The 63,947-nt window shown below is 39.9% G+C and overlaps 8 protein-coding genes across 8 annotated transcripts; 3 read left to right on the top strand and 5 right to left on the bottom strand.

The window, feature by feature from the left end:
- Positions 1–20,116: 20,116 nt before the first annotated feature.
- On the bottom strand, positions 20,117–21,640 carry LOC124292418 (iduronate 2-sulfatase-like). Its single transcript, XM_046729499.1, has one exon. It carries the CDS (start codon positions 21,638–21,640, stop codon positions 20,117–20,119), a length of 1,524 nt encoding a protein of 507 aa, XP_046585455.1.
- A 2,643-nt stretch (positions 21,641–24,283) lies between these two features.
- Positions 24,284–25,807, bottom strand: LOC124292417 (iduronate 2-sulfatase-like). Its single transcript, XM_046729498.1, has one exon. It carries the CDS (start codon positions 25,805–25,807, stop codon positions 24,284–24,286), a length of 1,524 nt encoding a protein of 507 aa, XP_046585454.1.
- A 1,193-nt stretch (positions 25,808–27,000) lies between these two features.
- Positions 27,001–28,220, top strand: LOC124292416 (putative nuclease HARBI1). The gene is made up of 3 exons (XM_046729497.1): positions 27,001–27,222; positions 27,610–27,722; positions 28,095–28,220. Exons 1-3 carry the CDS (start codon positions 27,168–27,170, stop codon positions 28,218–28,220), a joined length of 294 nt encoding a protein of 97 aa, XP_046585453.1. The 5' UTR covers positions 27,001–27,167.
- Positions 28,221–30,972: 2,752 nt separating this feature from the next.
- On the bottom strand, positions 30,973–32,402 carry LOC124292433. Its single transcript, XM_046729513.1, has 3 exons — positions 32,165–32,402; positions 31,829–31,975; positions 30,973–31,209 (listed from the first exon to the last, which is right to left on the bottom strand). The coding sequence occupies exons 1-3, from the start codon at positions 32,265–32,267 to the stop codon at positions 31,034–31,036; spliced, it is 426 nt and encodes a 141-aa protein (XP_046585469.1). The 5' UTR covers positions 32,268–32,402; the 3' UTR covers positions 30,973–31,033.
- A 2,746-nt stretch (positions 32,403–35,148) lies between these two features.
- LOC124292415 (iduronate 2-sulfatase-like) lies at positions 35,149–36,678 on the bottom strand. Its single transcript, XM_046729496.1, has one exon. It carries the CDS (start codon positions 36,676–36,678, stop codon positions 35,149–35,151), a length of 1,530 nt encoding a protein of 509 aa, XP_046585452.1.
- Positions 36,679–39,490: 2,812 nt separating this feature from the next.
- On the bottom strand, positions 39,491–41,020 carry LOC124292414 (iduronate 2-sulfatase-like). Its single transcript, XM_046729495.1, has one exon. It carries the CDS (start codon positions 41,018–41,020, stop codon positions 39,491–39,493), a length of 1,530 nt encoding a protein of 509 aa, XP_046585451.1.
- Positions 41,021–45,396: 4,376 nt separating this feature from the next.
- Positions 45,397–56,792, top strand: LOC124292413 (SCO-spondin-like; the record flags this gene model as incomplete). The annotated part of the gene is made up of 12 exons (XM_046729494.1): positions 45,397–45,490; positions 46,333–46,353; positions 46,876–46,917; positions 47,255–47,451; positions 47,750–47,914; positions 50,620–50,767; positions 51,526–51,573; positions 52,432–52,461; positions 52,937–53,110; positions 53,814–53,852; positions 54,614–54,643; positions 56,614–56,792. Coding segments are annotated over 12 exons (1,167 nt in total), but the record flags the coding sequence as incomplete, so codon positions are not given.
- Positions 56,793–57,293: 501 nt separating this feature from the next.
- On the top strand, positions 57,294–63,295 carry LOC124292426 (salivary glue protein Sgs-3-like). The gene is made up of 9 exons (XM_046729506.1): positions 57,294–57,327; positions 58,308–58,337; positions 58,558–58,731; positions 59,226–59,264; positions 59,922–59,951; positions 60,171–60,344; positions 61,504–61,761; positions 61,910–61,933; positions 62,803–63,295. The coding sequence occupies exons 2-9, from the start codon at positions 58,310–58,312 to the stop codon at positions 62,976–62,978; spliced, it is 903 nt and encodes a 300-aa protein (XP_046585462.1). The 5' UTR covers positions 57,294–57,327; positions 58,308–58,309; the 3' UTR covers positions 62,979–63,295.
- The last annotated feature ends 652 nt before the right edge of the window (positions 63,296–63,947 follow it).

The following is a 63,947-nucleotide window of genomic DNA, read 5'->3' as shown; positions in this document are numbered from 1 at the left end:
CCAATGGGGGTTCCAACTTTCTACCACTAAAACAACAACTGCAGTAATCAAAGCACAACATCGAAGAAAACAAATCGTACATCTTTATATTAACAATAAAAAATTACCGCAATCAGATACAGTAAAATTTCTAGGTCTAATCCTAGACCAGCACTTAACGTGGAACAAACACACTCAATTCATACAAGAAAAATACAAGTCAGATCTCAACATTATTAAATACCTATCACATAGTTAATGGGGTAGCAACAAACGAACATTACTACTATTATATAACTCACTCATCAAATCTAAATTACTTTATGGCTGCGAAATATTTCAAGATATGGCAGAAACACATGAAAACAAACTTAGCTCCATCCAATTCCAAGCACTTAAATGTATAACTGGAGCCTTCCCAGGAACATCCCTTGGTAGAATGCAGGAAACTGGACCTCACTCTCGAATGGTAAAGCCGCAATAACTCGGTGCGCCTAGTGGCTGCAAGAGTCGTATGCTCCCCAGGGAGTTGAGATTGATAATAAGATGTGCCGTTGAGATTGACATCCAGTGATCGAGGGAAAAACTACCAGAGCCTTGAGCATGCACTAGTGCGTGGATATGTGCGCTATGTAAATATCCAATAATAATAATGGGAAAGATGTACAATGAAATGTAACACGATCCCTTACAAACAAAACTGGAAACCACTACACATCTCGTAAAAATAGAACCAAAATCATTATCATCAAAGGCAAATACCCAAAACCTTTTGGACAAAAAATACAGGAAATTTAACAACTTGATTTATATACTACAGAATATAATACAAACCCATATTACAAATGTCTTCCTCCAGCTTACTCCCAAAAATCCTAGCCAACACAAAACTTACTGAACATAATATATTAATAAATTCACAGTGCAAGAATTCATACAACAAAATTACAATCCACAAGATAATCATCACATTTATACTGACGGATCCAATGAACAAAATGGTAATACTGGTTTTGGTATCTACATACCCTAAAATAAGCCTCAAACAATCCTATAATCTCCCATTAAACTCCAGTATCTTCACCGCAGAACTCCCAGCCATATTTCAGGCCTTCAAACAACATTTGACCAAACAAACACCACTATCTGCATTTTTACGGATTCCTTAAAGGTCACATGCACCCACAAAATCAAACATAATTAAAACACTATTATCACTTATTCGTGACATATAATATTCATTGCTGATTATGAAAAACATATAAACAAAATTATAAGCGTACAATCGCAAATCAAAAGTGCAATATTTTGTACTTGGGTTTACTTTCCTCGAAACTAAGCACCCGGGATACCGAACCCGTCAGAGCGGGTGGGTGTGCACTCAAGTGTAACGAAATCTTTCATTGGCTTGTTCATTTGCTGATTCCCTCACGGCTCATTGTGTGTGTATAAGACGTATATAGAGATGTTAGGGTTTGTAAATACATGCTCATTTTTTTGTGTATAACATTTTGCAATCAACAGACATCATACAAGTATCACACCTGCCTGTCTGTGTAATTACATAATGTGACAGAGACAGAACTCGGGCCATAAATCAATGCGTTTTGTTTATGGTGTATAGCCTGATAGGTGTTAAGTTCAAATTGCATGTGGTCAGTGATCGAAGTTGTGTGTTGAATATTGTCATTAGCAGACAGGCAGGCAGACACATATGTTTCAATAAAACAGACATTGAGTTTTGTCTGTGACAACGACATATCTATATCACAGTTAGAAATTCTGTCAATGCTAAATAATGACATTGCTTTTAAGTATCGAACTGAGAAAATGACTCGGTAAGGAGAACGTGTGGTGAAATAGACAAATGAAATTATATAAACAGTTTATTTACTGTCATAACATAAAAAGCTTGCGCCTATGAAATATCAACAAAACATTAGAAAAATAGCTCACATCAAAGCCTTCACCGAGTATTCACCGCCAGCGAAGGTTTTCCGTCTTGAAATGTTGAACGCCTCACTGGTTGACACATAGCTGAGTAGACCTAGATCCCAGCAAGGTTATTTTATGTAATGAGTAGATTATTTACTGTTTGTGTACACAACCAAGATTAGACTTGCTCACGACTGGGAATCTGGGAATCCCCGATTCTAGCTGCGCGAACCTATTCACTGCGCATGCGCCATGAGCGCAGTGCAGCGCAGCACAGCTGATGAAACCACTTTTCACACCAGCTGTGGTGAATTAAGTGAATCGTTTGAACTCCGATTTCGAGGGTGTTTTTTCATCTCGTTATTTTTCAACTTTATAAGTAGAATTTGCATTTTTGATAATTTGTTTCTGTAAGTCCATACCGAAAGGAATCAGAATGTGCAAAGTTGTGTTTTACGTTGCATGTGACCTTTAACTCACTCAAATCTGTGAAACCACTTCTTATTCCATACTCTGGTTACAAAGCTAGCATTAGAATCAACATCCGTGATCTGATGCAAAAAAAGTGGGACACCCAAGTAGGTATTAACAAATTACATGAAATAAAACCCTATATCGGTTACACTTACTTGGGTTGTCAGTCCAGATTTGAAGATGTCATCATGCGACGATGTCGTATTGGCCATACAAGATATACTCATGCATACCTATTGAAAGGTGAGGATCCTCCGTTTTGTGTCCCTTGTGATGAGAGAACCACGGTCAAGCATGTCCTGCTTGACTGTGTTGAATTCTCCATCATAAGGGATAAATATTTCAATATCAAAACAGTAAAGGACCTTTATAATAATGTTAATTATAATTTAATCATTGATTTTTTAAAAGAGACAGACTTGTTAAATGAATTTTGATATATGTTTTGTAAATAGATATGGTTTTATAATTGGTAGTTCGGATTATCAACTTAGATTGTTAGTGGCTGTATGCTCAAAGGGGGTTGAAGTAGCGTAAAAAATTTGTCCTCCTGAGAGGGTACGTAAGTCCCCAAAACTTTCAAAGTAAAATTTTCACGTACCAAGTTTTTAAACGTAGTATTTTAGTTCTTTTAAGTTTCGGCTAAATTAGCCTACAATCGCCAGCGGCTGAAGGGACGGTGTAAATCCATCTAGGCTCCATGTGGGTAGCAAGAATAATGTAAGTCCCCATGGTTCCTAGTATGGTGATCTTCCTTCAGTTGTTGGCGATCTATAGCCTATTTCTATATTGTATTGTCTAAATAGTGCTATTAGTTTTAACTTTCCACGCTAGTTTTAATTCTAATTGTCATATTCTAGTTGTTTTACTGTCCTTCGTCGACTGGATTTTATTATATAAATATTCCATTTCAGTGTCAAATGTGTTCTCGTCACGATATGGCTGCAATATTGCCGATGTGACGTTAAATAATAACCAACTCACTCATTTAACTCACTCACTCACTTCTTTTGCATTAGATCACGGATGTAAGATCTTATAACTGTTTTGTTATCTGTGATGAGACTTAACCTATGACCTACGATAAGTAACAATATATAAGTGCTGCAAGCATTGTGTTCTCTGTTCTAGTGAAGCATCTCAAGGCGGACGATTCGCTACCCGAAGTGGTACTTCCCGTCAGGTCAACACAAGTGCGGAAGGATGCGCCCAGTTCAGCAATGATAAACACCAAAGGGGTTCAAGATGACCCTGTAGAGCACTGACAAGCAATGGCAAACTTTGTTTTTCTAACTCCGTTATAAAGTTTAAGAACCCTTATCGGATCGGATATATATCTTATAGATAGATAGAGAAACATACAAAAGTATATCTGATTGATAGATAGATAGATAGAAATATATCTGATTGATAGATAGATAGAAATATATCTGATTGATAGAGAGATAGAGAGAAATTTATCTGATTGATAAATAGATAGATAGAAATATATCTGATAGATAGATACATAGATAGAAATATATCTGATTGATAGATAGATAGAAATATATCTGATTGATAGATAGATAGAGAGAAATTTATCTGATTGATAGATAGATAGATAGAAATATATCTGATTGATAGATAGATACATAGAAATATATCTGATTGATAGATAGATAGATAGAAATATATCTGATTGATAGATGGATAGAGAGAAATATATCTGATAGATACATAGATAGAAATATATCTGATTGATAGATAGATAGAGCGAAATATATCTGATTGATAGATAGATAGAAATATATCTGATTGATAGAGAGATAGAGAGAAATTTATCTGATTGATAAATAGATAGAAATATATCTGATAGATAGATACATAGATGGAAATATATCTGATTGATAGATAGATAGAAATATATCTGATTGATAGATAGATAGAGAGAAATTTATCTGATTGATAGATAGATAGATAGAAATATATCTGATTGATAGATAGATACATAGAAATATATCTGATTGATAGATAGATAGATAGAAATATATCTGATTGATAGATGGATAGAGAGAAATATATCTGATAGATACATAGATAGAAATATATCTGATTGATAGATAGACAGAGCGAAATTTATCTGATTGATAGATAGATAGAAATATATCTGATTGATAGAGAGATAGAGAGAAATTTATCTGATTGATAGATAGATAGAGAGAAATATATCTGATCGATAGATAGATAGATAGATAGAAATATATCTGATTGATAGATAGATAGAGCGAAATATATCTGATTGATAGATAGATAGAAATATATCTGATTGATAGATAGATAGAGAGAAATATATCTAATTGATAGATAGATAGAGCGAAAAATATCTGATTGATAGATAGATAGAGAAAAATATATCTGATAGATAGATGCATAGATAGAAATATTCTGATTGATAGATAGATATAAATATATCTGATTGATAGATAGATAGAAATATATCTGATTGATAGATAAAAAGAAATATATCTGATTGATAGATAGATAGAGAGAAAAATATCTGATAGATAGATACATAGAGAGAAATATATCTGATTGTTTCATAGATAGAAATATATCTGATTGATAGATAGATAGAAATATATCTGATTGATAGATAGATAGATAGAAATATATCTGATTGATAGATAGATAGATAGAAATATATCTGATTGATAGATGGATAAAGAGAAATATATCTAATAGATAGATACATAGATAGAAGTATATCTGTTGATAGATAGATAGAAATATATGTGATTGATAGATAGATAGAGAGAAACATATCTGATAAAGATAGATAGATAGAGCGAAATATATCTGATTGATAGATGGATAGAGCGAAATATATCTGATTGATAGATAGATAGAGCGAAATATATCTGATTGATAGATAGAGAGAAATATATCTGATTGATAGATAGAGAGAAATTTATCTGATTGATAGATAAATAGAAATATATCTGATTGATAGATAGATATATAGATAAGAAAGTAAGATTATTTATGGATAACAACTTCTTTATGGATAACAACCTTCTAAAATGCAATAAAACAGATCGGATTGGTAGGTAGGTAGGTAAGTATTGTGCACTTAAGTATATCTTGGAATGCTTGTCGTCTAAGCAGAGAAGGATTCTTGCAACTTGCGTGACAACATGAATCCTAAATGTACCTGTGTGTATCTTTATCACATGAACATGCCTAACATGACTAACACATGATCTGTTTGTTTTTATATCAAACAACCAACAAATATTTCTTCAAGCCGTCGGTAGCTTCCAGCATTGTTTAGTCTGTTTATGCAACGCTGTTCCGTTCGTCAACAAAGATGGCGCCTTTGTCGGCCATTACCGCTTTGTCTTCCTGGCCAGTAAATCACTTGTCATTATTGTCACTATAGTGATATCTAGTACAAGTCCGCCCTACTTATTAAACGGAACCTGTGTTATCTCCTGCCTTGACTTGCCTTGAGACGGAAGAACGCTTGCTCACATACACATGTGCCTTCGGTAAATACCGTTTGTTTCCGTGTAAATTCTCTTAATATGGTCATCCGGTGTATCTTCCCTCATGACGCCGCCACAATGGAGTGTGTAAGTGAATGGGCTGGATTTATCATCGCTTTGAACAGTATCTATGTTACGGAGTTGATGACTGACTGACTGAGTTTGGTTTTACGCCGCTTTTAGCAATATTCCAGCAACATCACGACGGGGGACACCAGAAATGGGCTTCACACAATGTACCCATGTGGGGATTCGAACCCGGGTCTTCGGCGTGACGAGCCAACGCTTTAACCTCTAGGCAGGCACACACACACACACACACACACACACACACACACACACACACACACACACACACACACACACACACACACACACACACACACACACACACACACACACACACACACACACACACGAGTTGATGAGGAATATATGACGGAGGTGATTACGGTTTTAGGCGATAATCACGTGTATGGGGCTGACAAACTTAAAAAAGAAAATGAATGCTAAAGCTGAAGTTAAGATGATATAAACTTCAGTACCATACGACAACTGTCCTAAACACATACATGTACACATATACACATACACACACATACACACATATACACACACATACATACACACATACACATATACACACACACACACATACATATACACATACACACATACACACATACACACACATACACACATATACACACACACATACACACACACATACATACATACATACACATACACATACATACATACACATATATACACATATACACATATACATACACATATACACACACACATACACACATATACATATACACACATACATACATACATATACACACACACACACAAACACACACATACACACATATACATACACACATACATACATACATACATACACACATACATATACACATACACACATACATATACTGACACATACATATATACACCGCTTACAGCAATATACATACATCACGGCACACAAAATGGGCTACACACATTGCACACATTCTAACCCATACTTCGGCGTGACGACACACATACACACTACACACACATACATACACACATACACACACACACACATATACACATATACACATATACACACATACACATACACACACATACATACACATATACATACACATACACACACACACATATACACACACACACACACACACATACACACATACATATACACACACATACATACACACACACACACACACATATACACACATACACACACATACACACATATACACACATACACACATACACATACACACATACACACACATATACACATACACACACATACACATACATACACACATATACACACACATATACACACATATATACACATACACACACATACACATACACATACATACACACATATATATATATACACATATACATATACACATATATACACATACACATCTACACATACACACACACATACATATACACACATACACACATACAAACATACACACATATTCGTATACATACATACATACACATATACACACATACAGGTATATACATGTACACACATACACACATGCACATATACACATATGCACACATATGCATATGCGCATGTGCACATATACACATATATACACATACACACTTATACACATACACACATATGAACATATACACATATGAACATATACAAATGCTAGAGTATACACACATACACATTTTCACATATATCACCACTGCTGCTTTAACGTCGCCCCTGCTCCGATATGATAAATTCTTGTTGGGATGGGCCACACAGTATAAATGGATTCGTTAAAGGGGAACATCTTTCAGGCGAAAACATCTACATATTTCGAACTTCACTGAAACAGAAACACTTTAACCTACATTATACTACTCGTGTTTGTGGTAGCCCTGGCGTCCGTGGTGCCGCAGTTGACTGTGGAGAGGTGTGGGTGCAAGGTATACAAGCTAACCCTGCTCGCAGTGATGATATGTCTTCATTTCTCCCAAGAGTTTCACCCAACTCACTGTCTCTGGTTTTATAGGAAACACCGCCTTCCCGTGTGTGTGTGTGCAGAGCTGTGGCCAGGGTCAGTTGGTTAAACGTCTTGGATATTATCTTATTGATCCTTACTCTCACATGAAGATGACACGCTCTGAGATCACTCACTCACTCACTCACTCACTCACTCACTCACTCACTCACTCACTCACTCACTCACTCACTCACCACTCACTCACTCACTCCACCCACTCACCCACCCACCCCACCCACCCACCCACCCACCACTCACTCACTCACTCACTCACTCACTCACTCACTCACTCACTCACTCACTCACTCACTCACTCACCCACCCACCCACTCACTCACTCACTCACTCACTCACTCACCCACCGACCCACTCACTCAGTCACTCACTCACTCATCCACCCACCCACTCACTCACTCACTCACTCACTCACTCACCCACCCACTCACTCACTCACTCACTCATGTTCAAAAGACATGACTAATTAGCTTCACGTATACACCACCCGCCCACGTGCTACACGCGGCTACCATGCACTAGCCTATTCACACCATCGACATATCTCCTGTCATACCGACGTATCTACCAGCTGTAGGTTCGTCTCTGTATGTCGACGGTCAATAGGAAGGACTGCGTGGATTCATATCACTAATCCTCCTCTAAATCATACCGTAAGATTAGGTTCTCATTTGGCGTGATGCTGTCTCTTGCTGGACGTTTCTTGGTAACAAGTAGATTCCTCAGCATGAGGCTGTTTGTCATTCTGTGACATTTGGGGACGGTTTATTAACGCCGCACTCAGTAATATCCTACCTGTGTGACAGAGATCCGTATATAATCGTCTGGACCAGACAATCGAGTGATCATCATGAGCATCGACCTACGCACGTTCGAACCAAGTCAGCGAGCCTGACCTCCCGATCCCGTTGAGCGCCTCTTACAAGAAGCGTGGACTGCTGACTGAAGATCATTCCTAACCCGGATCTTCATGGGTATGGTGACTGTCAGATGCAAATGTAACATATCAGCAAAGTTCAAAGTTAAGACACCCACAACCTTGACTTGATCACAATGCTGCTTTTCTAAGAGATGTTGTCTTATATCTCTCCAGAGACACCACTGCAAACTGTTGCATATTTACACTGACTGGACTCATTTCTGGAACTCATCGCCACCGTTAATGTCGAGGAAATCTGTCTATATGGATGCAGTATTGCCAAACAAACAACACTAAAGCACACTGGCACTTTATCTTTGCAACAGACGACATTCAACAACTCTGGTTTTCTGTTATATTGAAGTTGTACTTTTCTAGCTATTGAAGCTATTTCTAGCCTTCGTGCACGTTACCAATTACTATCTTACCACCCAGAGATTCCATCATTCTGGCAACTGTATATCTTTCAAAAAGACAAGACACTAGTGGTTCTAATTTACAAATTATATCTAAAATGACATTTAATGTCGAGCACCAAAATGAGTTTCACGTCATCGAACTCCGTCGAGCCGATGTGGTTTTACACCGCTTTTAGAACTTATACAATCAGTATGAATATTACAGTTTGCTTTACACCTTGAACCCATGCAAAACTCGAGCCGGGGTCTTCTGAATGATGAGGGAACATGTTAACCAGCCGGCTACTCCACCATCCCCGATAGTATTCATCATTGTTCGTGGTCATCGGGTTGACTGGATCAGACTTTGTAAGTGTTGCTACGAAATGGCGAGACACGTGCTTTACTGCAGCGTTCGGAGTATTCCGTCACTCTCAAGGTGATCAGTCCCCATCGTTCCTAATTTGGTGATCTACCTTCAGTTGTTGACGATTTATAACCAGTTTTTATATTGTATTGTCCAACTATTGCTTTTAGTTTTAATTTCCCACACTAGTTTTAGTTGTAATTGTGATATTCTAGTTGTTTTACTGTCCTTCGTCGACAGGTGTTTATAATATACATATATTCCATTTCAATGTCAAATATGTTCTCGTCACAATATGGCTGAGATATTGCCGATGTGAAGTTAAATAATAACTCAGTCACTCACTCACTCAAGGTGATCAGCTACCAACTTACTTACTTGTCAGGGTAACTTTCCCTATCACCCATAATATAGATTCGGAATAATGTAAAGGGAACGAAATAATCTAGAATGTCAGAAAGATGTTTCTTCGATACGTTTTTCTTCTGCAATATCATGTCTAATGTATGCCAATCTTCTCAGTGACTGTGATCGTCTTGGAGTTAAAATACCGGGTCTGGGCTGCGTAGCCATGTTTAAAGTGGACCATGGTATTGCAACGGGATAGCACTATACAATCATCATTAGTTTGGGAAGTATCAAGCAGCACATACATATACACACATGCATGTTCGCACACTCACACACGCACGCACGCACACACACGCACGCACGCACGCACACACACACACAAACAAGTGCATATACACGTCACCATATCAAAATGCTGTACGCGACATGGTTATTTCTTCGCACCTTATTTAACATACCGGACATTCATAATGGTTCCCGCTTTTGGAAGTACCCTCTGCCCTCGCGGACGAGGCAATGCTCCCACACCCCGACCTCGCTGGTGAATCACTTCCCACCCTGCGCCCCCCGTCATCTTCCCACGGGACAGTGACTAACGACCATTTAAAGGTGACGACAAGACGATGCCGGTACATTAACACGTCTCACTGGATCATGTCGCGGGGAGGGATGGTATTTGAGGAAGGTGGGAATTCGTCTGGTCAAATCAATATTTGAAGATGGTTGTATGGGGATTGTTACTACATTTGTTAACATAACAGTGTTGCTTTTCGTGACACGCCCGCCCCTAAAATTAAATTTTAAAAACATTTAAAGCTATTTAGAAACGACTTAACTTCGACTTGCTGTGCACCTATATCTGAATCAGCTTCGCATGGGAACCTAACCTCAGGGACGTTTTGTTTTTCATATTTTAACTGCGTAAGGCGCGTTAGTGTAGGTTAGTGGACACACGGTGTCTCGTCACGCCGAATGCCTGGGTTCGAACTGGCTTCTGCAGATAGGTATAGTATGACCAGAAATTATTGAGAATTTTAGGAATATGTTTAATTGGATTTCCTGTATAAACAACCTTGACCAGCTATCAAGTGCTTGGTTTCGTTCAAGAGAGACAACTCCGTAAATCCGTAAATCCTTTTTCATTAGTTTGTGAAGAGTTATCCCCCTTTGTTTACTCGCTAGCAGACGACATTTTCAGTGATCCTCCGTATGGATGATTTAGAGAAGAGGAAGTTGAACTTAGAATATTATAACAAGGACATCAGATCAGCTAAAGTGTTTTCAAGTGGAACAGGCATCCCTTGAAAAATATTGCAATTGGATATGGCATTGAGCACCAGGAAGGCGCAGGTAGGCCCACAAAATTGACTGTCGGTGACAGGAGGCGGCTTGGTATTTTTGTTTTTAAAATCAAACGAAGGAGTTTAAAAAACTTAAGGCTGGATATGATTGATAGAGGAACTGTGGCTGTCTGTAAGAAGTAAATTAGAACTGAGCTGCATGCAATGGGTTGGCAGAAAAGTCGAGGAATTCTATCACCGATCATGAAACCTGAACAAAAGGAGCGAAGGTTGAACTGGTGCTTACAGCATAGAAATTTTAACTGGGACAATGTGATTTTCTCAGATGAAAGTTCTGTGTGGCTGTTTCCTAATACACTGAAATTCTGGACCAAACAAACTGAAAAATCTTTGTATCAGCGCCCAAAGTACAGTCCGAAATTTAACGTGTGGGGTGGCATATCTGTGTTAGGGGCAACGCCCTTCTGTGTATTTGAAGGGAATATGAACAGTGAGCGGTACACAGATATTCTCGAGGGACATATACTTCCATATGCTCACGTGTTCTATGGAAATTTTTTGATTTTCCAGCTGGACAACGACCCAAAATATCATTCAAAGCATTCACAGGCCTGGTTTCGGACCCAAAGTATGACGTTATAAGATTGGCCAAGCTATAGCGCTGACCTAAATCCAATAGAAAATGTTTGGGGACATATGAAGGAAAGTGTCAATACGAAAAATCTGACAAATATTGCTGAAATGAAAGAAGAGGTGGTCCGATATTGGGACAGCTTGGACCACGACTTTCTGTCTTCTTTGATCAGTAGTATGCCACGCCGCATTGAAGCCTGCATTGCTGCCCATGGTGACTTGACAAAATACTAACTGTTCACCTGTCTTTGAATCTCGAGTTATGTTCTGCTAATATTCACATTTACGCGAGTAATAAGTGAATTTTTTTTTAAATTACAATCTTAAATTCTCAATAATTTCTGGTTGTACTGTACAATGTCTGACGACTATATTCTGTCGTGAGAGTGCTCGAATATTGCAAAATGCTGGGTAAATCTAAACCCACTTACTTACTCCATCTGCAGGGCAGTTTAAGGTCTAATAGGGGACTCAAGAGTAATTTATATATTTGTAACTTACTAAAGAAATAAGAAAAATATAAGTCAACGTTCCCTACCCAGCCAAATATGTTGTTTTAACCTGGCTTATCTGCAATATTCAAAGTATTTACGTACCTTTATCGTTCATCCTGATAGGATATTTTCATAACGGGTGTTGCTCCTTCATCGCTGGCAGTAAAGGAATTTCCTTTATTAGTTTGAATTAAAACGATTTTAGATACAACAAAATTATTTGAAGCAACAGGCGTTATATGACACTCCCTAGAATACTTAGATGACGTTTTGCCCATGCCATGCAACATGACACCAACTTGGTGCCCCTCTCAGTGGGAATGGACTGTTCCATATCATATCTGGGATGTACCCGGATTGCATTGGGATAGGGGTGCTATGTAATTGACAAGACTATATATAGAAGGTGCTGGGAAACGGTGTCATTTTCATCAACAGTTGGATTAAGAGGAGGTGCCGGCATGATACGTGCTATCCTACTGTGTTGCGGTAGGTCATATGCTTCTGTATTACTGAACAGATTTTATCATATTTTGTAAAGAATATTTTTAACAGATGACTAAAAAGCGTTCAAAACTTGTTTATTAGTTTCAGCTCTTAACTAGGACACTGACCCTTGTCCGTCGTGTTTGATATAGCCCAAACTAAATTAATCAAAACCGAACATCATTATCTGGAATGTTGGCGACAATGATATATCCAATACCCTACACTCACTAGCTACGGCTGTGGGAACTGAATCGTTTGAGTGGCGCGGAACAACTGGAATTCACAGCCTATACTGTCCTGCCATCAGGGAATGAAAAGCATAAGAAATAATTAGGTGGTTGTCATAATATACTGCATGTCATTTTTGGTATTATTAAAAGCAACAAAATCTTCGAGGATTGTTTAAATATTTTAGATAAAAGTTTGACTATTATCAAGAATGGATGTATGGATGCCTCTAAGCAAACGTAGCGCTCTTGATAAAATGAATGTGGTCTTATCACCTTTAACAGCCGGGGAACTAAACAGGTAATCGCCACGTTGGTATGGCATCTTTCGTTTCGTACATCAACAGAGGTTCCTGCATATACATCCATCCCCATCCACATATTCATGGGACCGCGATGCCTTGTACAGAAGGTTAAAACTGGTTTTGGTATCGATATCATATGATCAAAATGTCAAAATAAGACCATTGCTAATTCCGAAGCTGGATGAAGTTTGTGTTAACCCGCTGTGTACACTTAAACCGTATCTCTGTTACCAAGAACTGAATTGTATAACGAAACACGCTGACTTTCTAATTGTCTCGCGTACGTACGCACAAATGTCAAAGTCACATAGTTAACTCAGAACGTCAGCTATCCCTTCAGTACGCATTACAACGTCACCTACTACTCCAGTTTGCATTACGATATCTCTTAGTACTTCGGTATGCATTATGACGTCAACGTCCAAGCAATGTACCTATTACGACGTCTTTTTATGTCCATTCTGTGATTTATATGTCCATGGCCGAGGTTAAGGTCCCTTCGTCACTAAAGTCTCCTCTGAGTATGCCTCTCGTTGAGAAATCTCAATGTATCCATAAGAAAAACGGACCCCTCTCCTGCTTTCTGATGCCTCCAAGTTAACAAAGAAGTTATAGCAGTTAGATTCAGACTTCAATATCCCCATGACACCGCTTGGCCTTCCAGTGGACCTATAAGGAATTATATAGTCCTGGGTACTGAGATCAGAATGACCTTCTAGCAATATTGGTTTGCTTATCAGCTGCTTTCCATACTGGTGACCACTGTCTGCCTCTGCTTACTATCTTGGAGAAACGTACTGGAGTAGCTGGAATGTCAGCTGAGTGGGTCATATTGTATTTATCTGATAGACATCACTGTTTGTGTGTAGATGGTGTGTAGCTTAATACGAACGTATCTGGACATGAATGCATCTTTATGTGATATAATAATGGTAATTTATAAAGCGCCTGTTTCCACACACTATTTCATGCTTAAAGCGCTAACACATTATAACCCCTGATAGCCCAAGTTGCCTGTTAGGCGCTAGAAGGTTAAAGTCACACGACTTGTCCCATCGGGTACCCATTTTCTGCTGGGTGAACAAACTCACTTGCCTAAAGTGAGACCATATGTATCACACGTGCTTCCTTGTTGGGCAGACCTGAGGTCCAAGATATCAGTCCATGACTATTCCAATGCACATCTCTACAGTCTTCCGCATCATGCTATCACCAAACACCAGAAGTTTCAACATTCTGAAGCCAATAGATTCAGTGCTGGAAACGCATTTGATCAACAACGCCTACAAGGACTAATCAGTGGGTGTGCAAATTATTGTTAGATACCAGCGCTCTAAGTGTGTATTTTGTTGGATTAATTTAACTTACTAAGCATGCACTACGAGTTCGGCTTCCAACACGAGAGCCACTACCACAATCGTCTTCTATACCAATAGCCATTTCGACGTTGACTTTTACCAATCTAGGCACTACACAATCATCTTCTACTCACGTACGCATTGCGACTTCGTCATCCACTCCTATGGGCATAACAAAATCATCGTCTTCTCCTGTAGGCATTTCGGTGTTGTAGGTGTTACGCAATCATCTTCTACTCCTTTGGGCATTTCGACGTCGTCATCCCCTCATGTAGGCTTTACACAGTCATACTCCAATCCAGTAGGCATTACGACGTCACCTACAAATGTACTACTGCAGTGGCCATTATGCTGGCATCCTCTACTCCAGTAGGCATTACGACGTCACCTACAAATGTACTACTGCAGTGGCCATTATGCTGGCATCCTCTACCCCAGTAGGCATTACGACGTCACCTACAAATGTACTACTGCAGTGGCCATTATGCTGGCATCCTCTACTCCAGGAGGTATTACGACGTCATCTACAATCCAAGTATACATTACGAAGTCATGTTACCGTCTGTGAACTCGTAGTTCTCGAAGACAGACAGGGTCTGCTTCTGGACACCAGACACGACGCAAATACCCGAATACGCTCACAAGTAACACCAGGCGAGTAGTTAGCCCACTCATCAATTCCCAAACATCTCAGCTTTCTTCAAATCTATTTTTGATGGTCTTCAGCTGTGTCCATGTGGTGTTGAAGGGGCCACAGAATAACAAATTGGCAGTTATGATGACTTTCTCTTTTCAGATCAGTCAAGCACCTGTTTATTGGTATGGTGAATAATGTCAGTCTTGAGGTTGATTGTTCATCTAGGTAATCTAGCGATGTGATTAACTGTTTATGTTTTGTAACTTGGCATTTTGACACAAGTTACTGCGTATATGATGTTAACCTCGAAGCATACGACAGCGTTTCTGCAACACAGCCGTTTTCATTGTCCCACCATTATTACATAACGTTTTTAACAAACCTAAATGTGTTATACAGATAAGCCTGTACATCAATCTTCCAGACCTATTTGAAGGGCTCGAGAGTTACTAACGAGGGCATAAAGGTGCCTTGGTGTCAGGATAAAATTATAACAGCGTTGACACACTGCGGCGGAAATTCATTAATCTTCACCTAATATCATATCACCGGCATCTTTTTCTGGTTGCAACGTATGCAACCACCTACCAATGCAAACATAGCTGATAACGTGTCATCCGGGCATTTTTACTGCGGAGCTACAAAACATGCGCAGAGGATTGCGTCGAACACCTCTGTTGTGGATGGAGCATGAGGTTCAGGAAGGCAAGCATTGCCTGTCCTTTGTATATCTATGTAAACCTGGGGCGGTTGTATCCGTTGTACGAAGATTATGTATATATTGTAGAACAATAATTGTTAAAAGAAAGGTGAGAAAGGTTTTTTGTTGGTCTGGCTTTTGAAAGTTTAAGGGGCCAATGTCACAGTTTTCTGAAAAGGCATTTGAAAAGGCATTTGAAAATCAGTTTTATGGAAATCTGTAATAATCTATATGCATGGAAATCAGTTACATACTGAGTCAAAAAAGAAACTTCACAAATGTAATTTTTCGACTCTAGGAAAACGTTAGCAAAACCCATTCAAACCCATCCATTCGTCGTGCAAATGACGTTAGTGCCAAATCAGGTTTTGCACGTGCAGTCGATCACGTGATCTTCGCATCGAAGTTTTCTTCATATGCACGTGTTTGTTTGCACTGGCCTCAAGAATTGAAAAAACACTTTTAAACCACAGTTCTAACGGTACTTGACATGCCAGGATTGTCAAATGTGCAACGTGAACGTGCCGTTGGCATGTTGCAAGCGGGAAGATCAGTTATTGACCTCGCAAGAGCAATGGGATGCAGCCGTCGTACTGTGTATGACTTGCGAGGTCGTCTACAACAAACTGGCACCACTTCTGATCGCCCAAGGTCGGGTCGTCCACGTGTGACGTCACGAGCAGAAGACCGTCAAATCGTCCTACGTCACCTACGTGACAGATTTCTGCCGGCTACACGAACCAGGGCTGAGATGTTTAGAGGTCGACTGTCCTCACAGACCATTCGAAATCGGTTGCGGGCTGCCAGTCTCCATTCTCGACGTCCATATCGTGGCCCAATATTGACGCTGTTTCATCAACGTCAACGTCTGCTGTGGGCCCAACGTCACCTCCGATGGACCCAGAGAGACTGGAATCGAGTCGTCTTTAGCGATGAATCCAGTTTTACCCTCATGATTCGCCGACGGCAGGCATAGAGTCTGCAGACGAGGTCGTGGACGGTATGCGCAATGTTGTGTACAGGAAGTCGACAGATTCGGGGGCGGAAGTTGCATGGTGTGGGGTGCTTTCTGTGGGGACAACCGTTCCCGACTTCTGGTCATCCGTGGAAACCTCACAGCTGCTGCTTACCGCGACCAGGTGCTCACCCCTGAACTCGTTCCTTTCATGGCGGCTCATGGCCCAGGTCTGCAGTTCCAGCATGATAATGCTCGGCCGCATACCGCGTGTTGACACGAAATTTCCTTCAAAACGCTGGAATCAACGACACGGACTGGCCATCGAGGTCCCCTGACCTTAATCCAATAGAGCACGTTTGGGATGCACTTGGGAGAAGGCTTCGTGGTCTTAGGAACCAACCTCAGAATTTGCAGGAACTTGGCGCTGCCTTGCAAGAGCAATGGCGCAGAATCCCCAACCACGTGTTCACAAGCATCAGGCAGTCGATGAGGAGACGGTGTTTGGCAGTGGTGAATGCGCGGGGTGGCCATACACGATATTGAACTGAGAAATTTCGATTTTTTTTATTCTTGTGACTTGACATTCTGTATACCCATGTTTTGGAACGGCGGTGTAGCCTAATGGAACTGATTACGGCACTGTCAGTGTATCGTGTACATCACACAGATCTCAGCAATGAAATAATAACAATTTAACCATCTTACCATCTCGTGTTCTTTTATAGTGCCCTGAAGAAAGTTTCTTTTGACTCAGTATATATTTTACGATTTACGAAAGCAGTTGATCGAAAACACCACGATAAGATTTAATAACAATTGCTAGTGACTAATATCGATTTTAATATGTACAGGACGCGCCTGTCACACGCACACGCACACGCACACGCACACGTACGCACACACACTACGTTACCGTGGATGTTTGTGTTTTCGGGTATATACAGGTAAACCTGGGTAAACATAGGAGATTACTGTATGAAGGCAATGTCCGTTTCATCCATAAGGGACGCCGACATTTAAACTGGGTTTGTGATAATTAGTTTCGTCTACGTCACATTCCATCATACTTGGGCTTGGCACGTGAATCAAATGCATCGAGCCAAAGGAGCGCAATCAAGATAAATGAAGAACCTGAAATATACATACAGAAGCGACATAGCCAGGTATATTTTGAAAATCCTTGCAAAAAAGTCCTGGATAAATGTTAACATTCCATTCTGTACATGGCACATTCCTTACTCAGATAAGGTAATCAAGACAATCCCTGGCATGTAGAGATTTGACTATCTGTGTGCGCGTCATGAAAAATTCTGTTTATAAAATAATGGCATACGCTTTGCAATGTCGGTAGATAAAACTGTATGAACTCAAGAGTATATATGTCATAATTCATCATACCAGTGAATCACGTTTACAATGAAACGTGACTTTAAAAGGGAATTGTTTGACAAGTTCCTGGCAACCAAATTTCCATAACGCTGACAGCCTTGAAATTCATCATAATATCCGTTAGCCGTATTCATGGCTGAAAAGATGAACTTTCCGAAAAGCATTTACTATAATCGCGTTCTGATCTCAGTATTACTGGTGAAATTTGCGACTGATCAGAATGCACTTATTATGAAATGCTTTAGCTAGCAGTTACAAGTCAGGAAGGATTTCTGAAGTTTAGTGTCACTGAACGTTTTTAAACTATTCAAATTGCCGCACACAGGATTTTCACGAGTGTCCGTCTGGTCACTGTGCCAAGAAAATGTGATGTTTCTTGTTGCGGATGACGGGCGAAATACATTGGTTCAAACAAGACCCTGACCTCCCCTCGCCTGTCTGTCTAGGGGATGAACCTCTCCGTGTGTCTGTAGAATATTCATTATGGAACAGTGTTGAAATTGTGTTGCAGTGTTTCCATTAAGATTCCTTAGAGGACAATTTAGGCTACGTTAATAGTAATTTGAAAGCTTCTGTAACAGCCATGACAATCCAGCACGGGGTAGAACCTATAGAACCTTGTAGCATATAAGTTGTACAAGCGTGTGTGCAGACCGGCAATGTGCAAAGATCACTTCTCACCCTGGATTCCCAACCAAGGAAGTTTGGCTACAGGTCCTGCTAAGTAGATATTACCCATACTATCTTTATTGTTGCGAGAGCGACGTTTCAGTGTAGGTTATAACACCCTTATCACTGGCTTGATTCCGAAACGTCGCTCTCACAGCAATAAAGAAGTTGTTCATCCATGTACTGTTATCCTTCCTTACTGCTCCAACTTCTAAATGCCTCTCAAAGAAGCCGGGACCGCCTCCGTGGTGTAGTGGTTAGAGCGTCCGACCGGAGAGCGGAAGGTCACGGGTTCGATCCCCGACCGCGTCATACCAAAAGACGTTAAAATATGGTACTTGTTGGTCCCTGCCTGGCGCTCGGCATTAATGGGTACAACAAGGACTGGTCGGCTCGAAGTCGGTATAATGTGTCTGAGTGGGGTATTCATGCTTCACTGCGGCATGGTATCTCAGTGGGCTAGCACTATAAAACCAGCTTTAGTCTGGGCTAGTACAAGCAGCCGCACATACACATACACGTGCATGCACGTCGTCATATGAGCGAAATATTCTCAAGTACGACGTTAAACCCAATTTCACCTCACCTAAAAGAAGCCGTACTGTCAATGTTGTTGTTCTCAGTGCTCATGTGTTTGTGTGCTACCACTACTGTACACCACATTGTAATTCCTTTCCAGTTGTATTGATTTAACCTGCTCAATGTGACAAGACAACTGTTAGCTGCATAGCATTTCGTTGTTGCCAATGTGGTTCTTGAACATGATGATTTCTGGCTAACTATGTCAACTTGGAAATCGAAACGTCACAACCAAATGAAAATAGCTAAACAGAGATAGACACCAGGATCTGTATAATCATGCAAAGATGGCCCCAAAAGATATGGCCCGTAAGGCTAGGTCACATGTGATGTGATGTGATGTGATGTTTCCTTAATGGCTTAGCGTTTCTCCGACAGGCATTGCCTTTCTCCACCCAGCCTGTAGCTTGGCACTAAGCTCCTTCCTGATGTTAGCATAGGTAGCATTCAATGCTTGATTGTAGTTTTCCTGTGGATCCACGGTATGATCGTAAAGCTCTGCAGCAACCAACTTATTCCAGTGGGTAACGAACTTCTTACCACCAGTAAACTTGACCCATTCTGTGTAGCGATATGAGTCTGTTCTCATGGTGTAACCCATCACAGCTTTGCCCGTCAGAGGATCGCCATCTCTGGGATACTGGGAGAAGGCTGCAGTCTTCAATGTTGTATTTGGATTCTTCACAAGAGGCATCAGACTGAGTCCTTCTGTACACAGGGTAACATTTTGCGAATTGTCAGGACATGTCTCGATTTTAGGAAGTTCTGCAGCTTCAGCAAGTGTTGGAAAGAGGTCCACAAATTCTGTGAACTGTTCTGTGACGATCCCCTGGTCGGTGAGTCCTGGGATGTGAATCATCATGGGAGCATGGGTAGCATCCTCAAAGTTTGTTTGCTTCTCCCATTCACTATGTTCCCCAAGCTGCCACCCATGGTCTCCCCAGAAGGATATGATAGTGTTGTCTGACAGGCCAAGATTGTCAAGCTCAGCTATTACTCTGCCAAGTTCGTAGTCTGTGAAACTCATACAGCTGTAGTATGCCCTTCTTAACTCTAGGGTAACGTTATGCGGAAAGGTAAAATTGATATTTCCAACGTCTTTTAACCCAAGTGGCTTAATGTTCTTAAACAGACCCATGTTAGTAAAGTTGTGCCAAGCAACTGTGGGCATTCCCACTGGTGCAAAATAATTAGGAGGAGGTCTAATATTCTCAAGAGGGTAATAGTCCATAAAACGAGCTGGAAAATTCCAGGGAAGATGAGGTTTGTGAAGTCCAACCGCCACAAAGAAAGGTTGCTCACCTGACTTAGCATTCGGGGCCACATCTTGCAGAACCTTTATTGCATTGTCAGCCAGCAGGGTGTCTTGAAGAGGTTGCTGTGCTTCTCTTTCCTCAGACACGGCTTCCCAAATGAGATCATCTCCCTTATATTTATCCGGTGCATGAAAATACGGGTCTGTCCATGACACAGGATCATCATTACCCGAAGACGACCCTGGGTGGAACACCTTCCCCATCCCTATTGTCCTGTAGCCATTCTGCTTGAAGTACCCTGGCAGAGTGGTAAAGTTTCCTCCATATTTCCTGAAGTAAGGGCCGATGGAGTAGATGTGGCTTGTATCGGGTCTCCTACTCGTAAGAAGGGCCGTTCTGCTTGGATTGCAAAGTGCTTGGGAAACATAGGCTCTCTTGAGGAGCAAACTCCGCTGGGCTAATGCATCAAGAGTAGGTGTCTGCATTGTTGGATAGACAGGCGAAGGGAAGTCAGGACCAAGATATGCCCCAAGGTTTGGCCGCATATCATCCGAAACGAGAAACAGAACATTTTTCCTGGCAAGCACCACTGGAAGAAGGAGAAGCGCAAGCCACTGCATCGTTGGCATGGAAATCGGAATGGTATAACCAAGCCCTAGAGGATTTGTTTTATACTGATAGGATCTGGTGCATTTAGGAACCTAGACATTCCATTTTTATCTCAATCACGATACACATTTACAGAACGGAATGACGTTTGCATTAGCGACAAATATGTGGTTATCACCAGCAGATAGGCTTGCTTGGAATTTTGTCTGAAAGGCCAAATGAGCGAATGGCACACATGTACATTCTCAGACCTGGTTATATATTGTTATGTAAAAGATTAGGCCTTAGTATACCTGATAACAAAAGACAGAAGTCCTTTTTCACACGCAATACAGTAAGAATGTAATTCTTAGAATACCATCAAATAGTAGGTTCAACCACAAATCTTCTGAAGGTTTTAATTTTTAAAATAATCTGAGTATGATTAAATGTATGATTTGCATTTGTCACCCCTATATGAACTCAACAAATTGGACATAATAATTACAAGGAGTATTATGGATAACAACCTTTACATTTTACAAACACATCTTCAGTGCCGCATCTTAACTCATCTCCATGTGAATGATTGGGAATACATATTAGTTGTTGTGTGGTGAAAGGTAATGTTACGTACAATGGATTATTCCAGTGTTTGCGGAATCTATAGAAAGAGTTCATAGAGCAGAACGTAAAGCGTATGTATTCTGTTTAACATTAACTGGGAAAAACTAAGAAACTGATGGTTGCACAGATGTGAATAGCGTCTCAGAGGTTGAACTTGATCCAGTGACTTAGTCAAGGTTGCTGGGAGTGTTGTTGAAATGTTCTGAAAGACCTGACCTCAAGTCGGCCTTCTAGATGGAGGGCCTGTATCCTAATCGTTCTACATGGCGTATGTCGACAGGTTTCAGTCATGTATGACTGTCCACAACATTTGCAATGTAGTCCATTCACTGTCAAAGATACGATAAGGCTATGATAGTTCAATGGACTTCTCTGTGATTGTGGAATGGGTTCTTTTTTCACTTTTACTTAGAGTGTTCAAATAATAAACACTGCTTCTAGCGTGTGGGGACTCCCGGTTTCCCATTGGTTCCACGTAACCAAGACGACTTAATGGATCACATGGTCAGAGTCAGTGACCTGCTTGATGACATTTAGCAAGGGCGAGCTGGCTAAGGCGCCTGGCTACTGATCTAGCGAGCTTGAGGTGCCGGAATCGAGCCCATGTAAAGGGTGCAAAAACCCTGAAAACAACTTTGTGTGCAAATTCTTTTAGTGTTGTTACAATCCCTAGTGTACAGTACACAACCCTGTGCACTTACAAGAACATACGAATCCGTCAGTAAATGACCAGATGGTAGCCAGATGTAAACGTGCAAACACCTAGTTGCGGGTAGAGCAACGTGCAGTAAACGTGGACAAAGTTCTGTGACTATGTGTCCAAGTCCACCTAGCTGTGAATGGGCACACACACACACACACACACACACACACTCAGAGAGAGAGAGAGAGAGAGAGAGAGAGAGAGAGAGAGAGAGAGAGACAGAGAGCGAGAAACCAATAACCAAAGACACACAGTCACACACACGGAGACACACACGGACACACACACACAAACAAAATTACATGAAGACACACACGCAAAGACCCGCACGCAAAAAAACACTCAAACACACACGCGCGCACGCGCGCGCCAATCCACACAGAGGGACGCACACACAAATCTGATCGGAAGTCCTGGAGAAAAGTTAACATTTCATTTTGTACATGACACACTCCTTACTCAATTAACGTGATCAAGATAATCACTGGAATGTAGAGATTTGTGTATATGTCTGTGTGCGTGTTAGAACATTCTGTTTATAAAACAAGGTCAAACGTTCTGCAAATCTTCGCAGATAAAACTACATGAGATGTAACTACATCATAATCCGCCACAGCAGCGAGTCACTTTTACAGTGAAACGTGGTTTTTAAGGGGAATCGTTTGACAAGCTCCTGACACACCAATTTGATAATATTGACGAACGTGACCTTCATCGTATCCAAGTTAGCCGCAGGATTGAAAAGCTGGACGTTCGGAGCAGTATTTACGAAATATAGTCACGCTCTTATCGTAGTGTTGTAATCTGTCGTAGCACCTAGCCGTATGGCACTAGTAAGTCAAATTTGAGACACAGCAGAATATACTAATTATGAAAGATACTAACTCGCAGTTACAAGTCAAGAAGAAATTCTGAAATTTAACGCCAATTATCGTTTCTCAACTGATCAGATTGCCGCAAAAAAAGATTGGCCCTGTGCCATGAACATGTTTTGTTTCTTGTTGCCGATTACATGTAAAAGACATCGGTTCATACAAGGACCCTGACTTCCCTCTGCATGTCCAGAAACAGGCACTCAAGGGATGAATTTTTCCGCGTGTAAGTGTAATTTTTTAGGGAACAGTGTTGTAATTGTATTAATTATTTCCGTTAAGATCCACTGGAAGAGAGTTCATGAAAACTCGGCACACGTGCTCCAGGAACTATACGAATCTCACAATCGAATCGAGACTTCTTTTGATTGTGGAAAAGGTTTAGTAACCTTATCTATTTCCAAAACAAAATTTGATAAAACGGTAAATGACAATATTTATTCAATCCATATACCTTTACATGTGATATTTCCTTAATGGCTTAGCGTTTCTCCGACAGGCATTGCCTTTCTCCACCCAGCCTGTAGCTTGGCACTAAGCTCCTTCCTGATGTTAGCATAGGTAGCATTCAATGCTTGATTGTAGTTTTCCTGTGGATCCACGGTATGATCGTAAAGCTCTGCAGCAACCAACTTATTCCAGTGGGTAACGAACTTCTTACCACCAGTAAACTTGACCCATTCTGTGTAACGATATGAGTCTGTTCTCATGGTATAACCCATCACAGCTTTGCCCGTCAGAGGATCGCCATCTCTGTGATACTGGGAGAAGGCTGCAGTCTTCAATGTCGCATTTGGATTCTTTACAAGAGGCATCAGACTGAGTCCTTCTGTACACAGGGTAACATTTTGCGAATTGTCAGGACATGTCTCGATTTTAGGAAGTTCTGCAGCTTCAGCAAGTGTTGGAAAGAGGTCCACAAATTCCGTGAACTGTTCTGTGACGATCCCCTGGTCGGTGAGTCCTGGGATGTGAATCATCATGGGAGCATGGGTAGCATCCTCAAAGTTTGTTTGCTTCTCCCATTCACTATGTTCCCCAAGCTGCCACCCATGGTCTCCCCAGAAGGATATGATAGTGTTGTCTGACAGGCCAAGATTGTCAAGCTCAGCTATTACTCTGCCAAGTTCGTAGTCTGTGAAACTCATACAGCTGTAGTATGCCCTTCTTAACTCTAGGGTAACGTTATGCGGAAAGGTAAAGTTGATATTTCCAACGTCTTTTAACCCGAGCGACTTAATGTTCTTGTATCGACCCATGTTAGTGAAGTTGTGCCAAGCAACTGTTGGCATTCCCACTGGTGCAAAATAATTAGGAGGAGGTCTTATATTCTCAAGAGGGTAATAGTCCATAAAACGAGCTGGAAAATTCCAGGGAAGATGAGGCCTGTGAAGTCCTACCGCCACAAAGAAAGGCTGCTCACCTGACTTAGCTTTCGGCGCCACATCTTGCAGAACCTTTATTGCATTGTCAGCCAGCAGGGTGTCTTGAAGAGGTTGCTGTGCTTCTCTTTCCTCAGACACAGCTTGCCAAATAAGATGATCTCTAGCATACTTATCGGGTGCATGAAAATACGGGTCTGTCCATGACACAGGATCATCATTACCCGAAGACTTCCCTGGATGGAACACCTTCCCCATCCCTATTGTCCTGTAGCCGTTCTGCTTGAAGTACTCTGGCAGAGTGGTAAAGTTTCCTCCATATTTCCTGAAGTAAGGGCCGATGGCGTAGATGTGGCTTGTATCGGGTCTCCTACTCGTAAGAAGGGCTGTTCTGCTTGGATTGCAAAGTGCTTGGGAAACATAGGCTCTCTTGAGGAGCAGACTTGTCTTGGCTAAAGCATCAAGAGTAGGTGTCTGCATTGTTGGATAGACAGGCGAAGGGAAGTCAGGACCAAGATATGCCCCAAGGTTTGGCCGCATATCATCCGAAACGAGAAACAGAACATTTTTCCTGGCAAGCACCGCAGGAAGAAGGAGAAGCGCAAGCCACTGCATCGTTGGCATGGAAATCGGAATGGTAAAACCAAGCCCTAGAGGATTTGTTTTATACTGATAGGATCTGGTGCATTTAGGAACCTAGACATTCCATTTGTATCTCAGTCACGATACACATTTATAGAATTGAATGACGTTGGTATTAGCGACAAATATGTGGTTATCACCAGCAGATAGGCTTGCTTGGAATTTTGTCTGAAAGGCCAAATGAGCGAATGGCACACATGTACATTCTCAGACCTGGTTATATATTGCTGTGTAAAAGATTAGGCCTCAGCATTTCTGATAACAAAAGACAGAAGTCCTTTTTCACACGCAATACAGTAAGAATGTAATTCTTAGAATACCATCAAATAGAAGGTTCAACCACAAATCTTCTGAAGGTTTTAATTTGTAAAATAGTCTGAGAATGATAAAATATATGATTTGCATCTCTCACCCCTATATGAACTCAACAAATTGGACATAATAATTACAAGGAGTATTATGGATAACAACCTTTACATTTTACAAACACATCTTTAATGCCGAATCTTAACACATCTCCATGTGAATGATGGGGAATATATATTAGTTGTTGTGTGGTGAAAGGTAATGTCACGTACAATGGATTATTCCAGTGTTTGCGGAATCTATAGAAAGAGTTCATAGAGCAGAACGTAAAGCGTATGTATTCTGTTTAACATTAACTGGGAAAAACTAAGAAACTGATGGTTGCACAGATGTGAATAGCGTCTCAGAGGTTGAACTTGATCCAGTGACTTAGTTAAGGTGGCTGGGAGTGTTGTTGAAATGTTCTGAAAGACCTGGCCCCGATTTCTCGAAACAAACTTAAGTCTGTTTTCAGACTTAAGTCTGAGTTTTTACTCAAATTTGAGAAAACTCAGCAAAATGCATTTCTCAAACAAAACTGAGTTCGATTTTGGACTCAAACTGAGTTGACAATTTGAGTTTGGTAGGGAGGTGATTTAAGTTTTTTGGTGATCACAAAATGGCGATGATAAATAGACGTAGACGCCGTAGAGTGAAACGTAAATCCACTTTGAGTAGATCATTAGTTGACAGACAGAACCCTCTCGAGGTTATGTCACAAGAGGAGCTCTTTCTGCGGTTCCGGTTCCGTGCTGAGAGTATTTTATTTATTGTTTCACTTGTTTGCGGGAAACTCGAACGGTGTTCAATCCGAAGCAACCCACTACCTGTCTTAACGCAAGTTCTAGTCACTCTGCGTTTCTTGGCCACTGGGTCTTTTTATTCATTAATCGCCGATACGTATGCGACCATCTCCACCTCATCTGTGTTTCGGTCAGTCAGGGATGTATGCTCTTGTCTCATTGAACATCTCCGGCATTTCATACGTATGCCAAGCGGACAAGATGCCGACATGACCAAGAAACAGTTCTTTCAAATTGCAGGTGAGTGTATTTGATTGCTTTTACCTTCCTTTCGTAGCAAAGCTCATTCTAGGTCAAATAAAGGGGGGCTACTCTCAATCTTGTCATTTCTAGTTCCGATGAACCGATATGTAATCATGCATAAATGAAGAGACTCGTATTAAAAATTCCCGTAAGACCCACTGACATAACGATATTGCCAATGTCGGAAAAAATTAAACTTTACAGACATATCCCATACGATATGATAAAAATATATTTTTATAAACTTGAAAAGAACCAGAAATATTCCTTGATGTACTGTTTAAAAAACACCCAAAACTTAATGATACAATAATGTCTATATAATAATTGTATAATATATGAATTTATCAAAAAAATGTGAATTATGGAAAATGTACTTTTCAGGATTCCCCAATGTTCTGGGATGTGTGGATGGAACATTCATCCGTTTAATGGCACCATCTGAGAATGAAGCAGACTATTTGAACAGGAAAGGCTTTCATTCACTCAATGTTCAGGTAATATGTTTATGTTAACTAATAACCACTTTTCTCATGTACAAGGCATGAAATTACTTTCAGCATTAAAAAAAACATATTTCATTACCTATGCTGTTACCACCAAAATGTAGATTATCACCATATCAATTCTTCTTAAGTCAAATTTGAATTTTGCCCTATTCCTCACCACACTGGTAGAATGTGTGAAGCTCAATTCTGTTGTCCCCTGCCATGATATTGCTCGAATATTGCTAAAAAGCGCTGGCATAAAACTAAACTCCGTCACTTTTATGCTCAAATGTAAATCCAAAACAGTCAAGACCAATTACCTACTGATTTCAAATAATAATTGTTATATTAAGCTGACATAGTATTTCAATCACTTTTCAGATGATATGTGATGCGAGATACAAATTCATCAACTGTGTTGCAAAGTGGCCAGGGAGTGTCCATGATAGTCACATCTTCAGAGACAGCAGAATCAGCATTGCGTTTGAAAATGGTATAACTTCATAGAGCAACTGTAATAACATAACTTCCACTGTATAAACAAACAAAATACCAAATGACACTGTTTGAAGAACACAGTTTATTTAATAATTCTTGAAGACTTTTTTTCAAACAAAATATTAATTGTGGTTCTGTTCTTCTGAATTAATAGTAGGTACATTTTATATATGAACATAGCTTTTTACTGAAGATGAGGTACAATATTAGGTACATCATATGAAGTAGTAAGGTGTATGACTTGGGATGCCATGACACATTGATACATCAATGCATCGATACTTTTTCTAAGGCAATACAATTATCGATACATTGACAATTGTATTGATATTTATGTTTAAAAATATTGGTTTAAATATTATAAATATTTACATTTATCAATTGTATCATGTTTTTTGATGTTATGAGGGTTATAAAAGATTATATTTCATGCACATAGATGGGAAATTAGAACTTATTATCTCTAAGAATCAAACATGTTGATCTTTTCATGGACAATATTTCAACATTAATGTTCAAAATGTTACCAAATTTAAGCAATAATGCCGCGAAAATGGGTATTGTATTGTGTATTGAATCATGACATGGGTATCAGGTTACATATCGATTCATGAAACTTATGTATCATGACATCCCTATGTAAGACATCGTTTCCATTTACTTACTATATTTAACAAAAAGAAGACCTGTCATACACTTGGTATGTTTTATATGATAAAATGGTAGAAGCTTAGTTATGTTTCCTAATAGTGTTGGGCATTGGTTAGAATCTCTTAACTGATGATTGGTTCATTACAACCAATCAATTATCGAAAATATTTGGTTAACGTCATTATTCAAATTTTCCTGGATATGTTTGTTAATGCACAAAAAATAGAGTAGAAAACGTGTAGTTCTTATACATTTTTTAACTAATTGCACAAAACTTGTATGTTAGGAACATAATTTTTCTTGAGTTTTTATAATAAATTCAGTCATGACTTGAAACGAGCTGGAAGTGCTTATGAAATGTAACAGACACAACCAACCTTGTAAAAAATAATGTTAATGCAAACAAATGTTCCAAAATTGTTAATGTTTGATTATGAGAAAACATCGATTGCTTGGTCGTTTAGTCATTGCGACCAATATTTGATTATTTCAATTAATCGGACCACCACTATTTTTACTTAATTATATTCTTCCAGCTCTAAATACTAAGCTTTACTCTCAGTCTTACCTACAGTAATAATAACACTGCATGCTCACAACACTCTTTGCTCCAGCCCTCGGCCATTTCAATTTTTACACTGATAGGCTAAGCTTGCCACAGTTTAACTACCGGTACAATGTTAAAGATTGTAAACTCACTTGCTCTCTCTTACTTCAGAAGGAAATATTAATAGCCGTAGGATATCTTTTTTTATTTTCATATATTTCATGTTTGCAAATTTACATAGGAATGTCAACAGAACCATCCACACAGATTGTGATTTGTTATATGTTATAGGTACCTACAAGGGATTACTGTTGGGAGACTCAGGATATCAATGCAAGTCCTACTTGATGACACCATTCCTAACCACATCATCCCATGCTGAAGAGAAATATAACAGAAGTCACAGTAGAACCAGAGTTTTGATTGAGCAGAGTTTTGGAATTTTGAAAAGGAGATTTTCTTGTTTACATAGAGGATTAAGGACAACACCTCAAAATGCCTGCAAAATAGTAACTGCTTGTGTCATTCTACATAATATTGGCATTGATAGAAAAGATATAATAGATGTTGAACAGGTTGATATTGAGACCAATCAAAATGTCAGTGTCCATATAGCTGATGACTGGACAGGTAACAATGTTCGAAAACACTTGTGTCAGCAGTGTTTTAGTTAGATATTCCATTACAGCTTAAACAATATATCTCATGAGAACATTCTGTGTTGAACATATTTGGTCAAGTAATGAATAGAAATGTACATTATCAGAAAATAACTTAAGACAGATTATCTGCCTTGATTAACAATTACGTGTATGAATATTAGTCATCAAAACATCATTCTATGCAGTAAAGAGAAAATTTCATCCATAAAGTTGTATGTTTCATTTTTGGCACCCCTAACAATTATTCTTCACTAATACGGTTCTGTTTTCTTAGTATTTCCATTTCTAATTTCAGCTTTTCGTGTTCTAATTTAATCAATGCTACCTTTGCCCTGAAAAATTCTGCTTCTTCTTTTAATTTAACAATTTCACATTTAAATTTGGATTCCTCTGCCTGTAGGGTTAGTATTTCCTGCTGTTGCAGCTTTAGTTTCTTTTTGGGCGGAAGATTGGAATTGTTAGTGGCATTTGCTGTTGCAGTTGTAGCTGTAGATGTAGTTGCAATAGGAGTAGCAGTAGTAGTAGTGGTAACAGTGGTTGATTTTGGAGTACCAGCGGCGATAGTTGGGATCTGCAGTATTCCTTCCTCCATGACAAGGAAATTTATTGCACTTTGAAGAACTGTTATATAAATAATTGTCAACAGTTATTATTGTAAAGAATTGCTATAGAATAGCATATCAGTTATGCCAGATTATAATCATATAAATCACAATATAAATTTAGAAATGAGACAATAAGTCAAATATATATTTTTTTTAGTATCTCTTCATAGGACAGTTCCATTTCATTTATAAATGTTAAAAGTGGTTACAATAGATTTCTATATATATATTTTTTTATGTAAATAGTCATCTGTTTGTCAGATAATACAGTAGTTATTGGGAGATGAATAGTCCCATTTTATTATTATTGCAAAGTCTGATTGGTCAGTATGTCATGGTTAAAGAGACAATTATCTTTTAGTACATTAACATGTAATGGTACGATAAAAATGTGTCCCACATTTTACAGTTTATTTTAATGGATAAAGTATAAGAATGGTATATAAGTGTGGACAAACCATGCTCATTAGTATCAGTGAAGTCCATGGACACACTTGGTTCTTCCTCCGAAACACAAGGAATTACATCAAAATCTGAAAATACATTCATGAGGAAAGTGAAACAGTATTTTTGAATGCACTTATCTGAGGTGTGCTGTGCTATTCATTGTCAGCGTTATGGGCATACCTTATGTGGAGTTTGGAGCTACATATAAATGAACATTATTATTACTACTATTAATATTATGATGAAATGGCATTTACAGTAGGAAAATGTGATGAAGCTAAATTGCTAAATAAAGCATTGTTAATGTTTTATGTTTCCAAATAACACCTTGTTAATATACAAACTGGCTTATATTTTTACAGTTTTTTGTGCTGCTAAAGTATGAAAAAAACTTTGGTCAAGAAAGTGTTCTGTTCCAATAGTAACATTGCCTGGTCACATATAGTCATATCTGAGGGAAAATTGCAGTTTTTAACTGTTGAATAATGTGAAATTAGGAACAATGTTTCCTCATGTAATATGTAGATTTAGTGATGTTTTTGTGTTATTTCATACACTCTTTATGAATATTTTATGTGAATCAATGCAATTAAGAAATACAAATTATTGCTCTATTTTGAGTTATGTGTTTATGTGTTGTTAAAACTACACAAAATGCAGCAAATACCATTTTTATAGCCCAAAGTCAGTTGAAATAAGTTATACCTTCAGTGTCTATGCCTCCTGCTAGACCACTCAGAGTTGCCCTTCCCCCCATAGTCTCCAGGATGGCAGCTTCTGGCATTGTTGGGGAAGCTGGTTTGGGCCCTCCTCCTGTTTTGGGTCGACGGCTGGCATCATTCTTTTCTTTTGCTGAAAATATTTTGCAAGGTATTGATAAAGATATTAAATTTTAATCATTTCGGTTTACATTACATGTATAAAAAATATTTCTAACAGAATTAATTTGTGACATTAATGTCATTATAATCATCAAATAGGCTTGAAAATGTTTATTTAAATATCTAAGCAACTTCATAAAGAAAATGTATAATGATATACCTCTTTGCTTCAAGTTCGCATACTGTTTCTTCCCTTCCTCTACCGTCCGTTTAATTTGACTCGATTTCCTATTGTAAAAACAAACGTGAGACTGATTATACATGTATATACATGTTGGCACGGTACTGCATGGTCACACCCACTCGTCGATACCACAGTCTGGATTCGTAAAAAATATTTCATGCTTATGAATTTGGTACAACTACTTTTCACAGTAGATTTTTAACAAATCTATACTGTGGTATTATTTACCAGACAAAAAAAATACATTAGGAATAAGCACAAATCTGCAAAACTTTGAGTAACGTGACCCAATATTAACGTGGGCCAAAAGCTTGCAGTCATAATGTACGGGGCAAGTAACTCTAATTCGGCACTCTGCTGACCTAATTTTTCACCTTCAGTTTTTGCACAGGTGTCAGATACATCCATGCACGATTACGTTGTTTATGGTTATATTTATCATATTCTTTTCATGGGAATTTAGTTACGGGTGCATTCAACGAAAAGTAACTTACGCATTTAGCGCCGCCATTGCCTCTTCCCATGCCTCTTCCTTCATCGCCGCCCCCCTCTTCCCTCCACACCCCCTAAATTTGCCGAACAACCGTTCCTCCCTCCTCCGCACCTCATCAACTAACGTAAGCCGCTCCTCCTCGGTCCAGTTCGGCCTACGTTTCGGTTCCATCCCGCTGGTAGTCATTCTCAACATTATTTGCCGTTATCCTATCGGTAGACAACTTCGCTAGCAGACGACTTCTACCGTGTTTACATTAGAAACGGAAGTTGATTTCCGCGCCATGGCCGCTTCAACCACGTATAAAAAATAATCTCAGATCGATCTCAAATTCTGAGTTATAAACTCGGCTGAGTTTTGACTGAGTTTGCTTTGAGAAACGCAACTGAGTAAGAAACTCAGCTGAGTCAAAATCTCAAACTCAGTTTGTAATTTGAGTAAAAACTTAAGTTTGTTTCGAGAAATCGGGGCCTGACCTCAAGTCGGCCTTCTAGATGGAGGGCCTGTATCCTTATCGTTCTACAGGGCGTATGTCGACAGGTTTCAGTCATGTATGACTGTCCACAACATTTGCAATGTAGTCCATTCACTGTCAAAGATACGATAAGGCTATGATAGTTCAATGGACTTCTCTGTGATTGTGGAATGGGTTCTTTTTTCACTTTTATTTAGAGTGTTCAAATAATAAACACTGCTTCTAGCGTGTGGGGACTCCCGGTTTCCCATTGGTTCCAAGTAATCTAGACGACTTAATGGATCACATGGTCAGAGTCAGTGACCTGCTTGATGACATTTAGCAAGGGCGAACTGGCTAAGGCGCCTGGCTACTGATCTAGCGAGCTTGAGGTGCCGGAATCGAGCCCATGTAAAGGGTGTAAAAAACCCTGGAGACAACTTTGTGTGTAAATTCTGTCAGTGTTGTTACAATCCCTAGTGTACAGTACACAACCCTGTGCACTTACAAGAACATACGAATCCGTCAGTAAATGACCAGATGGTAGCCACATGTAAACGTGCAAACACCTAGTTGCGGGTAGAGCAACGTGCAGTAAACTTGGACAAAGTACTGTGACTATGTGTCCAAGTCCACCTAGCTGTGAATGGGCACACACACACACACACACACACACACAGGGAGAGAAAGAAAGACCAATAACCAAAGTCACACAGTCACACACACGGAGACACACACACACACACAAACAAAAATACATGAAGACACACACGTGCGCACGCGCGCGCCAATCCACGCAGAGGGACGCACACACAAATCTGATCGGAAGTCCTGGAGAAAAGTTAACATTTCATTTTGTACATGACACACTCCTTACTCAATTAACGTAATCAAGATAATCACTGGAATGTAGAGATTTGTGTATATGTCTGTGTGCGTGTTAGAACATTCTGTTTATAAAATAAGGTCAAACGTTCTGCAAATCTTCGCAGATAAAACTACATGAGATGTAACTACATCATAATCCGCCACAGCAGTGAGTCACTTTTACAGTGAAACGTGGTTTTAAGGGGAATCGTTCGACAAGCTCCTGGCACACCAATTTGCATAATATTGACGAACGTGACCTTCATCGTATACATGTCAGCCGCAGGATTGAAAAGCTGGACGTTCGGAGCAGTATTTACGAAATATAGTCACGCTCTTATCGTAGTGTTGTTATGTGTCGTAGCACCTAGCCGTATGGCACTAGTAAGTCAAATTTGAGACACAGCAGAATATACTAATTATGAAAGATACTAACTCGCAGTTACAAGTCAAGAAGAAATTCTGAAATTTAACGCCAATTATCGTTTCTCAACTGATCAGATTGCCGCAAAAAAAGATTGGCCCTGTGCCATGAACATGTTTTGTTTCTTGTTGCCGATTACATGTAAAAGACATCGGTTCATACAAGGACCCTGACTTCCCTCTGCATGTCCAGAAACAGGCACTCAAGGGATGAATATTTCCGCGTGTAAGTGTAATTTTTTAGGGAACAGTGTTGTAATTGTATTAATTATTTCCGTTAAGATCCACTGGAAGACAGTTTAGGTTGAGTGAAGAGTAATCTGGAAGCTTCTAAAACAGCTACACCTTTCATCCGGTATTTAGATTATATAGACCAGCAGCTTTTTATGACCATGCAAAGATGGTTCCCAAAGTTATGGCCCGTAAGACTAGGTCCTTTGTTGCTGATGTTACATTTTGGTGTTTTTCTAAGGTGACAAATTGACTTGCCCTTACATGTGTTTATGACGTGTGCCATCAGTGGGGCAGGGCAGACTAAACTGTTCATGAAAACTCGGCATTATCACACGTGCTCCAGGAACTATACGAATCTCACAATCGAATCGAGACTTCTGTTGATTGTGGAAAAGGTTTAGTAACCTTATCTATTTCCAAAACAAAATTTGATAAAACGGTAAATGACAATATTTATTCAATCCATATACCTTTACATGTGATATTTCCTTAATGGCTTAGCGTTTCTCCGACAGGCATTGCCTTTCTCCATCCAGCCTGTAGCTTGGCACTAAGCTCCTTCCTGATGTTAGCATAGGTAGCATTCAATGCTTGATTGTAGTTTTCCTGTGGATCCACGGTATGATCGTAAAGCTCTGCAGCAACCAACTTATTCCAGTGGGTAACGAACTTCTTACCACCAGTAAACTTGACCCATTCTGTGTAACGATATGAGTCTGTTCTCATGGTATAACCCATCACAGCTTTGCCCGTCAGAGGGTCTCCATCATTTTCATTGGGATACTGGGAGAAGGCTGCAGTCTTCAATGTTGTATTTGGATTCTTCACAAGAGGCATCAGACTGAGTCCTTCTGTACACAGGGTAACATTTTGCGAATTTTCAGGACATGTCTCGATCTTAGGAAGTTCTGCAGCTTCAGCAAGAGTTGGAAAGAGATCCACAAATTCTGTTAACTGTTCTGTGACGATCCCCTGGTCGGTGAGTCCTGGGATGTGAATCATCATGGGAGCATGGGTAGCATCCTCAAAGTTTGTTTGCTTCTGCCATTCACTATGTTCCCCAAGCTGCCACCCATGGTCTCCCCAGAAGGATATGATAGTGTTGTCTGACAGGCCAAGATTGTCAAGCTCAACTATTACTCTGCCAAGTTCGTAGTCTATGAAACTCATACAGCTGTAGTATGCCCTTCTTAACTCTAGAGTAAGGTTATGCGGAAAGGTAAAATTGATATTTCCAATGTCTTTTAACCCGAGCGACTTAATGTCCTTGAATCGAACCAGTTTACTGAAGTTGTGCCAAGCAACTGTGGGCATCCCCACTGGTGCAAAATAATTAGGAGGAGGTCTAATATTCTCAAGAGGGTAATAGTCCATAAAACGAGCTGGAAAATTCCAGGGAAGATGAGGCCTGTGAAATCCTACTGCCACAAAGAAAGGTTGCTCACCTGACTTAGCTTTCGGGGCCACATCTTGCAGAACCTTTATTGCATTGTCAGCCAGCAGGGTGTCTTGAAGAGGTTGCTGTGCTTCTCTTTCCTCAGACACAGCTTCCCAACTGAGATGATCTATAACATAGTTATTAGGTGCATGAAAATACGGGTCTGTCCATGACACAGGATCATCATTACCCGAAGACGACCCTGGGTGGAACACCTTCCCCATCCCTATTGTCCTGTAGCCGTTCTGCTTGAAGTACTCTGGCAGAGTGGTAAAGTTTCCTCCATATTTCCTGAAGTAAGGGCCGATGGAGTAGATGTGGCTTGTATCGGGTCTCCTACTCGTAAGAAGGGCTGTTCTGCTTGGATTGCAAAGTGCTTGGGAAACATAGGCTCTCTTGAGGAGCAGACTCCGCTTGGCTAATGCATCAAGAGTAGGTGTCTGCATTGTTGGATAGACAGGCGAAGGGAAGTCAGGACCAAGATATGCCCCAAGGTTTGGCCGCATATCATCCGAAACGAGAAACAGAACATTTTTCCTGGCAAGCACCGCAGGAAGAAGGAGAAGCGCAAGCCACTGCATCGTTGGCATGGAAATCGGAATGGTATAACCAAGCCGTAGAGGATTTGTTTTATACTGATAGGATCTGGTGCATTTAGGAACCTAGACATTCCATTTTTATCTCAGTCACGATACACATTTACAGAACGGAATGACGTTTGCATTAGCGACAAATATGTGGTTATCACCAGCAGATAGGCTTGCTTGGAAGTTTGTCTGAAAGGCCAAATGAGCGAATGGCACACATGTACATTCTCAGACCTGGTTATATATTGTTATGTAAAAGATTAGGCCTTAGTACACCTGATAACAAAAGACAGAAGTCCTTTTTCACACGCAATACAGTAAGAATGTAATTCTTAGAATACCATCAAATAGTAGGTTCAACCACAAATCTTCTGAAGGTTTTAATTTTTAAAATAATCTGAGAATGATAAAATGTATGATTTGCATTTGTCACCCCTATATGAACTCAACAAATTGGACATAATAATTACAAGGAGTATTATGGATAACAACCTTTACATTTTACAAACACATCTTCAGTGCCGCAGTTTAACACATCTCCATGTGAATGATGGGGAATATATATTAGTTGTTGTGTGGTGAAAGGTAATGTTACGTACAATGGATTATTCCAGTGTTTGCGGAATCTATAGAAAGAGTTCATAGAGCAGAACGTAAAGCGTATGTATTCTGTTTAACATTAACTGGGAAAAACTAAGAAACTGATGGTTGCACAGATGTGAATAGCGTCTCAGAGGTTGAACTTGATCCAGTGACTTAGTTAAGGTGGCTGGGAGTGTTGTTGAAATGTTCTGAAAGACCTGACCTCAAGTCGGCCTTCTAGATGGAGGGCCTGTATCCTTATCGTTCTACAGGGCGTATGTCGACAGGTTTCAGTCATGTATGACTGTCCACAACATTTGCAATGTAGTCCATTCACTGTCAAAGATACGATAAGGCTATGATAGTTCAATGGACTTCTCTGTGATTGTGGAATGGGTTCTTTTTTCACTTTTATTCAGAGTGTTCAAATAATAAACACTGCTTCTAGCGTGTGGGGACTCCCGGTTTCCCATTGGTTCCAAGTAATCTAGACGACTTAATGGATCACATGGTCAGAGTCAGTGACCTGCTTGATGACATTTAGCAAAGGCGAACTGGCTAAGGCGCCTGGCTACTGATCTAGCGAGCTTGAGGTGCCGGAATCGAGCCCATGTAAAGGGTATAAAAACCCTGGAGACAATTTTGTGTGCAAATTCTGTCAGTGTTGTTACAATCCCTAGTGTACAGTACACAACCCTGTGCACTTACAAGAACATACGAATCCGTCAGTAAATGACCAGATGGTAGCCCCATGTAAACGTGCAAACACCTAGTTGCGGGTAGAGCAACGTGCAGTAAACTTGGACAAAGTACTGTGACTATGTGTCCAAGTCCACCTAGCTGTGAATGGGCACACACACACACACACACAGAGAGAGAGAGAGAGAGAGAGAGAGAGAGAGAGAGAGAGAGAGAGAGGAATAACCAAAGTCACACAGTCACACACACGGAGACACACACACAAACAAAAATACATGAAGACACACACGCAAAGACCCGCACGCAAGAAAACACTCACACACACACGCGCGCACGCGCGCGCCAAACCACGCAGAGGGACACACACACAAATCTGATCGGAAGTCCTGGAGAAAACGTGATCAAGATAATCACTGGAATGTAGAGATTTGCGTATATGTCTGTGTGCGTGTTAGAACATTCTGTTTATAAAATAAGGTCAAACGTTCTGCAAATCTTCGCAGGTAAAACTACATGAGATGTAACTACATCATAATCCGCCACAGCAGTGAGTCACTTTTACAGTGAAACGTGGTTTTTAAGGGGAATCGTTCGACAAGCTCCTGGCACACCAATTAGCATAATATTGACGAACGTGACCTTCATCGTATACATGTCAGCCGCAGGATTGAAAAGCTGGACGTTCGGAGCAGTATTTACGAAATAAAGTCACGCTCTTATCGTAGTGTTGTAATGTGTCGTAGCACCTAGCCATATGGCACTAGTAAGTCAAATTTGAGACACAGCAGAATATACTAATTATGAAAGATACTAACTCGCAGTTACAAGTCAAGAACAAATTCTGAAATTTAACGCCATTTATCGTTTCTCAACTGATCAGATTGCCGCAAAAAAAGATTGGCCCTGTGCCATGAACATGTTTTGTTTCTTGTTGCCGATTACATGTAAAAGACATCGGTTCATACAAGGACCCTGACTTCCCTCTGCATGTCCAGAAACAGGCACTCAAGGGATGAATTTTTCCGCGTGTAAGTGTAATTTTTTAGGGAACAGTGTTGTAATTGTATTAATTATTTCCGTTAAGATCCACTGGAAGACAGTTTAGGTTGAGTGAAGAGTAATCTGGAAGCTTCTAAAACAGCTACACCTTTCATCCGGTATTTAGATTATATAGACCAGCAGCTTTTTATGACCATGCAAAGATGGTTCCCGAAGATATGGCCCGTAAGACTAGGTCCTGTGTTGCTGATGTTACATTTTGGTGTTTTTCTAAGGTGACAAATTGACTTGCCCTTACATGTGTTTATGACGTGTGCCATCAGTGGGGCAGGGCAGACTAAACTGTTCATGAAAACTCGGCATTATCACACGTGCTCCAGGAACTATACGAATCTCACAATCGAATCGAGACTTCTTTTGGTTGTGGAAAAGGTTTAGTAACCTTATCTATTTCCAAAACAAAATTTGATAAAATGGTAAATGACAATATTTATTCAATCCATATACCTTTACATGTGATATTTCCTTAATGGCTTAGCGTTTCTCCGACAGGCATTGCCTTTCTCCATCCAGCCTGTAGCTTGGCACTAAGCTCCTTCCTGATGTTAGCATAGGTAGCATTTAATGCTTGATTGTAGTTTTCCTGTGGATCCACGGTATGATCGTAAAGCTCTGCAGCAACCAACTTATTCCAGTGGGTAACGAACTTCTTACCACCAGTAAACTTGACCCATTCTGTGTAACGATATGAGTCTGTTCTCATGGTATAACCCATCACAGCTTTGCCCGTCAGAGGGTCTCCATCATTTTCATTGGGATACTGGGAGAAGGCTGCAGTCTTCAATGTTGTATTTGGATTCTTCACAAGAGGCATCAGACTGAGTCCTTCTGTACACAGGGTAACATTTTGCGAATTGTCAGGACATGTCTCGATCTTAGGAAGTTCTGCAGCTTCAGCAAGTGTTGGAAAGAGATCCACAAATTCTGTTAACTGTTCTGTGACGATCCCCTGGTCGGTGAGTCCTGGGATGTGAATCATCATGGGAGCATGGGTAGCATCCTCAAAGTTTGTTTGCTTCTGCCATTCACTATGTTCCCCAAGCTGCCACCCATGGTCTCCCCAGAAGGATATGATAGTGTTGTCTGACAGGCCAAGATTGTCAAGCTCAACTATTACTCTGCCAAGTTCGTAGTCTACGAAACTCATACAGCTGTAGTATGCCCTTCTTAACTCTAGAGTAAGGTTATGCGGAAAGGTAAAATTGATATTTCCAATGTCTTTTAACCCGAGCGACTTAATGTCCTTGAATCCAGCAAATTTACTGAAGTTGTGCCAAGCAACTGTGGGCATCCCCACTGGTGCAAAATAATTAGGAGGAGGTCTAATATTCTCAAGAGGGTAATAGTCCATAAAACGAGCTGGAAAATTCCAGGGAAGATGAGGTTTGTGAAGTCCAACCGCCACAAAGAAAGGTTGCTCACCTGACTTAGCTTTCGGCGCCACATCTTGCAGAACCTTTATTGCATTGTCAGCCAGCAGGGTGTCTCCAAGAGGTTGCTGTGCTACTCTTTCCTCAGGCACAGCTGTCCAACTGCGATGATCTCCCTTATAATGAGCGTGTGCATGAAAATACGGGTCTGTCCATGACACAGGATCATCATTACCCGAAGACGACCCTGGATGGAACACCTTCCCCATCCCTATTGTCCTGTAGCCATTCTGCTTGAAGTACTCTGGCAGAGTGGTAAAGTTTCCTCCATATTTCCTGAAGTAAGGGCCGATGGCGTAGATGTGGCTTGTATCGGGTCTCCTACTCGTAAGAAGGGCTGTTCTGCTTGGATTGCAAAGTGCTTGGGAAACATAGGCTCTCTTGAGGAGCAGACTCCGCTTGGCTAATGCATCAAGAGTAGGTGTGTGCATTGTTGGATAGACAGGCGAAGGGAAGTCAGGACCAAGATATGCCCCAAGGTTTGGCCGCATGTCATCCGAAATGAGAAACAGAACATTCTTCCTGGCAAGCACCACAGGAACAAGTATAAATGCAAGCCACTGCATCGTTGGCATGGAAGTCAGAATGGATATGACCACGTCGTAGAGGATTTGTTTTATACTGATAGGATCTGGTGCATTTAGGAACCTAGACGTTCCATTTTTATCTCAGTCACGATACACATTTACATAAATGAATGACGTTGGTATTAGAGATAAATATGTGGTCCTCAACAACAGATAGGCTTGCTTGGAATTTTGTCAGAAAGGCCAAATGAGCGAATGGCACACATGTACATTCTCAGACCTGATTATATATTGCTGTGTAAAAGATTAGGCCTCAGCATTTCTGATAGGAAAAGACTGAATTCCTTTTCACACGCAAGACAGTAAGAATGTAATTCTTAAACTACCATCAAACAGAAGGTTCAACAACATCTTTTCTGAAGGTTTTAAGTTTTAGAATAATCTAAGACGATAAATTGTATGATTTGCATCTGTCACCTTCAGTTTGAAGTGAAATCATATGAGCTCAACAAGCTTGACATGATAATTACAAGGAGTATTACGGATAACAACTTTTACATTATACAAACACATCTTCAGTTGCGCATCTTAACACATCTTCATGTGAATGATGGGGATTTACATATCTGTTGTTATTTGGTGATAGGTAATGTTATTTAAAATGGATTTTTGCAGACAGACAGACAAGTTTATTCATTGAAAGGTCACAGTCATTTGTATATGATACAGATAGTTTAGTGCACATGCTGTGTAAGAAGAACATTTCTAATGCGCTGAAGTACATGATACAGAAAAAAATACTGACATCTCTTATGATACAATCATTATGTCTTTTCATAATGTTAATAAAATTGGCATTTGGATCAACATCAGTCAAATATATCTTAATCTTAAATCAGAAGAAAGTACACACTTAAGGGGTACATCAAATTCATCTTCAATAATATGTTTTCATCCAATTTACAAAATAAACATAATCTCTCATTGTAATTAACTTTATTGTATCTTCCAATTTCAACGGCTAAATTAAAGATACCACATCTAAATTTAGAGAGTGCAGATCTGAGATGTAAAGGAATATCAGAATTTAAATACCTTTCCACATTTAAAAATATCGTAAGTTGTGGTTAATAAAAACATTTATTAGAATTTTGAATTGAAGTGAACCAACATTGTTTAAGATTATCCGAAAATCTCTGATTAAACAAGGATATGAAATAATCAACATTGCCAACATCCTGACTGATCCATGCATAGACAAAACCATACTTAAATAAAATAGTTTTGACACAAGTTGCCTAAGTAGTGCGGCAAACATCATCTAAGGACTTGAGCATAATATAGCAATGTTTTCGCAGTCTATTATAAGGAATATACAATAGGTGACACCAGTATTTAATTACTTTAGTCATAAAAGTACTTTGTAGAGGAAGTCTGCCACAATCACCAAAGCCATGTTATTACACATAGATTAACCAACTTTCAAGAGATATTTACAAAATTTTACCTGAACAGACTCAATGATGCTACAATTGTTAGAACCCCAAATCGCAGACCTATAACACAAAACAGGTGAAACTATACAATAAAAAATCTTAAACAAGACTTTACAATTTACTCTTCCCGTCGTTTTTTTGAAAACCATTTGCAGAAAATATTGCCTTGTTAGCTTGAGATACCAGAGAACTTTGTGCTTTATTCCATACAAGCTTTGGTGTAAATACAAGTCCTAGATATTTATAAAAGGATACAGTTTTAATAGGATTACTATTATAGAAGCACTTGTCATATTCCCGTAATGGCCCACCACATCTAAAAACAAGAACTTTTGTTTACTAAGATTAATTGACATTCCAGTTTGTTTACAAAAAAACATTCACGTGCATTTATCTTCTGTTGTAACTGATTACATGTATCAGAAAGAGCAGAAACATTATCAGCAAACATAAGTGAACACAAATTGTTAAAATCAGATAAAACATTAACACCTATAACACCTTCCTGTTCCATAAAGGAAAACAAGTTATTAATAAATATGATATACAGCGGTGGGCTTAACACACAACCCTGACGTGTAACAATATTACATGTAAAACACTTAGATAAACCCTTTGAGGTTCTAACACATGCATATAAACAGCTGTACATTGATGATATTATATTATAAAATTTACCAGAAATACCAACTTCAGTTAAAGATTGCAAGAGAACATCATGTCTTATTGTGTTAAAGGTCAAATGCCTTTGAGAAATCAATAAAAAGGCAATAAAATCTACCTCTCTCTTTACCCGAATAGTTTGGGCTAAACCCTGAAGAGAGAAAATATGATCAATTGCGGCTCTGAAGCCTGCCTGGGACTCATTAATAATTTAATGTGCATCGCACCATGACTTTAAACGCTTATTCAAAATATAGGAAAATGTTTTACAAATAGAATCAATAAGAGATATACCCCTATAATTATTTGGGTTACTTTTACAGCCAGATTTGAACAGAGGGCATATAGATATTCTTGCCCTAACAACATGGAAAATTACTACTATCAAATATCTGATTAAACAGTACTGTAAGAAAAGGTACAATGGAGGCACTTTAAAAAACTCGTTTGCTATACCATCAGATCCAGGGGACTTATTGTTAGGAGAATATAAAATGTAAAACAAAAAACATCAGTAGCATTTACACCGTTGGTGAAACAATAGGTAAAACATCAGGCTGGTCAACACAAAGTAATGATAGAAAGTGATCAAACCACTGATTACAGGAGATAGGTGAGGGAAGACTGTCACACATTCTATGTCGTTTCAATAACTTCCAAAATTGGCTCGAGTCACTGCTGGAATCCACTAGTTTCTGTCTCTGCCTACACTGATAATTCTCCTTTTTGTATATAAATGTCCTTTTAAATAGCTTTTGTAGCTGTCGAAATATATCCATGTCCTGATTATTGCCTCTGTGTGCACGTAATGCATATTATTTATCGTATTTTTGTTGTATCACACTAACTAAGAGATTAACTGCTTCATCAATATTGGTATACACACGGTCAGTTAGTGTAACAGACATATCTAACAATTTGTTGTGAAACTGTGTTGCAAACTGACTATTACTGTCCTTAGACCACACATATCTAACCCATGAATCCCCCTCAGTAGTGGCCCACTGATTAGCATCTATATTAGAAGTTGTGGTACATTCAGAGTTAGACAGAGCACATGAAATATCGAGAGTGCAGTAGATGGGGAAATGACAAGAAAGGTCCAGAGTACATATCTCAAATTTTCTAATTTCAAATACTGATGAGCTTCCAATCATATTGTCCACAACACTGGAGCCATTGTGAGTGATACAAGTAAACTCACCAGATTTATCATTATGGAGCCAGACGTTAAAGGTACGGATTCCAAATGTTCGCCAAAGTTCATAAAAAATATTTTATGCCATAATTATTGTGAAAATGAAAGTCTTGGCTTGTTCGGGGAGTATCAAACTCATCACTGGGATAGTCTGCTGAATCATTATTTCAGTGTTTAGGGAATCTACAGAGATAGAGAGAGTTCATAGAGCTGAAAGTAGAGCGTATTTATTCAGTTGGCAAACACCTTGTATAATCGTTATATCATAGTGATGCATGAACACATGCTCTGTCATCGTATCGCTTGGTGACAATCACTGGATGGTCTGGTCGAGTTTTGCTTACAACCAACATCGTACAGCTCATGATATTGTCACAACTGTACAGTCGTCTCTGCTTTTAGCAGACATTTCTTTTGACGTGGAAAGGGTTTTGTCGCGTCTTAAACGTTTCCAGAACAGAAACGTTGGTGCCTAAAACGCACTTATCTTAAGATAAACACAATCGAAAGGTTTTTGTAGCTTCCTTTTCACATAAAATGGGGAAAAATCAGGAATTGATGGTTCACTGATGTGAATAGTGTCTCGGAGGTTGAACTTGCTCCAGTCACTTAGCCAAGGTGGCTGGGAGTGTTGATGAAATGTATCGGAAGAGCTGATCTCAAGTCGTCCTTCGGGCCTGTATCCTAATCGATCTAGCGTGTGGGGACTCCCTCATTTCCCATTGATTCCAAGCAACCAAGACGACTTAATGGATCACGTGGTCAGGGTCAGTGACCTACTTGATGGTGTGTGACGTTGCTCTCAATATCCGTCACTGGATTGATTGGCCCAGTTTTATTTAAAGTGGATGTGGATTTACGACTATCCATTTAAGACATAGCTGTATATCAACAGATGTCCTAGTGCCTGTTGTCATTACTATCTTCTTTTTTTCTGGACCTGCCATGTCCTTATCACACAACCACGATCTCAAAGTATGAAGCATTCAGGCCAGTCTGTCCTTACTCCAGACGAGGAGCATGTCTCACAAGACGCATTTCAGGTCAATGTCTAATCTTACAAAAATGAAAGTGCAGGCTTGAAACGACGATTAAGACACGTTCTTCAAGCCAGCTACATTTGTAGCTCATGGATAACAGAAAAGGCTGAAGGTAAAATATGTTTGAGAGAAGGAGCGACTGACTAAAGGAAACGAAACATTGTGTAAAATACAGACGACTGATCCTTATCAGAAAGATGATGTCAGCCTCACGTCCACCTTTAAACACTGAAACTGGACTGTTTATGGTTTACCATACGGTTTAAAGCATGCAACTCAGCGTTTTGAATATCTCCGTCTTGTAAAAATCTCCACGAATCTGCTAGCCTGGATATGGATATCTTTAGTTCATAGTGTTTGGTCACGTGATTGTCACGTGATATTGCTACTTGTTACCAACGAATTCGTGTTTATTAAAATGTAAATTCGACATGATATGTACCAAACCTGCGGACGCAGCTTGTAGGCTATATCTTGGTAATATAATATAATTAATTAATTACAGGGTACAATTGGTCATTTCATGTAGATTCTAACACGACCTAAGTTCATCTTACTGATTGTTTCCACTATGAACGGAAGTAAGGTGATAAGTACAATAATCAACGTAACAATATCGTTTTCGCCGCAGACATATTTGTTTGTTGCTTGACGCCGCACTCAACAATATTCCAGCTACATGTCAGGACCAGACAATCCAGTGATTGTCATTATGAGGTACACAACGGTCCTGCTATGTTTAGTGCGTTTGTCCACTCGACCCCACTAGTTGCCTCTCCATATACATACAAATAGTCGGGCCGTTACAAATTGATCCTTCATTGTCGTTGTATAACTGCCCATGGTCAATGTTAGTTCATGCTCATTTTTCACATCGCAACACAAATTCCAAGACGTTGTATGTCTGTTAGATGTAAATGTACATGCGTTACCACTTTACATTTATTTTTGCAGCCATAACAGGCATCGTAAAATGTAAGTCTTCCTCGTTTTAAATGTTTATGTAATTAACATGTTTCTTGAAATATATTCCATATATTCTTACTTTAAATGATGAATGTGGTTAGGTGTAGGTGAGATTTTATCGAATTCGAAATACGGATCATTACAACAAGTTTATCCGATTGGTTTAGTCACGCAAATCTGTATATTGTATGATATTTTATATCAGGTTTGTTCACCCGTTTATCCGAAAAGATGCAGTCCGGGTGTTTCACTGTATTTGTGAAGAATCAGGTCAGATGGTAACTCTGTGTGATCTGAACGTTTCTGGGGCTCCGATGATGTACCACACTGATGTACACATGGTGTCGACTTCGGCCGATGTCTTGCCCATATTATGTCTCTGATCATCCAGCAGTAGATGGGTTGATGGGAACGTAATGTGATTTGGATTTTATAGTCCCAAGAAAGCTAAAAATGAAAATTTAGAGTATGAGCCATGGATGGATTAAAATTCATATTATTATTATTATTTATTTACGTTTCCAATTTCAGGTGCCGCCGTTCCTGTTCCTCCAGGATCAACGACAACAACAGGTAAGTAATGAATGGCATTCCTACAAAGGACACAAAGGCTGATCATGTTCTTACTGTGATATTCCAGGGGCACTCAGAACAAACTCCTTCCCGGAATTGAGTCACTAATGTTGAAACTGGGTCTCGTAGATTTAATAAATATATTCTTATTTCATAAAATTATATTCAGAGCAAATTTCAAAATTCTTATTATTGTGAAAGATATGCCCCTAAGATTAATTTTGAACAAATATTGAGAATTCACCATTGAACATGTACATCAGTTTGAAAAGGAAGGGAAATTTAGGGTGTAAATTGTCGATGCCCATATTAGCAGAAGACTCAATCTTCAATTTAGGTGTATGTGACGACTCGCTGACGGCGACGCTACCAGACGCGTCGTTTTCCGCCTCCACAGACTACACCAGCAAGGTTCCTGCTCACGACTACGCCCCCTACAGGGGAAGATTAAGCGTCAAGGTTGACCCTAACCCCCAAGCTTACAAGGTCGGCTCCTGGGTCGCCCTTGATCTGGATACAAAACAATGGTTGCAGGTAAACTAGGAATCCGATGTCTGAAAGCTACAATTTTGAGGAACTTAAAGCCAACTCCAGGAAAGTTCCTAGTGAGTCTTTGGCAATCATGCTTGTTGTAAAAGACGAACAGCAGGGGCAGAAAATCATGCTTACTGACTTAGTTGAAACATGTAATTTTCACTGTGCGGGTTGGTGTCATTGGGTCAGTCACTGGATTGTCTGGTCCAGATTATTTACAGCCCCATGTAGTACAGCTGGAACATTGCTGTGTTGGGGTCACACAAACTCCCATTGACCACCACAACTCACATTACAGGTTGACCTTACCGCGCCCAGTGTAGTGCGGACAGTGACGACGGCGGGACGCGACCCCGACCCCGTCAGCGGCTGCTGCAAACAGTGGGTGACAAAGTATACTATTCAGTACAGTCTGGATGGTGCATCGTGGACAACGGTTACCGACAGCGCTGGAGCAGAGAAGGTGAGCTACAAAAGGTGACCTAGTTTTCTGAGGTGCGGCAATTTACTCTCCAGAGTTTGTGCAAGGAAGCGTGGACAAGTAGTTCTGACTGTGTTTCACGGTTTGGTGTGTTTACCAAATTGGTGAACTTCTTACACCTGAATCAGTCTGGAAATTGCCCCCACTCGAATTCGACGCAAGCACTGATATTACTGAAATACTGTTTAAATCTACTTCCAATGCAATTTACTCACTTTAAGACAGGATCTGGTGTAAGCAAATCGTCAATCATATTATTAGCATGTTCGCTAAAGTTCGATATGTATATTCATAGGATATTATTATAGCATATTTTTATAGCACGCATACCCACATAACTAGTACATGCTCAAGGCGCTTGAAGGTTCCCTTGATCAACGGATTTTCCCAAAAGAAGTAACCCATGCGACTAACGGGATCGGGTGGTCAGGCTAGCTGATTTGGTTGACACATGTCATCGTATACCAATTGCTTAGATCGATGCTCATTCTGTTGATCACTGGATTGCCTGGTCCAGGCTCGATTATTACAGACCGACACCATTTTTAAAAGCTGGAATATTGCTGAGTGCGGCGTAAAACTAAACTAAGTCACTGACTCACTTCATATGGTCAAGTCAAGTCAAGTTTATTGTATTCAAGGCCTCCGGCCCATATACAAGGAGTAACATACATATACATAACTACAGTACATAATACAATGGCAATTATAATGGTTATTGCTTAGATATCCTATCATTTCTCAAGACAACAGCATGTTTTACAAATAGAGAAAGGTTACGGATAACAGTTTCATTTCTGGAAGTGAGAACCGAGACAAAGGCTATTGTTGGATATTTTGATAGATAATTACTTGAAATATATTTTCTTCTAAGATCATCATAATATGGACATACAAATATAAAATGAATTTCATCTTCAATAGATGAAGTGCATAATGGACAAATTCTCATATTTCTGTCTATAGACAATCTTCTACCTTTATTAATACTTAAATCTAATAAACCTAGTCGGAGCTGAACAAATGTGCGTCTGATATTTCTTGATGTCAATACAGATAAATATATTTCTGGTTGGATAAGGCTCTTAAAGGACCTATATAGATCATACCTTGAACTATTTTCGAGAGTCGAATGCCATTCTTGATGGAACATATTAATTGACTGTTCTCGGAAACGTTTAAGAAACAGAGTTACATTACCCATTGTCTGATTTAACCATGCAAATCCAAGGCCATGAGAAAATAAAAGATTTCTAATATGTGAAGCCCAAGTTGTCTTGCCCATGCTATCAAGATGAACAAGCATATTATAAGCTATTTTAGGTATTCGTTGTTCATGCATTTCCAGAATCTTAAGCCAATACTTCAAACATCTGATTTGTGAATTTATATAAACTGGATATCTCCCACATTCCCCATAAACCATGGGATATCTCATGATGTGAACTATACACGGGTATTGCCTGACTAAAGGTATTCAAACATTTAAGCTGTTATGAAAGTAGTTGTAATTTTGGTTTAATACGCAGCTGGTAAATCTGTACATATAAATACAAGGGTTTGGGTTGGTAACAGTTCGGACAAATACCTAACAGAATTCTTATATAATTTGAGATAAACATTTGTAAATACTATTTTCAAAAAACTAATTGATTATTATAATTTGGTGTGTTGAAGTGCAAAATGCAAACAGAATGAGATTTGAACTGGGCTTTTAATGATATTTTATGGGTAGGTGATCACACTGGTCTTGATAAAACCGAGATGGACACCACAATGGCCGACAAGAACATTGTAATCACTGATTTTTTTAAACCATGTAGTATAGAAAATAGAACGAACTCACGCACGCAAAGATTCCGGCAAATCTTAAATAACATTTCGACCTGTATTGTTACGGTTAATTAGTTGCCGTGACAACAGGTTTAAGAGTCCCCCTTGAACCATCAAAATAGAACAACGACAAGTCTAAAATATTCAATAATATATTGAGCAAACAATGAGCAAACTACAATGAATGACAATACAGATTTCTAGTACAATGGAAGTGAGTCACAAATCTAAAATATCGGGTCACAAATATTAGATATTAACTCACCAGAGTCTTGACATTTACAGTGAGAGCAGATATACTGATTGAAGGTTGTTTACATTGACAACAGTTGAATATAGACAAACACGGTCAGACGATGACGATGGCAGACAGATGTACACAAATCCAGTCATGTAATAAAGCCCCGCAGCACAATGCAACATGCACCCTTTATACAGCTCTTACACAGTTCTCGAGCATTCAAGTAAATGCGGGCAGCATCACTATCCACTCAGAAAATTAGGCCATTTTCTCGAACATACGACCGGGAATCAAAACAAAATAAGCCAATGGAGGCAACTCTGGAGCGCTATGAAAAAGGCGTACCGCTAAAATATATTATTGCCATTGACCAAACATGATGCAAGATGTAAGCTACAACCAACACTCAAAACTTTAAACAGTGTGACCCAAATTAACTATCACGAAATCAATGATATTATAACTTACAAAAAAAACACACTCTCATAACAGTATCATATTCGGAACATGATATGACGGAGCCGTTGATCTCTTGGGCACATGAATGTTTCCACGTATTCATGACCTCATATCTTGGCATGATTATATGCGACTGTAATATTTTGGATTTCAGGTTTTCGACGGCAACACCGACTCCACCACGCATGTAACGAACAGTCTCGCATGTCCAGTCATCGCTCAGTATGTCCGAGTCAGTCCAGTAGAGTGGCACGGATACATCGCAATGAGGATGGACCTTAACGGCTGTAACATTGCTTCTGGTGGGTGTGACGTCGGTAAATTAATGTCATCGGTTGCACATCAGGGGATCAGTCATGCTTGTCGTAAGAGGCGACTAACGGTATCGGGTGGTCCGGCTGTCACATGTCATCGTATCCGAACTGTGTAGACCGATGCTCATGCAGTTGTTCACTGGATTATCTTGTCCAGACTCGATTATTTACAGACCGTTGCCATGTAGCTGAAATAGTGCTGAGTGCGGCGTAATACTAAATCACCTTACTCACTCGGGGATCAGGCTTATGTCTGTGGTAGGACAACTTGTGGGAATCGGAAGCGTAGAAAGACACGTGATAGGACTAAGACACGTGGTAGGACTCACACACGTTTTAGGACTCAGACGCAGGGTTGGACTCGAACCCATCTGTCTCACTTCATCTCCATGGATAGAAGCAATAATAAAGAATTCATTCGTGCTTTGAGGTCATTATAGAATATATGAGTTTTTCCCAATAACAGTGCAGGGGCGAAGAGATACAATGGTGGAATCGGACAGGGACAAAACATCAACATGACAGGAATCACTGGGTTGTCTGCTTGCTGTTTAACAAGTATATTCTAGCTAAATTGCAGCGGTCTGTAAATAATCGCGTTTGGATCAGGTGACACTTTCCGTCTTTCAAAGAACCATGAGATTAGAGAATATTTGGATAGTTGAGGCAGCCTGAGGGTATCTTCCACAAGGACAATAACAAGATGCTTTATAAAAGTATCAATTTCATTTTGATATCGTCCCTAGGTGGAGCTACAGCTGGACCATCTACCGCGGCACCGACAACACCGACAAGTAAGGAACCGTATAATTTTCATATTCAGCATGCATTATTCCAGACGTGCGTGATTTATCGTTACCAGAATTTCATTGTAGAATACAACCTGTTGCTCTGTTGAGACACAGTTTATCAAATTCTGCCAACATTATCCTTTTTTTATGAATGCTTAAACACAGTGATGTTTCTCTTCGCAAATATATATATCAAATTTTAGCCGTGTCTGTTTGGTATCTCTGAAACTATTGCGACACGTCACCTGCCTGGACGGTCTGGAGTATCCCGGGCAGTACCGCAATCATTCGTAACTACTCGTGTCATTCCGGCAAGCCGGATGGCGTCTCGTACCCTTTTCGTGGCCATGTTTACGACTGGGCCCTGTCTAAGCGCAAACGGGCATGGAGATTAAAATAGGCTAGTACTATTGCCAAGGAAAGATAACTCTGAATTTCCAAACATGGCTCCTAGAATATCCTTTTTCCCGTGGGCAAAAGAGCAATACAGTCATTCCCTTTGTAAATATGTTTCAGTGTTTACAGTTTCTGATCCTTTAGCTCAAAGTTTATGTTTAAATTGTGCTTTGCATAGTTCAGCGAAGTTTCAAACTTCAACGGTGCCGCCATTTTCATGCTTCGAAATGCGTTTTACTACGCGCGATTTGATTGGTTTGCCACGATTCTTGGCAATAATGGCGTACGATAGGGGTACGAGTCTTCTTGTAGGTCACGGAAAGAGGCGAGTTGTTACGAATGTACCGCAATGAGAAAAATGCCAGGTGTAGATATTCCAAATCAGGCTTGAAAGTATGCATCAAACGGTTGGTGCTTAACTATTTTCATAGTGTATAAAATAAACCTATGAAATTCCCATTACAGTCGCTGTTGCAGGACAACTCTCTAATGGCCGTAAGTAAATATATTTCAATATGAAGGTATTTAGTTAAAGGTACTTATTGAGTAATGGATGTATCTATTTAGAGTGATATTGTCTAGTGCCGCTTTTAACATCATTCCGGTTGTATCACGATGTATGTAGCGGGGATGTGGCTGGGGAGGGGGTTGGACACGGAGATTACAGGTATTTACCACTGTGGTGAATCTCACAAACACGGGTAAGGTGCTGTCAAACAGAGGTACAACTCCCCACAGCACATTAGCACCTTAGACGACTGGGACACTATAGGTTAAAGCATGGTAAATTGATGGTGATGAAAGTAATTTTCACAACCTTGAACTAACCTCATCATATTTGCATTTAGCTAAACTGCCTTTATTTCAAATTATATTATACTATATTCTCCTTTCTTTTTGTTGGGTGAGCTTCAGTACCTATATCACCATCGTTTATAGTGTTTGCATCACATTATCGTCCTCTGTACAGAATGTGTCAGCGACTGCAGCAGTAAGGGTGATGGCTTCTACCAGTCCTGTCAGGGTTGTAATGTTTATGTGCGATGTGTCAGCGAGAAGATCACTGACAACAACCCCTGTCCTCCCGGGACTGTGTGGAACGACAACATCAAGTTCTGTGACATAAACTCTCCCACCTGTCAAGGTAGGAACATCATGCTGACAGATTCGTGTTTATATCAATGACTGAAATGCTTTCAATGATCACACGAAACACCATCCTCAGCCTAAAGAACAAGATATTATTATCCTGTTTTCACATTGTAAGTATTATACGGTACGAATAGAGACCGTCCCGTGCTATCATTTATGGAACATATACTGAGGGAAACAAATAAGGGAACACCACTTCATGACAGTCTTCTTTTATTTATTCTCAGATTTCCTCCCACAGCGCTATTCACAGCTGGTGATGAAAACTGGAAACCATTAAAGGAACACTTGAATTGTCCTGTGTTTCTTTATTTGTGTCTCTCAGTATAACATTCGCACTTTATGCTGCTGATACTATGTATATGGAATAATCTCCTTACCCAATGTCACTATGAATATGTTTACGAACAGATGTATTGACACTTACTGAGGTAACTTTAGACACTGCGTAAAGATATTGACAAATGCATTTGGTCTGTTCACGTCACCTAAAACACCATCCATCAGATTATGCACTCACTGTTATGAGTGAGTGAGTGAGTGAGTTTGGTTTTACGCCGCTTTTAGCAATATTTCAGCAATATCACGGCGGGGACACCAGAAATGCACTGTTATGAGAGAAACTGACAAACTGTAGCATATATAAGGAGTGTTCCACCATACACACAACTCACTATATCTGTCTCTGGCTGTAGGTCCCACAAGTCCAACCACGCCAGGAACCACTACAACCAGTAAGTCCTTACATTGTACATACTGAAATGGTTCTCCTTATGTAAAATACAATCTATAGAATACAAGTGATTTATGTAATATGATCGACCAACCATGTCTTTTCTGTGACTGTATGTTCATAAAGCGAAAACATTTACGTCACGCCCATACGGGGAAATTGGCTGATATATGAGTATCAGTTTTTACGTTGTGCGCACACGCACACGCACACACACACGCACGCACGCGCGCACGCACACACACACACACACACACACACACACACACGTCTTTACTGAAGGTAATTCATACATGATTCTGATAATTGTGGAAGGCCTATTGGAGGTTCTAGAAGAAAAGATAAAAAATTGTGATTCATTTTCGGACCTAATGTAGGTTAAATGTTGGCAACTACAACCAGTTTCACGTTAATATTTTGTATCTGTGCTTTCTGGAAAAGAAGACATGTGTGCTATCACGTGTTCGTTTGTGTGGGGCTAACTGAACAGATAGACACCAGGATGTTGGTATTTCCTTACATAGGAACCACAGGAAATATGACGTGTGTTTTCTAACGAACGTGATTGTATCATTCTCTAAGTTCTCTAAAAATTCTGACATATTATTTATGTTGTGAAACCGTGTCGGGCGCAAACAGGACGTCAATAAAATATACACGGTGTTTTCTTTTCTCTGTAATTATATTCTCAACACGTGAAAGACACACAACACACATGCTAACATAATATATAATTATTCATATAACTCTTTACTATTTCAGCAATGGCTGCAGGACAACTTTCAACCGGCCGTAAGTGAAATAATCGTCATTGATAGGATTCTTATGATGATTATCAATATTCTGATATGTTCGCAGATCAAGAAGACGATTTATGATCAGTTTGCAAAATCCATGACATTATTTGCATTGCTATTAAAACACCGATGCCATTTGCACTGATGCCATTTGGTGTTTTGTTAAAGGTATGAACAAAATGGATTTCTCTGAAACGATGCTACCGTATTTCGACTGATTGTATCTGATTATAACAGGGTGTGTAACTGAGTGGCGTGGTGAATGAATCATTAACACTGGTTTCTGCATATGTCAGTTGTACAATAGGTGGCGATTAGGAAAATATGTATAGCACTGGGGGTAGTTACGTAACGGGCCAATTATATGACTTGCCCCCATGAAATGATTGTGATTAACTGGCAATTATGACCAGTGATTAAAATACCTCTTGAAACAAGAGAAACTCAAATGAAAATGTAAATACAAGCTGACCAATACACTTGAACATAATAATCGCTGTGGACACTATAAGTTGTTCACGGGTCACGGGGCATGGGTTCGGACTCAGGGAACATAAACAAACATCGAGGGTACATCAACCCATGGGCCCCGAGGGACCAGTAAACAACGTATTTATCTTACCGAACATCTTAATGTTTATTTTGAATTGTTTGAAGCACGGGTACAAATCTTTTTGTAGCCATCGCTAGATTTTGCTGACAAGAAAAACAGATTTAGAGTTATCTCCCTTCCATCGATTTGCATTCGCAAAAAAACGGTAATTTCCGTACATCATACGTGATTCAATGTTATTCGAGATAAAGAATTACTACCACGAAGTACCAAATGAGTTGCCATTGACAGCGGGGTACATTGAAATGTTACTCGCTTGTAAGCAGGGTACATTGAAAATAATAAAAGAGCGCGCAGGCAATCAGAAAGCGACATTTATGTGTGAGGTAAGATAAAATTAGTAAATCCCCGGCAACTGGATTTAAACAGAGGCACACTTGTTCTTCAACACGAACGATTGTTTTAGCGACAGACAATCAGACAGGTTAGGTCTGCTGTGATATAGAGGAACGATTTATTTATGGACAGACAACTTGTTGACTGGAATGGATGAGACATTTCGACTGCTTGACAACAGTGTTAGCAGCTACAGTGAAACTTCGCATCCAGTGCAATAAACAAGTTTTCTTTGATTGGCATTCTAAAATTTGAGAAGATGAAGAAATCAGGACGATTTTTTTTATGGATATACCACTTCTTTATTCTGTCTAGACGACGTTTCGACATAGATTCCAATGTCGTTGTCATGGAAGTGAATACCCGTAATTAGAATCTATCGTTCTCTTGATCATACCAGCTTCTAAATGTCACTATAAGAAGTTATAGGTATTCTTGGCTTGCTTTTATGCCTGCGTAAATACGTCAACTCACTGTCGCTGAACATATTTGGCTGGGGCAAGACAATAAACACCAAAGGAACCGATAGAGTAAGCTTGCACAATGGCGACTGTGGTTTAATTGACAGGCTGAACTCGGACGTAGACTTAGAGAATAAAATAATGCTGAAACTGAAATACACTTGATGCTGTGTACATATAATTACGTAGTTCTAAATGTGTATAAGTTGAAATGGAAGCTTCATTACCATAGAGGCGCAGTGGAATAGCCTAGTGCTTACAGCGTTCGCACGTCAGCCTGAAGGCCCGGGTTCGATTCCCCAAATGGGTACAATGTGTGAAGCCCATTTCTGTTGTGTTATTGCTGGACTGTTGCTAAAAGCGGCGTAAAACCATACTCACTCATACCCCCAGTGCCTTAGGCACAATCATTTGGATCCGTTAATTCAAACCTGCATATAGCTTGGTATCGAAACAAACATTTCCATATGTATTCAAACTTGCATTGTAAGTGAGTTCAGTACCTATATCCCCATCGTTTATAGTGTTTGTATCACATTATCGTCCTCTGTACAGAATGTGTCAGCGACTGCAGCAGTAAGGGTGATGGCTTCTACCAGTCCTGTCAGGGCTGTGATGTTTATGTGCGATGTGTCAGCGAGAAGATCACTGACAACAACCCCTGTCCTCCCGGGACTGTGTGGAACGACAACATCAAGTTCTGTGACATAAACTCCCCCCACCTGTCAAGGTAGGACAGATTCATGGCACAATCTCCATCTTCAGCGAGTCTTCTAGCCTTCTTAATTACTTTCTAACACACACCCAAAGTTCAGAGGGCGTTCAATGTTAATACATTTCCACCATCCACCGGGTCTACGTGTCTTTGCAGTTCCAACATTACAGCTTTTATTTGAAGTGGTGAATAACATAGTCTTTTCGTAGCCGCCTTTTTATAAGCTTTATGCACTCAGAAAGAATTTTTTGACATGACGTCACGTCAAAGGCAACGCTCCGTGTTGATACAGTTCGCTTTAGATAATAACAGTTTAGAGTTCAAACTAAATATTTGGTTATGCTTTGCATATCATCGAATTTGTTCTCGTAGGTCTCTGTGTCAAGCTGACAAACGTCAACAAATACAGCTTCATTTGATAAACACCTTCTCTGTAGTAAGCTAACGTTACATATATACGGGTGTAGCACCAGAGCTACAATTGCCCAACTCACTATGTCTGTCCCTGGCTTCAGGTCCGACCAGTCCTACCACGCCAGGAACCACTACAACCAGTAAGTCCTTGCATTGTAGATACTGAAAACGGATGGGGTTCATGTGTATACCTATATAATACCAGGGCTCCAGATAATTTTTCATAATCAGGAGTACGTACTCCTTATTTTTTCAATATAGGAGTACTGGAAACATTGAGTACATTTAGAGTACTGAATGGAATTTAATGGCGTATCAGTAATCTTGTGTTTCGCTTCATATATGCACCAAAACATTACTACTCTTGGGTAAACAATAAAACAATACTTTTTCAGATAAATACGTCTGTAAATGATTCTGAAACCGTACACCATTGCTGTGGTCCGTATCTGCTACGTTTTTAAAATTGTTTCCTACCGTATCGTGCTTATTTTATATCCGTACATACGCCGATACGGCCCTTATCTGGAGCCCTGTAATACCATAACACAACTAATACACTGCAAGTGTTTGGGGCATTTGATTGGCTGACAATCCTCTTTTCATTCCTTACGTTTCCATAAAATGAAATATACTGAGGGAAACAAATAAGGGATCACATGAAAGCACAAATGTTTCTTAATTTGTTTCCAGGTTGCTTCACAAGCGTTGTATCGCATAGCTTGTGAAGAAACCTGGAAACAAATAAAGGAACACTTGTGCTTTCAGGTGATCCCTTATGTTTTTCCCTCAGTATATATACCGGGTCACGGTGATAAACGGAGAACGGTATCCTTCCTGAATGACTGTGTCCAAAGCTTCATTACTGCTACATGTGGCATTGTTCTGTCGTTAATGTTGTGTACATGTTTATTGGTAAGATTTGACTTTAATAACGTGTTTTCTTTGACGGATTTATGAATGTACACCACGTGTGTTGGTACTTTGTGTAAATCAACTTTGTGTACACACCTGCCTGCTCGGGTTTAAACTGTGTGGGCAACTGCATAATGACTGCATGAACGCACTCTGTTTATAGAAATTATTTCTAAAATGATTGTACACATCTTTATGATTTCAGCAATGGCTCCGGGGCAACTTTCAACTGGCAGTAAGTGAAATACTAATGGTCAAGTATAGGATTCTCATACTATGAAAATTATATACTATCCCAAAAAGAAACGCGTAGGCGTTTGGATTTTTTAAAAATCCATTAATTACCTATTGTGTTCAAACAATCGTCAAAATATGTAACAAAAGTGTTGATAACATGATTTTACACAATCACCGTCGTTTATAGTGTCTGTATCACATCATCGTCCTCTGTACAGAATGTGTCAGCGACTGCAGCAGTAAGGGTGATGGCTTTTACCAGTCCTGTCAGGGCTGTGATGTTTATGTGCGATGTGTCAGCGAGAAGATCACTGACAACAACCCCTGTCCTCCCGGGACTGTGTGGAACGACAACATCAAGTTCTGTGACATAAACTCCCCCACCTGTCAAGGTAGGACAGATTCATGGCACAATCTCAGTCTTCAGCGAGTCTTCTAGCCTTCTTACTTTCTAACACACACCCAAAGTTCAGAGGGCGTTCAATGTTAATACATTTCCACCATCCACCATCTACGTGTCTTTGCAGTTCCAACACTACAGCTTTTATTTGAAGTGAATAACAAAGTCTTTTCGTAGCCGCCTTTTTTTAAGCTTTATGCACTCAGAAAGAATTTGTTTGACAAATGACGTCACGTCAAAGGCAACGCTCCGTGTTGATACAGTTCGCTTTAGATAATAACAGTTTAGAGTTCAAACTAAATATTTGGTTATGCTTTGCATATCATCGAATTTGTTCTCGTAGGTCTCTGTGTCCAGCTGACAAACGTCAACAAATACAGCTTCATTTGATAAACACCTTCTCTGTAGTAAGCTAACGTTACATATATACGGGTGTAGCACCAAAGCTACATTTGCCCAACTCACTATGTCTGTCTCTGGTTGTAGGTCCGACCAGTCCTACCACGCCAGGAACCACTACAACCAGTAAGTCCTTGCACTGTAGATACTCAAAACGGAATTGGTGTTCATGTGTATACCTATATAATACCATAACACAACTGATACACTGCAAGTGTTTGGGGCATTTGATTGGCTGACAATCCTCTTTTCATTCCTTACGTTTTCATAAAATGAAATATACTGAGGGAAAAAAATAAGGGATCACATGAAAGCACAAGTGTTCCTGTAGTTTTTTCCAGGTTGCTTCACAAGCGTTGTATCGCATAGCTTGTGAAGAAACCTGGAAACAAATAAAGGAACACTTGTGCTTTCAGGTGATCCCTTATTTTTTTCCCTCAGTATATATACCGGGTCACGATGATAAACGGAGAACGGTATCCTTCCTGAATGACTGTGCCAAAGCTTCATTACTGCGTGAAATGGTGTTACATGTGGCATTGTTCTGTCCTTAATGTTGTGTACATGTTTATTGGTAAGATTTGACTTTAATAACGTGTTTTCTTTGACGGATTTATTAATGTAAACCACGTTTGTTGGTACTTTGTGTAAATCAACTTTATGTGCACACCTGCCTGCTCGGGTTTACACTGTGTGTGCAACTTCATACTGACTGCATGAACGCACTTTGTTTATAATAGAAAATATTTCTAAAAATGATTGTACACATCTTTATGATTTCAGCAATGGCTCCGGGGCAACTTCCAACTGGCAGTAAGTAAAATACTAATGGTCAAGTATAGGATCCTCGTACTATGAAAATTATATACTATCCCAAAAAGAAACGCGTAGGCGTTTGGATTTTTAAAAATCCATTAATTACCTATTGTGTTCAAAAAATCGTCAAAATATGTAACAAAAGTGTTGATAACATGATTTTACACAATCACCGTCGTTTATAGTGTCTGTATCACATCATCGTCCTCTGTACAGAATGTGTCAGCGACTGCAGCAGTAAGGGTGATGGCTTCTACCAGTCCTGTCAGGGCTGTGATGTTTACGTCCGATGTTTCAACAAGCAGATCATTGACAAGAACCCCTGTCCTCCCGGGACGGTGTGGAACGACAACATCAAGTTCTGTGAGTCAAGCTCACCCACATGTCAAGGTAGGAACATCATGCTGATAGATTCATGTTGAGGATTATGGTGTACATTTACAGAAAACTAGTCTGTTATACATACCCTGAGGCAAATATTTCCAAGAAAGTCTAGGAAATGTGGCAAGTCAAGATTTCCACAGCTTTAGGATGAAGAAAGTCTCAGGGCTCCTTTTCATTATATACTACCCATCAAAAGTTTAGACTCACTAGTGTAAATGTAGCCTCTTATTTCAGTCAACTGTTCTAAACTTGATTTTGCAAAATAGTCAGTTCAGTTTAAAGGTACTGTTTACACATGAACTAATGCATTGTAAAACAAATTCGTAAGGTTGAACAGATTATTGTCATGAGTTCAGTAAATAATGAAAATCTGTGAAAATTGGCGAATTCTTCAGAAAACTTTACACCAAAACGCAGCTGTTCACATGAACGATATTTGCACATGCTTTTAAGCAATTTGATGCATGATCCTCTTACAATTCATCTGCATAAAGTTTGCAGTTGGCTCCCCCAAGTTAGTGGAGAAATTCATCTTCGATGTAACCATATGTATATGCATAACATATAGTGAGTGCTTTAGGTGAGTCTAAACTTTTGATGGGTAGTATATTAATTGTTTTACTATGGACTATTTTTTCTGTATAATATGTTCATTTCAGAGACTAGTTGTTAGTGTACCAGGAAACAAGCATCGTCATTTCAAGATGTAAAGGAATGTTTGCCAAAATTCTAACATGCATATTGGGCGTTCGGACAACTAGTTCACAGGCATTTGTTCAGAATCTTGTAAACATATACACATCAAGCATTTAGATTCATTAACCTGCATATATCTACGTCCCTTTATCTTGTCTCTAGTACCCGTGAAGGTCCGGACTAGAATGAACCTTCAGTAACCCATGCTTGTCGTAAGAGGCGACTAACGGGATCGGGTGGTCAGGCTCGCTGACTTGGTTGACACATGTCATCGGTTCCCATTTGCGCTGATCGATGCTCATGCTGTTGATCACTGGATTGTCTGGTCCAGACTCGATTATATACAGACCACCGCCATATAGCTGGAATATTGTTGAGTGCGGCGTAAAACTAAACTCACTCACTCACTGTCTCTAGTCTATATGTTTACACATTTGCCTGTGGATATTTCCAACACGTTCTACTACAGAAACGACACCAACCTCCACCGTGGCACCGACGACTACACCGGTACAGACTACACCTTCATCCACAGTGAAGGTAACCATACCTTCAACCACGCAACCAACGACGACTCCTACACCTGAACCTACGACAACACCTGCAACTACGCAACCAAAAACTACCCCTACACCTAAACCCACAAGTGCGGCTACACCACGACCACCAACTGTGCCAACACCTACGCCAACATTTCCGCCGACGACGCGTGCACCAACGAAGCCAGGTAACGTACTGTTTAGTTATGACATCGTAAGCACCGTGTTTCGTTGAAACAGAGAGATTTTTGTATTCAGTGTTTTCCATTGCATTCAATGTCATTTAATTCAAATTGTCATTATGATTTTAAAGAGATCTGTTTTCGTTGGTTGCAGGAGTCCTAATGCCTAATCCATATCGTGAGTATATACTGTTGTTGCGACAGTCGTATCTTGGCACTAAAACATCCTTCAACTTGTCTATTCTTCTACCTCTGTGTTTGTGTCGAACCCCTATATGTCTCATACAGTAGGCTATGATTGTCATGAGAGGCGACTAATGGGACCGAATGGTCAGGCTCGCTGACTTGGTTGACATTCATGCTGTTGATCACTGGATTGTCTGGTCCGGACTCGATTATTTACAGACCGCCGCCATATAGCTGGAATATTGCTGTACGGCGTTAAACAACAAACCAACTAACCAACCAACCAACCAACCAATCTTATACATCATGAGGTGAGGTGAGGTGAAATTGGGTTTAACGTCGTGCTTGAGAATATTTTGCTCATATGACGACGTGCATGCGTGTGTATGTGTATGTGCGGCTGCTTGTACTAGCCCAGACTGAAGCTGGTTTTATAGTGCTAGCCCACTGAGATACCATGCCGCAGTGAAGCATGAATACCCCACTCAGACACATTATACTGAATCCGAGCCAACCAGTCCTTGTTGTACCCATTAATGCCGAGCGCCAGGCAGGGACCAACAAGTACCATATTTTAACGTCTTTTGGTATGACGCGGTCGGGGATCGAACCCGCGACCTTCCGCTCTCCGGGCGGACACTCTAACCTCTACACCACGGAGGCAGTCATTTTACATCAAGACATATGTAGGCGTATGTGTGTAGTGTTAAATACTGATATGGACACACAAGTCAGGGACAATGTGTGGTGATTTAAGCAATTGAGTACGTAGCTTCTCTACCTCAGACACTTTGACATACGAAGATACTATTCAACAGAAAGGTAGCATACTTCTAACCTAATTCATTGTACTTTGCCCAGGCTGTGTGAAAGACTGTAACGAAGTCCCCAACGGAGATTACCAATCATGCAGGGGCTGCAACATCTACGTCACCTGCTCCAGCGGACTGACGTACGACGGCAATCAGTGCCCGGCGTCGACCCTTTGGAACGACAACACCAAGTACTGCGATTATAAATCGCCGACCTGCCCGTAGAGACGGCCGTGTTCACTGGCTGTTCCTTGTCGTCAGGGAACATCAGATATGTGACAAGAAAGGAGAACTATCATTGATCGTCAAAATAATGTGAACAAACCAATGACGTCATGTTCGTATTCGTGTTCGTCTATGTATGTTTGTAGGATTTAACTTAAATCCTTAAATCTTAAAGAAAAATGCCATACGGTTCCTTAAAATTCATTGTTTACGGTATAAGGCACTTGAATCTGTAAAAGCAATGTAATATCCTGTTAAATAGTCCCCGAGCCGATGCACGATGATTGGTTGTTCAGAGATTAAAAGTCTATGAAACATTCTGGACTCCATGTCGAATTTCACAAAGGTTAAATAAACAATAAAACCAAATGAGTGAGTGAGTGAGTGAGTTTAGCTTAACGCCGCACTCGGCAAATTCCATCTATATGGCGGCGGTCTGTAAATAATCGAGTCTGGACCAGACAATCCAGTGATCAACAGCATGAGCATCGATCTGCGCAATCGGGAACCGATGACATGTGTCAACCAAGTCAGCGAGCCTGACCACCCGATTCCGTTAGTCGCCTCTTAAGACAAGCATAGTCGCCTTTTGTGGCAAGCACATGGGTTGCTGAAGACCTATTCTACCCCGGATCTTCACAGGTCAAAACCAAATGAAACATCCATCTTGTCAACGTCACCTTGAGGAAAGCAACTACGTTAACAAAACAAGAATCTTGAAAACAAATTGAAGGGGCATTTGAAGAAAATAAAGAGTACCCTTTGCGCTCTACCCATGACTGAATTCTTGTTGGGTCTTGCTGGGATGGATTTGTCGTGAGATCTTTTGGCTTTAAAGTTCTTGTTGATTATAGGTCCGGCCTCCGCCATGTTTGACTAGGTTCTTTGTATTGTGGCTGAAAAGGATACTGTTAGTGTTACTCTAAGACGATACATGCTTCGGTTGCTGAGAGCAGACACGTTTTTTTA

The sequence above is a fragment of the Haliotis rubra genome, unplaced genomic scaffold (genome assembly GCF_003918875.1).
Source record: "Haliotis rubra isolate DU_JTF1 unplaced genomic scaffold, ASM391887v1 Scf517, whole genome shotgun sequence".
In the NCBI taxonomy this organism is placed as follows: domain Eukaryota; kingdom Metazoa; phylum Mollusca; class Gastropoda; order Lepetellida; family Haliotidae; genus Haliotis; species Haliotis rubra.
This window is presented reverse-complemented; position numbering and strand designations above follow the sequence as displayed.

Coding starts and splice junctions, on each gene's coding strand:
- LOC124292418 (XM_046729499.1), bottom strand. CDS start 21,640: ATGCAGTGGCTTGCGCTTCTCCTTCTTCCAGTGGTGCTTGCCAGGAAA.
- LOC124292417 (XM_046729498.1), bottom strand. CDS start 25,807: ATGCAGTGGCTTGCGCTTCTCCTTCTTCCTGCGGTGCTTGCCAGGAAA.
- LOC124292416 (XM_046729497.1), top strand. CDS start 27,168: ATGCCAAGCGGACAAGATGCCGACATGACCAAGAAACAGTTCTTTCAA. Junction 27,223..27,609: donor ACAGTTCTTTCAAATTGCAG/GTGAGTGTATTT, acceptor TGTACTTTTCAG/GATTCCCCAATGTTCTGGGA. Junction 27,723..28,094: donor TTCATTCACTCAATGTTCAG/GTAATATGTTTA, acceptor ATCACTTTTCAG/ATGATATGTGATGCGAGATA.
- LOC124292433 (XM_046729513.1), bottom strand. CDS start 32,267: ATGTATAATCAGTCTCACGTTTGTTTTTACAATAGGAAATCGAGTCAA. Junction 31,976..32,164: donor TGCGAACTTGAAGCAAAGAG/GTATATCATTAT, acceptor AAATATTTTCAG/CAAAAGAAAAGAATGATGCC. Junction 31,210..31,828: donor AGGAGGCATAGACACTGAAG/GTATAACTTATT, acceptor ATGTATTTTCAG/ATTTTGATGTAATTCCTTGT.
- LOC124292415 (XM_046729496.1), bottom strand. CDS start 36,678: ATGCAGTGGCTTGCGCTTCTCCTTCTTCCTGCGGTGCTTGCCAGGAAA.
- LOC124292414 (XM_046729495.1), bottom strand. CDS start 41,020: ATGCAGTGGCTTGCATTTATACTTGTTCCTGTGGTGCTTGCCAGGAAG.
- LOC124292426 (XM_046729506.1), top strand. CDS start 58,310: ATGGCTCCGGGGCAACTTTCAACTGGCA. Junction 60,345..61,503: donor AAGCTCACCCACATGTCAAG/GTAGGAACATCA, acceptor GTTCTACTACAG/AAACGACACCAACCTCCACC. Junction 61,762..61,909: donor GCGTGCACCAACGAAGCCAG/GTAACGTACTGT, acceptor CGTTGGTTGCAG/GAGTCCTAATGCCTAATCCA.